The sequence below is a fragment of the Chlamydotis macqueenii genome, chromosome 4 (genome assembly GCF_036417535.1).
Source record: "Chlamydotis macqueenii isolate bChlMac1 chromosome 4, bChlMac1.mat, whole genome shotgun sequence".
Lineage (NCBI taxonomy): Eukaryota > Metazoa > Chordata > Aves > Otidiformes > Otididae > Chlamydotis > Chlamydotis macqueenii.
The window spans coordinates 76690913-76763001 of NC_141559.1; positions in this window are offsets into that span (position 1 = coordinate 76690913).

Here is a 72089-nt window from a genome sequence, read left to right on the forward strand (position 1 = left end):
CAGGTCTTTAGTCCATTACCTTTGTATTAGTTTAAGTAGCTAGACTAGAAATTTAAGTCATTGTTATTTATATTAGAGATGCAACTAAGGATTCAGCTGAGCTCCAGGCTGCATTATGAAAGTTGCTGTGTCAGGGTTTAAGAATGAGACAGGTGTTGTCTTGATCTGAAATACAAAAGGATTAAGACAAGTTGGTTAATCTTGCAATTAGAGCTTCTCACAAGAACAGACCTCTGCGCCTGGTCTACTGCAAGTTCCTTGTGTGGTTAATTTTTTGAAGGCATTTATGCCAAAAAAAAAAAAAAAGTGTAGCCATTTAAGGTCTTGGCATTTAGGGACACCTAGATCCCCTGGAAGACTTAAGTGTTGTAATTTTAAGATATTTTCTACCATATATACTGTACCACTATGAAAAGATACTCAGGATTTCAGCTAGGTCATATGGTGCCTCCATCCCATGTTAGTTCAGGTAGCCCTACACAGCACTGCCTTGTAGGATTAAACTTCAGCAATTCCCACCCGCTGACATCTGTAGTCTTCAGCTAGTCTTTCTAGTTCACTATAAGAGATTTAGCCCAGGTCCATAATGACCAAAGGATGTTGTTTGATTGATGATCAATGGCTTATTTGAAAATCATCCATGTTAGCAAAACCAGAAAGCAGAAATGTTTGTGTTTAAGGAACAAGAGAAGGATGCAGAAATTGTGGATGTTGCTCCCAGCTGTCCTACAGACTTGCTGCATGATTGGGAGGGAGTCTGCTAATCTCTTGGTACGTCAGTTCACCACTTAGTAATAATCCTTCCTTCTTCCTACTCTTTGTGCTGTCTATTTAGCTTGTCAGATCTCCAAGGCAGGAAACACCCTTGTGATGTGCCTCGGCTGGCATCACAAGGCCATTGTCAGGTGAGGAACTTTTAGGGGTGTGTTGGAATAGTTCACATACACAATAACCAGAACCAGAACCTTTATCGAGGGGAGAGAAGAGAGGCACCAAAGGTGGAACGGGCAGGAAGACTAAACTCATCGTGCTGAGGAGCACTGCCCTAAGGCAAGATGGGGAAACTGTAGAGGAGCTTGCCTTGCCAATGCTCACACTCTACCTGTTCACAGAAGATTGTATAACACGCTCTAGGGCTGGCAAGCCAGGACCTATCTGCTTAAGAACAAATTCTGATAGAGACTGATGCTATTTCTATGCCTCAGGCTGCTGTAAGCTGTTCTCCTTCGGCAGTAGTTCTCATAGGACCCAAATCCAAGCTAGGGTTCTTGCTGTCCTGAAATGTAGGATCCATTGCAAAATCTGCTGGCAACTGAAGAGTTGCCTCTGGGCCTGGCATGTGCTTAAACTCCTCATGAGCTATCTGGGCTCCCCAGCTTGATTTCCATCCTTGTTAGACTCATATTTTATTTCAAGGATTGTTTGCATTTTTATGCCTCTGAGACTAAGTCCCGTGGGAATCCTTCCCAAACTCTGCATTGACCTCCTGTACTTCCAGCACATAACCCCTTCTCAGAAGAGGTCATTTGATCCTCCACCATAATACATGAATCAACACCTTATGCTTTTATGGACTTTTCCTGAATTTGCTAGTTTCCCAGCACTTCTGAAGAGTTCATTTTGACCATGAAAGGCTCCCAACCTTACTTTTCTTGTAGGACTATACAAGGGTCACAGCACAAAATGATTTGCCTATGCACAAGGGTCTGACTGTGAGCAAGTTTTGCTCAGTAACCAGTCAATTGGCTTCTCTTGTGTCGTAGTTCAGCCCCAATCGGGACCAGATTACGCAGTCTCTCTCTTGCTCCCCCCACCCTCCGAGGGAATAGGGGGAGATGATATAAGAAAAACGGCTTGAGGTTTGAAATAAGGACAGGCAGAAAATCCTTGAAGTTACCATTACGGGCAAAACAGACTCGACTTGGGGAAAACTATTCATTTATTACTAAAACTAGCAGGATAATGAGACAGAGAAAACAAGATAACCTCCCCCCACCCATCCCTCTTCCCAGGCTTAACATTATCTCTACCACCTTCTCCCCACCCCAAGTGGCACAAGAGGGAAGAGGGAATGGGGGTCGCGGTCAGTTCATCATGTGTTATTTCATGCACTACTTCGTTGTCGGGGGAAGAACTCCTCGCATTCCTCCTCTGCTCCTTCATGGGGTCCCTCCCACAAAGACACAGTCCTTCGTGAAACTGCTCTGGTGTGGGTCATCTCTTCCACAGGGTGCAGTCCCTCCAGAACGGCTGCCCCAACAGGCCCTCCACGGGCCACAGCCTCCTTCAGGCCTCCACCTGCCCTAGCATGGGGTCCTCCACGAGCTGCAGGTGGATCTCTGCCCCTCTGTGGACCTCCATGGGCTGCAGGGGGACAACCTGCTCTACCATGTTCACCCCCACAGACTGCAGGGGAATCTTGGCCAGGAGCCGCATTACTTCTCCCCCTCCTTCTCCACTGACCTTGGCGTCTGCAGCCATTCCTCACAACAGGCTGACAGGCGCCTCTCAGGATCCTTTTTACATCTCATTCTCATCTCATCTCCTCTCCACTTCTTGCAGCCGGGCTGGGCCAAGTTGGCGCAGTCAGCTGCCCGGTGGGAGGCCAGAGGGTGAGGGCCGCAAGGCCCACGAGGCTCGCGCCTCCCCCTCTCTCTCCCTGCTCAGCTGCTTCACATCTTCTCCTCTTTTTTTTTTCTATTTTCCCCTTCTTAAATACGTTATCACAGAGGCATTATCAGAGAATATTCTGCTACCAATTGGCTCAGCCTTGGTCCTCCCTAGGCCCGGCCGAGTCCACTGAACAAAGGGGAGCAACTTCTAGCAGTTTCCTACAGAAGCTGCCACCGCAGCCCGCCCCCCCCCCCCCCCCGCCCTTAACAAAACCAGAACATCTTGGTACTGTGAGATTCCTCCAGGCTGCCTGCCTAACACCAAGAGATATAGAATCATAGACTCATAGAATATTCCCCCTTGGAAGGGATGCCTAAAGGCCATCTAGTCCAACCACCTGCAAGGAGCAGGGACATCTCCAGCCAGATCAGGTTGCTCAGAGCCCCATCGAACCTGGCCTTGAATGTTTCCAGGGATGGGGCATCCACCACCTCTCTGGGCAACCTGTGCCAGTGTTCCACCACCGTCAGTGTAAAAATTTTTTTCCTGATATCAAGTCTGAATCTGCCTCTCTCTATTTTAAAACCATTACCCCTCGTCCTATCACAACAGGCCTTGCTAAAGAGTTTCTCCCCTTGTATATCAGATCACTGTGTTACAGTGATGTTAGAGGGAAGAGATCAGAGGAGCATTTTGAGAAAGCTTAGCCAACTCTCCAGTTAAATCATTAGACAGTCATTTACAGGTGTTAACTTAGCCCCAGCCAGTCAATTATCTCAACACCCATTATCTAAAAAACATCTTATCTATTGAAGTAGTCTATAGAGATGAACACTTCAGAGACGGGTGACAGGATGGAGTGAAGGTACTGCTATAGCTTTCTTCTGGCTTTGTGGGGAAGACAAACATCTCTCTCAGACATTTATTTTTACATGACTGAAATTAGTTCAGTCCCACCCTAAGTATGGTACGGCAGGCTGTGAAAACCGTGCTTATGTATTCTTAGAAGAGTGCCTACGAATCAAGAAAAATAAATATATATGCATAGGAATTCATAACTAGTACCCTCCAAAGCTCATTTTGACTTATCTGAAGTTTCAAAATAAATGATATATCACAATAGTAACCAGACCTAGTTTTTCAGTAGGAACCCATAATGTCACAGGCTGTTCAGTGGAAAAGCCAGTGCAAGTTGCTGACAGTTTTAATTCATTAGACTGTCTAGGTAGATATTACTTCCTTTGGCTATGGACCAGGGCAGAGTTAGCAATACCCATAGATGCACAACTAATTTACAGATATTAAAGGCTTTTGTGTTTATATGTGGTCCGCTAGCTGTCAATGTGATGATACGTCTGGACATGTACATGATATTACCTGGTTAATTATCCAACAATGTACGTGTCCCTGAAAATAACCCAAAGAAATTATGCTTCCACTGAAATTAAATAGACGTGCTAGCCAAAGTCAGAGTACTCGTCCCGTACCCCTGATCCATGTGACAAGGGGTACAGGAGGAGTAGACCTTTGTCTATGAAATACACACTTACAGTGCTGGGGGAAAGGGCAGGTAAATTAACAAAATGTTTATGGAAAATCCTCCAGGGTGGTGAAAGATGGAGATCTGGAGCCAAAAGTCTGTGCTGGCTCTTCCTCCACGAACTACTGGGCACGTACATCTGCCTGACACCAGGGAGAATGAGGAGGCTGAGAAAGGACTCTCAGGCTCCAGCCGCAGCCCCTCACACATTTCAGTGCTCCACAGCTTCAGGAGGAGAGTGGCTCTGGTGGGAAAGGACAACTGCTCTGTGCTGGTGCTGGGAAATGAATGGACGAGGTAACACCTCCCAGCTCCTTGGCTAAAACTGGGGTGTTTCACGTTCCTCTCTGATGTGGTTTGCACTTTACCAAGAAATGTTGCAGCAGCCGGACCCAAAGAACAGAGAGCTCTAGATGTTAGGGCAAGAAAACGTAACTGAGTCTTGCTGATGTGCAATAATGTTGCTCCATCCTGGGTGTTATCCTGAGAAACTTAAATTCCTCAGTCCCTTAGGGCTTGTGGTGAAGTGAATGGCAAAGCCTCAATCACTTCAAGAGCAGCAAAATTGGGCTTTTATTCAGGTAGGTGGTTTCTTCCCCTCCCAGAAATGCTATGAGGCCATATCCTCTACTGTAATCAAACAGTACTTGTACTTGTCAATCACAATTTCCCTGCCTTTGCCCCAGTACATAAACCAACACACACACACACATGCACAGAGTCAAAGTGAAAAAAAAAAAAAAAAAAAAAAAGTACTTTCTCTGAAATACTTTTGGCTAAACTCCTTTTATTTAACAGGAAAGTTGTGATACAGTGCAACAATACATCATGCATGCCAGAACAAGAAGAATGTCACTTTTGTGTAGGTAGGGAAATAATTGTGATGTACAAAAGAGATACTGTTTTTCCATCACTTCGGCCAAACTTTGCACTTAACTCTCGTGTTGGAAGAGGGTGTGACGGTAGATAGGATGTAGCCTTTGAAACTCCATCTCCGCAGAGAAAAGACAGATGGAATCCAGCTGGCGGATATCACACACGTTTTCTGTTCTCCTCCATATCACAGATCTGATAAACACGGAAGAATAACAAGCCTTTATAGAATGCAGATGAACGGAGGAGCCTATCTGTATGTAAAAGAGAAGGGCCTCAGTTGGCTGAATACTTATTTCTGCTAAATGAAAGTTAACTCCCACGATCTCCTAAAATGAGAATCTACCTGTTTGAGGCACACATTTAATTATATACCTTACAAATGTATTGACCTCCTGTGACTGTTGTTGACCTGATCTCATTTAACATCATGTCATGTCAGACCCAGATTGATAGCAAGAAGAAGCAACGCAGGGGGAGGATGTTCAGCGGGAGTTCACTGAGTTGTGTGAATCTTTGTCTCAGAGAGCATGATTGGCAGTCTGTGATCATCCAAAATCTGCACTCTGGCTTTTAAAATAAAATCTTAGAAACCTGGGAATAATGTGCTAAGACAAGTGTTATCTAGTGATGGGAACCAGGAAACGGTAGCTGCAAATACCTGAGTGTGAATGACTCATCCCACGACCTCCTTTGGCTTCGCTGTGTCCTCCTGTAACCTCCCCATCATTCCTGCTTCAGACAGAGCTGCAAGGCTTTGTTACCCAGAGGATTTTGTGGTGCGATTTTGTGCTCCCCAGCAAAACCGACGCAATTAATAAGAGAAGAGGCCTAAATTAGGCTCTGTTGTTACAGAGGCTATTACTCCTGGTTTAATCTGTGCAGGTATTGGGTCAGATTCTAACGTGGTTTTGATTAACGGAGGGTGAATCTTGATCTCCTTTTACTCAGTAAGGCAGCACTCATAAAAGAATGTGGCATTGTGTTTGTTTAGATTTTCTCCCCATCCAAAGGAACTGATGCTGATATTAATTCCACAAAGATGTAAATTTTAAGTGTATATTCATTTAATTCACCCCTGTACTGGGGTGGTACTCACACACTTTCCTTCTGTTTTCTCCTGTATATGTTACAGTGAAGTGCTCCCCTCCCTCCCTGCTATTCCCTTATGGATGAAGGAATCGCTGTCACACCAAGGAAATCCCAGAGGACAGATCCTCTACCAGCATCAGTAAAAGTCTAAATTTCATCTTAGACGTCAGCTCTTAGTGTGGCCCACTGCTTCCATTTAAATCTATTTATAATTGGTGAGCTCATGGCCATAAGTCTTTCCTTTATTTCTCCTCAAAGAGAGCAGTGAAATCCATTTTCAAAAGACTTCTGGGCTCTTGAAAGACACACTGAAACACATATGAGATCACCGTTTGTTACAGAAATGTTGGATCTTAAACTCTTGTCTCCAACAGTGCTGTATCTGCTGCTGCAGAGCATGTTGCAATCTTCTCTCACCCCTAAATCCTGTGGAGCCCCTCGGCTTTTGGCTGCTGGTTTTCAAACCAAGAAAATAAACCCACAGTAGTAGGATACCTAAAACCAGAGGCACTTTTAAGAAGATTTATCCAAAGCCAATTGTACTGAGTAGGCAAAATCTACTCAGAACTTTCACTGAATGGCTTTACTTGCTCCTCACTTATTTTTAACCTCAGCCGTTCAAACTGAAATTTTAGTTTTGCACAACCCTAGCTCCTGTGCCTGCAAAGAGGTGCTTATATTTATGTCCATCTTGAAGCCCGTGAGTAGTCTTACTGAGGTCAAAATTTTGCTTGAAGTTAAGCATAAGATGTATGTTGTTTGATCTAAGCCTAAGTCCCCAGTGCCTTTGCCTCCTGTGTACTCTACCGCACACGAGAAACATCTCCTCAGTTCCAAATCTCGTTTTCCTATTCAGGGCAGCAAGCATCTGCTGTATTTTCCACCTGATGTCTGAAAAATAGAGATCAAGATAATTGCTTCCCTCTTGAAGAATAAACAGGTTTTTGCAGATGATAGGTTTCGTCTGTTTGATAGCAGGACAATCATAGAGGCAGAAATTTGATTAGAAATGCATTTTTTAGGGGAATTGTTTCCTGTATCCTTTAAATTTCGTTTTGTGTTTCCTGAAGTCAGTACAGTGACTTTCCTAACATTATTTCCCTATTTTCAGCCAATAAAAATCACGTTGGTTATAGCATTATTAGATAATGCAATATACTAAGGGCTTTTGGAACATGCTGGAGCTGTGGATGTTTTCATTGTTCTCCTCTTAAGTTTTCAAGTGTCCTTGGTTTATCTACCCTTTTATCTCTTACTTTTACCCAAGTTTTATTTAGATTTAAAAGGTTCCAGGGAAAAAAAGAGCAAAAAAAAGCCCCCATCAATAATATCTCTTAATGCATGGAATGGTTTTCCAGCAACACGTGCTCTACAGGGGATTTACTATTTTGTTGCTTTAAATAGATGTCGTGTATCATTTGGGAAGCCTGAATTCTAAATCTCCTTTCTATGTAAGTATATAGTATATAGTATGGAAAAAAGGAAAAGCTGGTCAAAGGCTGTAAGAAGTTAATTTGGTATTGAGGAAGAACAAAGACTGAGTGGAGACAAGTGTTGTGGTAGTCATATACAACAGAGAAGCTCTTCTTGTGCCATGGAGTATAGGCTTATCTGTTCCTAAGCTAGCTGATTTGGGAATTTTATTAGATCATGTTTCATAAAGTACCAGGTTCAATACTAACACTTTCAATTTGAAATCACGAAGGTAATGCCATACTACTGCAGCCCATAGTCATGCTGTTTCCCTGAGGAAATAAGGGGTTCACGTTTTGCTATCCAGCCTACTTTTGCTAGGATTCACTTTTTGCACTTGCAGCTGTTACCACGGATTAGGTGTCTTCTGAGAAACCCTCCCTGCAGTCTGAATTTTGTCCCAGACTCAAAACTGCCATGAACATACAGCCCTTGATAGAACCTACAAACAGCAAAGAGATTTGAAAGTGCAGCAGGATGAAAATAAAATGCATTGAAGTCCTGAGTAGCTGAAAAAAAAAGCTTATCTTTCTCTTGTGCAGTGCACAAGGTTGTAGACTCACCATTCCTGTCATACCTTGAACTATAATAATTGTTGACAGCGAAAATAACAGCCTCTACCACAAACAGCTGAGAAGCAAAATCAAGGAAATGAGTGAAAACAAGGAAACTTCACCTCCTACATTTTCTTTGGGTGCTGTTCATCAGACTTAAAAACATTACACAACTTAAAAGCATGAAATCACTATTTATTGCTAAAACAAGCTGTTTGGGACAGATTTGGACTAACTTTCAGTCCCACAGATTAGGACTAATTTGCTAGTAGGCTAAACATTAATAACATATATCATCTGCTGTTGCACTGCGTTCCCTCCAGTAAGTCTCTGCTGCATGGGCAGCTGTCAATCAGTTGCCCTCTTGCTCCCTGGGACAGGCTCATCTTGATGAGCTTCTCCTTCTTCCTCCTTTCTACTCTTTCTCTTAAGGTTTTAATTTTTTGATATTTCTGACTTTTTGTCTGAAGGATTTGTCTGATGACATCACATCTTTGTTTTTAACTGTGGTTAATCAGTATAGACTAATTTTTCACCATTTTGTTCTGCTTTCACACCTTGCATGTGTTGGTGGTCTATGTACTGACACACAGACTAATGGACTCAGGGTCACAGGTAAAGCAGTGGATTTTCTTGAAAGCTATAGATCTGAGCTATTTTCTGGACAGTCAGAGGCCTTAGACACTACAGACACAAACCACAGACTATCACGTCAAGATAGATAACATCCATGTGGGAAGATGGGTCCTTTTAATGCCCTAGGCACTTACACATGTTCTTTATAAACAAAGACTTGACTTATGATTCAGTTCCTACATTTTTTAACCTTCATGGATCTTCCTGGGCGTTTTTCCAACTCTGTGTTACATATAATTCCAATGCCACTCATCTGGTGTCCACCAAGCCCACAAGAAAACATTGGTCATGTAATATTAATGGTATGCTGTCAAGTGTAGGCTTTAGTAAACGGGAGAAGGATGAGATACACGTCCCTCAGACTTTCTTCTCAACAGAAATAGTCCACAACATATTCTGCACCCCAGACTGAGAAGCCTTATTGCAACATTGGTTTGTCAAACAAGGACTGGAGTCTCACATAATCAGTATCTGGTAGCAGATACTCTGCTGCTACTCCCATTTAAAGTAAAATAGCTCTCTGTAGCAATACCTAGCAGAAGCAAGTTTGAAATGGCATCACTTGATAGATGAATGAGAGCAGAATTTGGCATCAGCACTGTCAATTCTTTTGCTTTGGGTACATGTTCCTCACTGCACCTGGAAAAAGACTAAAGAATATTGCTGGTTGACTTCCTTCATTCTCTCCCTCTCAGTTTTCTTTAAAGTTTTCTAATTACTGCATTATGAAAAAGGGGTAAAAACACCAAAGACAAGCACAAGGTGAAAGAAAACTTCCCCAGGATTCTGTAACAAGTAACTTGTCAACTTGACTGCTTTTCCAGACACATGAAAAAATTGTCTGTGAAGAGGAGAGGAAGAAAACACAGATAGTGAAGGACTCTTTAATCTAGCAGAGAAGAAGCATCACAGGAAACAAATTAAAGCCAGACTTATTCATATGAAAAATAAGTTAGCGGCAAAGATGATTAATCATTGGAACAGTGTACAGAGGGAAGTTGTAGAATTATTCCCTATGTCCTGTTGTCTTCAAATCAAGATTGTGTTCTATCCTGTAAAATGCACTTTGATCAAAGAAAATTTTGGACTTGACACAGGAGTTCAGACTAGATAAGCTGATCATTCCTCTAACCTTAAAACTCTACAAGTATGTACCTTCAGAGAGAAAGGCCAGACTGTGGTTGCCGTCTGGCACAGGGACACCAGAAATTTTGGTTCAAGGCTTGGCTCTGTTACAGTTTTCCAGAATAACCACAAGCAAGTTGTGTAGTTTATCTGTGCCTCTGTTCACCATCTGTAAAGTCTGGAGAATAATCCTTCCCCTGTTTAGCTTGTTAGCTATTTGGGGTATGGAAAGCAGCTTATTAGGTGTAGGTACAGACCTTTGCTAAGGTCTGCAAAGGAAAGATTGTAAACATCATTGCAAAGCACATGTATCCATAGGGAATCCTTGACAACGCAGAAGGAAAATACATTGGTAGGGAGGTAAGGAAATGCTTTGCTGTCATCAGTAGCCTTCTGAGCACAGTTGAAAGATAACACATGAGAGCACGGGGATGGTCACTCAGCCAGAAAATTATGATTTCATCACAGGATGCTTCTGGATACAAATAGCATCCAAGGCCTCCTCATGAGGGAGCCTCTCACTTCCTCCAGTGGCATTTGCAACATTACATTCATTTATGCTCTCATCAACAATAATCAAATGACCAGTATCTGTCTCTGTCCATGCACAATAAAGACTTGTGCTCTCTTTGCTTAGCTGAGAAACTCTGTGAGCCTCTGCCGAGAACTGAAAGATCATTTTGAATGGCTGGAACAAATTCAAACCATGTTCCAGAGAGCTGGAAGGCTCACAAGCTTGTCCACTGCCCAGCTGCTCCTCCCTTCCTTACATCTTCATTGTGTCTATCAGTTGATATCGCTGCTGGAGCTATATTAGCTGACTGCTCCACCTGGCAGCTGGACTCGCTTCTAGCTTTGCCCTTTGCCTGTCACCAGGGCTGAAACATGAATAGCCTTTCATGGCATGTAGGAAGTAGGTTTTAGGAAAAGAGCTGAGCCTGAGCTGGGCTTCTGCTCAATCAGGGAGAAAAGGACTGCATCCCAGCTGGAACCTCAGAGTAACATCTCAATGAGTCCTTACGTGAGCTGCTGTTACTTACGTCCACTTCAGAGAGAATGGGAGCTCATGCAGCAGTCTGCTGCAGAGCTTGCAAGTACACGCAAGATATTCTTTGCTCTGGAAGCTTCTGGTTCAGTCCCTGATGGTGGCCAACATGGACTTGCATATATAACAACATACATATAAAAAATGATATATATATATGTAACATACTGCATATATAAGGGAAAGTGCTGATTTCTCTGTCTATGAAGATAATTACTTCAGCAGCAAGTTACAGTCCTACTAAGGCATTTTTTTTTTAAAGAGAGAAAACAGAGCTAACAAAAGAAAGTAATAGCCACCAACACACAAGTTTTCTAGGGCTAGTCTAAGGGTTGCAAGGAGAATAATAAGGACCATTGTTTGCAGATCCCCATTAACAAACCTCATCAAGCTACAAGCGTGACCAGTGTCAGAATAAGGCACTGAAAGATATATGAAGAGTTGGAGAAGGAAAGGAAAAGACAGCTGTTGGGCTGAGTGGAGAACCATATCAGAAATACAGTAAGACACAGTTCCACAGAGCTAAAAGATGCACTTATGTTATCCTGCCAATCCCCCCTTGGCACAATGTCTCTGTATGTGATCCTCTTAGTCTATCACTGGTGCTCTGTGATATGTGTCTATCTGGTTTCTCAAGGCCACAATAAACCCTTCTACTGCACTAATCTCATTTAACAGTTCCACTGACTTGAAAAGAACCCGAGTAAAATCGCTGTGCAATTTCTGCTGGCATTATTATGGCTGTATCACTTGTCAGCTTTTATAAACAAGATAAATATAGTTAAACTTAAAGCATCAGATATGAAGAAATTTGGCATGTTATAGCAGCCCATCAGAAATATTTTTTGACAGATACCTTATAAAAAAGGAAACAAGAGGATGCTAGAGAGGATAATAACTGCAAGTTTTCCTTTTGCAAAATTCTTTTGCCCAAGGGGACTGCAAGAACTTAATGTTCAGTACCCTGCCTTTTCAGCACGATTACCTAGTGCTGCTGTCACATACAGCAGCCCTGAAAGCAGTGGGTTTTGATATCAGCTCTCAGTATCTTACAGAGCTTCTCATCTTGGAGTACATCAGAGGTAAGGCCACTGGAATTCACCTACCTGGAAGCTGGAGCATAAAAGGCAGAGCAGCAGGAGGCATGCAAAGCTGTAAGGGAGGGGGAAATATTCCTGATAGGGCCCAGGGAAAACCCCTATGCTCAATTGATTTCTAATGCATTTGCAAAGCAAGAGGACATCCCATCTGAAGAGCCTGTGTGAAAGATCATCCCCCACTCTTGCCCACACAAGTGGTTGGTTTGTGCCTGCAGCTACTCTATGCTCGAAAGAAGACAAGAATCTCCCCTCTAGCACCTGCATGAAAAGGCCAAGCCCACATCCAGAACATACCCACACTCCCTCATTACCTCCAGGAGCAAGTCACCGGAGAGGCAGAATGGGGGAAGGTAAGCTCGCAGCCTTACATCGTGCTGACCAGGGACGATGAACAGACACACCAGCAGCACCCAGATGTCCCACAACAAGCGGCATGGGGAGTTACATGCTCAAGGACAGTCCATGGGGTGAGTCTGGGTCCCACACTGCTGCTGAGCCCTGAGCCCTCTCAGACTGCGTGGAGGTCAAGCCAACAACAGAAAACATAAGTCAGTCGTTCTGAGACCTGAACGCATGGCTCCAAAGAATGTAGATGCTTCCTAACCTGGGGTCAGGACATCTTCTGAAAGACATTCAGAGTTCATGGGAGAAACTGCATTAGCTGCTAGCCAGAAAGGAAAAAACAGCCCTAAAAATAACTGAATTATAAAGACCAGTGACAGAGGTCAAGCCATTGATGCTCAGAAGATAAAGTGGCTGGTTTCTACCATTGTCTGAGTGCTACACAGTCAATAAAGAACTCCAATAATGATGTAGAGCTCTTGTCTCTTGCACAACTGTAAAATACAATGGGATAGATTGTCAGTATTAGGAGAGTTTAGGACATTTATGATGTCACCTTTTTTTTTTTTCAGCACACAGAGAAACACTGGACTTCAAAGCCTTGACAGAGATGCTTGTGGGGAGAAGTGTTGAGATTTGAGGGTGACAAACTGGGCAGACAGATCAGGATGGTATGATCAAAAAAAGAGCTCTTTGCCTTATGACATCTTGGTTTTGAGGAAATAAAATTCCCATCTTTCCACATTTCTGGACAGAGAGTTCTTTAGAATTGCGTCTCCTACTGCAGTGAAGAGTGAAAAACATGCAGTATTTCTGGTGGAAGCTGATGGGAAATTATTTTCCTGCCTCTGATTGGAGTAAAGCAGCTCATTATATGGTCTTCAAAAATTTCAGTTTCCCTTAAAGAAATAAAGATTCCCACTAGAGTTGTAAGTATCTAAACAATTTGACACATATTAATTCTGGACTCATGCTGAAGGTCACATCCAATTGATTCACGTGTAAATAGGCATCTTCTCCTTCAGTGTAGGAAGATACAGGCAGTTATGGCTGGTGCCAGCTTCCTCTGGGCTGCAGCATGAAGCCCATGCACCTTAAGCATTGCAGATCTCGCCCCATCAGCACCAGACAAGCTTTGGCCAAAGAAGCATCTGCAGTCTCAAATGAGTCAGGACACATACAGTTCTGTCACCCCAAATTATCTGATGCCCAGGAGCAATCAGGGAAAGTAAGGGAGAAATAAACTTCTTGCTGAAATGAACTCACCACTCTTATCACCATAGCTATAGCAGGCTCCCTACTGACTCCCTACCAGATCTTCTGACTGTGGCTTTAATAGGTGACATATGTATGCAGAGGAAGTATTTTCCCCACTAATTAGTTACACCAGTTTCTGGAAACATCAATAAATAATCCTGAAAAAATGCATGCTAGTATATTAGCATATGAAGACAGTTATGACCTGATGTATAACAGCCAGTCATTATTGATCAGAATATTAATTTTTAAAGTTTATGTACTTTCTGAACATTTACAGTCTTCTTTCAGCTAATTAGAAGTCACTGCTGATAATAGACAATAAATTACTTTATAGAAAATTTAGTCCCGGGAATACTGGTGACTAAGTAGCCTCAATCTGTCCATGTTTATATAGAGAGATTTTCGGATCCTTAAGCACTATAAAAATGAAACTAACTAATTGAGTGTGTGTCTTAGAAGGATACAAAAACTCTCTCATTCATCTTCAACTGTTGTAATAAGTCATATGCCAAATGCCTTGTCATTAAAGGAGAAAGGGAAGAAGAACTGGTATAATTCTCCTAGGAGAACAACCTTCACTGCTTTCTCGTACAACACCTTAGGGCTTAGCAAGGATCTTATTAACATGACTGCTACTGTTGTTCAGAGTTGTCCTGAGGCCGTTGAACTGGAGCCATGGCAAGCAAACTGGATTTAAACCAGTTCTGCTTTCCTTAGCCTCTGACCTCCCATGTGGATCACAGCTGGACTGAACCTGAGCTGGCTCTGGTGGGACAGCTTCAGCTGCTCCTGAAGTTATTGCAATGTGCGTGACAAACCACTTGTGAGTGTGTGAAAGAGAATGTGAGTTGTGGAATGTATCAAAATATACTTAAAAGTAGAAATAGAGATGGTGGATAAGGAAATGCTTTCACTGCTATTCCATTTTAACAAGCAACTACAATAATAAGCTGTATCTCCCTTTTTTTCTCATCTCATGGTGTAGAAGCCCTGGTAGTTGCTTTGTCCATGGTTGTATGAATAGCTTCTGAACTGCGTAGGATCCTGCTCATTCTGGTTTTCACCACCTGCAGCAAGTGGACGTGAACCCACAACATCCTCAACTGCATTCGTATCCAACCAAAACACAAGCGCTAATCGTATGGTTACAAAGTCCTTCGGCTGCCTCGGATGGAAAGATTTACGTCCTCAAAGACTTGGCTAGCCCATTATTGCTCATTCATTGTGTTTGCCTACAAGTTATGACTGCTCTTTCCATTTAATTTTTAATGCAGCTGTAGCCTTGCCTCACTAAGCTCCAGGAAAACTGTAAAGGCACTGGCGGTTACTATGAGCTTATAATCTCTTGCAAAAGCACTGTGTGCATGGAGAGTCTCTTCTCACTACATGACAGTTCACAACACCCTACTCTGACTTTTATGCAAGAACCATGTTTTTCTTCAAAGCAAGTGTAGAGTTTAAATTTGCCTCAGTCAGAGGCTTGAGTCAGAGAAAAGAGTAAAATTTCCCAGATGAGGTATATTAATTCAGTGAACATGTCTGAATCACACATTATGGGTCCAGCGTGGTTTACTGCTGTTTGTAAAGCTCATTGCTGCTCTTATCTAGTGTTTCTCTTCTGGTGCTCTTTTGCTGAGTGCTCATCATCTCTCTATCAGTAGTCTAGGTCCTGAGGGGAACTTTAATAATTCTATTCCTTAGATTTTAACCCAAATCAGATTATACTACTGTGATACTGAACTTAGTGACTCAAGACGTTTTCCATTTCAACTGTTTCTATTTAGGTAGCATATCCCAAATTATCTCTTCTTTCTAGCTTTCCAAACACTTAGACCCCCTCTGCAGGCATATCCAAATGGTGAAGCCTGATGCCAAGTATCAGCAAACCACCTGCATAGTGACCACCATCCAACCAGATGAAATTTTCATATACAGGCAGGAGGTGGTCTATCTACTGTTGTTGGTATGGTGTGCTGGCATGATGTGTAGATGCCTCCACAGACCACCAGAGTTTGTCCCTCAGAGTCCAGGTTATTTCCCCAAAATGCAGGAGATTCCTGTATGCCTCTGAACCACCAGTGATTTCCAGAAGGGATTGACGATGCTCAACAATGCCTAAGAAAACGCAAAAATGTAGAGATGCTATTGCAAATCTGCATGATTCGGGTTCAATTTCCTTCTTCCCAAACAGCTACTTTAGGCCCAGCAGCTGCAACATTTCTGGTAAAATGCAAACCACATCAGAGGAGAGCACCAGACACTCGGTTTTAGCCAAGGAGCTGGGAGGTGGTGCCACATCATCCGTTCCTTCCCCAGTAAGCAGCCCCAGCAGCCATCGTTTCCCACTGGGGCTACTGTCTGGCAGCCTCCTCATGCCAAATATCAAACCAGGCAATTCTGCTGACCACGCCATGAGTGAGCAGCATAAAAAGAGTCCTCTGCTGAGGCATTGGGATATCATCCCATTTAATATTGCAAAGGGACCACAACTTGCTGCTGTCGCAGTGGACATTGCCCCATGGCAGACCATCCCTTGCTGGCTGCAAGGCACTGTGGGGTTCCCCAAAGCCCTCCCAGATACCGAGTGCCGTGTCCTACCCAAGCACACGTCTGAAGCAGAGGAAACCCCAAGGAAGACCATGCCCTGGGCTGGAGTCCCCCCATTGCGCCTCCGTTCCCGTGTGAAGGAACTGTGGAGCGGGTGACTCAGGCACTCGAGGGATCCCCGGCACGGGTGAGTCAGCGCAGGGAGTGGAGCAGCTGCACCGGCTCCAGCCCGTGTTGCCCCTGGCAGAGTGGCCACGGCAGTGGAGGAGAAAGCGCGGGTGCTGCAGCTAATGAATCATTCACGGTGGCTCGGGGACTGGCAGCACCACGAGCGAGGCAGTGCAAAAGTGGCCTAAATTCGTCATTCTTCCTCTATCACCCGCCTGCTCTGTGCCAAGTGTGTGGTGACAGGCACCATTCTGCTTTATGCACTTGTGGTCACAGCCTTGGAGGCCAGGAAAGACTGTTATAACCACCTAGCCTGACACTCCCTCACAGAACCTGTAAAACTTTAGCCAATGTTTTCTGCGTCAATCCTTAACCTGTGTTTTGTACAGCAGCACACCTTGCATAACCCACAGGATCCATAGCCATCGCCTGGAGTTTTACAGATATCTGAAGTTCACTTGGCCCTAACAGGCTTCAGCATTTCCCTTCTTACTTTCTGTTCTCAGTCCCTCACCATGGGCAGCAAACCAACTGAAGAATAATTACAGCAATTATCTTTCTACCAGGATTTTTTTCCTACAGGAAAAAAAAAAAATCAGATTAGGTTCGTGGTTGGTAATCTGGAGGTCATGGAGAAAAGCACTATAAAAGAAGAAAACTAAAGTGGGATTCAGAACGTCCCTATCACTATCAAAGACAGATTTCTTCTGAAACTCATTTCAAACAATAAAGACCTTGCTCACAGACAGTGTCTGATTGACCTGTTCCCATAACACTGTATGACCTAATATTTCAGTCTTCAAGTTTTTAATGAAGAACTGCTTTATCTCTTCTGCAAAATATTTTCGTGACTCTTAATATTGTCGGGTAAGAGTGTTGGTATTTTTATATTATTATTTTTTATTCTGACAAGGTAAGTTAGTTTTAGAAGTCAGGAGTCTGACTCCTCACTGCCTTGCATCTTGTGCAGGTGTATGCAAGCTTGCAAAGAAACCCATGCGCAGCCTTGTTGGCTTAGCTCACCGGGTACTGATCGTGTGAGCTTCAGCATCCATCTGCTACATGATCTCCTTCTCCATTTCATCTAAAAAAAGTCTGAGAGAGTTGGGGCTGTTCAGCCTAGAGAAGAGAAGCCTCCGGGGAGACCTTATAGTGATCTTCCAGTATCTAAAGGAGGCCTACAGGAAAGAAGGGGAGAAACTCTTCAGCAGAGCCTGTTGTGATAGGACAAAGGGTAATGGTTTTAAAACAGAGGGAGGCAGATTCAGACTGGACATAAGTAAAATGTGGTAGACACCCCATCCCTGGAAATATTCAAGGCCAGGTTGGACGGGGCTTTGAGCAACCTGATCTGGTTGGAGATGTCCCTGCTCCTTGCAGGGAGGTTGGACTGGATGACCTTTAAGGGTACCTTCCAAAACAAATTATTCTATGATTCTAAAAATCAATGTACCAAATAAAAATGAAAGCAACATTCCTTTGTTTATAAAAAAAAAATTAATAAGGGTATTATGGATCAAAGAGTATGCAGTATGACATAAACTAGAAAACTAAATGAATTTAAATAGTTTGGCTGTGTCCACATAGTGGTGGTGAAGCATGTCTTTTATTCTTTATTACCTCTTACAAATGATTTGCTTGGTGGAAAATTTTCCATTGAAATTATTTGTAGAGATAGACTTTTTTTTTTTGGTCAAAATTATTTCCTCATGGCATCTGTGTACTTTCTGGAGGAAAAAAAACCCCTCTTTTGTGTCAAAATTTGACCCATTGAAGACACATGTTATAGTTAAGGTTAGTATTTTCAAACCCAGGTGACCAAAACTAGGTCTCTAGACAGAAAAATGGAATGCAGTCTAAATCACGGGTCTAACAACTTATCTCTAATGTATGTATTTGTTTATTAGAAGGAGCCTGTGCATTAAATCTGTGGATGAGAAGACATAAGCAAGGTGATCTTTCAAAGTGCTGAGCACTCCCAGTATAGGGTTAGACAAACTGAAGCTGTAGGTACTCCAGACCTGTGAAACTGATTCACTTCTGGATAACTGCTTAACTTCAGGTTCAAAAATGTTTAAGATTGCAAGGTTTGATATATTTAGCTGAGAGGAAAAAAAAGAATCACAGGAGCACAAATGGCTCAAGTCTTTGCTGTAGCTTGGCAAGTTCCAGTTGCTGTGTGCAGTGGGCCCTTGTGTCATGGTCCCATGCCTGTCTGGTGTGGTGATCTGGCTGGGACACAGAGCTTGCAAGCCCTCTGGTTAGGCAGGGCTTTAGTGACTTCCAGACTTTGCCTTATTTGGGCTGCCTCCAGATGAAATTCACTTGCTGCACTGATGGTGGATCAGGAGCAGCTGCAGGAGACATAACCCAGGGTGCCAGAGCAAGACCCCGAGGGCAGCAGACCAGAGGGGCTGTCTACTGGGAAGCTGTAAGCTCTCCGCTGGCTGTCCAAGAGCAGTCATGTGGGTGAAGGGTGGGAAGGAGGCAGAGCGTGTCATGCTTGCAGCTGGTCAAGAGACATATTGATGTCATTACACAGACTTAATACTGTTGCTGTTCAATGACCCTAAAACTTTTTAGTGTTCCTGCAAACTGTTCCTCAATATATGCTGGCCTCTGTCTGTGGCACCATTATGCTTCCTCAGTAAGAAATTATTATGGAACAAATTAAATTCTAAGAGCTAATTTTGCCTCTGGGTTGGCTATATCCTGGGCATTAATCCTCTAAAATTGCTGTGAACATACTAATTGACAGTGCATTGCTCATGAAAAATGAAGGCCACTATATACTTATATATTTATTTCCATCTTTTAGATTATAACATTGCAATAGCAGCTTCAGCAGAGGATGCTTCCTAAGTGACAGGCAGAGGTTAATGGCTTTGACTTTGCCTCTGGCTGTACAAGCTCCTCCCAGCTAGTCATTAATTCCCAAGAAATATCCTCTGTCTTGACTGTTATTGGTTTAAGTCTGCTTTTAATTCCATGTCAGCCACTGTGAATGGTGCCTCTTGTATTAGAAAGACAATCTCCTGAGTAATAGCTTTACGCATTCTCACTTTATTTGGTACTTATATCTTGTCCCAAAAGTCAGAGAGTGGATTTACTGTGACAATAATTTGATATCGAATATGGCTGTAAGGGTCATAGAAGAAAGGTGGGAACCCAAAACCGCGACACCATGAGAACGTATGCCCAGGACCTGAAACAGGGGGTGGAGATTGCAAATGCAGTAAGGAGAACAAAATCTTAATGTTCCCCAGCCCCTCCTGGAGCTCCTTGCGCATAGTTGGCTTGTCTACACAGCACAAGGCAGTGCTGTTGAGTCACCTAACGCCTGTTGGGTCCGGTGGCTGAGGGACTAGACAGCGAGAAGGTCTCAGCCCTGTTTGTAGTTATTCTTCTAGCTCATTTGGGATAAATTATTCAGGTGTATTCCTCGCCTTCCTCCAATTTACAGCCTAATGCAAAATCTGATCAGTCAGGCTAAGGCCAAATAACTTCCAGAATGACAGTGTGACGCTCAGATGTGCTCATCCGATGGTACAAAAGAATAGGAGGTTACTGTTCAGGCTGTGCTTTAGAGCACAGATCTGAAGGAGCTGAAGTACATGGTGCTTTCATCTATCTGTTGGATACAGCAGGGAGAACCATGTGGAGAACCAGAGCAAGGAGCATTTATTTTTACTGATACATCTTTATTTCCTGAGCCATAGGTTTTGTTGGTAGTGATGATTATACAACAAATGGAATTTGTATCCTCATTTAGATTCCCATTTTAAGTACCTTTCTAGGGAGCTTTTTTTTTTGGCCACCTGTTCCCAAAGACAGGAGCTAGCTTTTTGTAAAAACAAGTGGGATTTACAAATGCTTACCTTGCTGTGTAATGCTGATGCACAACTGCATCAGGAGCTGAACTGTGTCTGTGCAATGATGGTCAGAGCAAGGTGACTTGTAAATGACATACCGTACCGTACACTTTGTCACTAAATGTGTAATCAAAACATAATGGAGCACTTTGCACCTCTTTCTGTGTCCTCTGATCGCAGCCCTCAGAGCCATTTTGTCAGCTCTGACAACCAGATGGGACAGGATGCCTACGTGCCATAGTGAAACGATCCAGCAAGGAGATGTCTGATGGAATGAAAGACTGCTCTGTTGGGTGAATTAAGAACAGTTATAACTGGTACCATAGTAGAAGACCTTGCTGGATGCAAAGTCCATGCTGTTTGAAGTTCGGACTTTTAAGTTCAAGTTAAGTGCTGAGTCTGGACTTTCTGAATATTAAGTTAAAACAAAAATATCTCATCAAGAACTAGGAATAGCAGAAGTGTCAATATCTTAGAGAACTAAAACCTAATCCTAAATTGGATTTTTAGGTTGCAGAATCACTCCAGACAAAGGTTAATGTTTTTATTCATGGGCCCTGATACGTATCTTGGGTACTGTAAGGGGGGGAAAAAAAGAAGCTTGGTTTAATTATACTGGATTTATCAACAGATACATATTTATCACTTTGCTTGAGAAATAGGTTGGCTAGAGCAAAATTCTCTCAACAATAAACAGCTAACTTCCTCCTGTTTTCTGCAAGAAAACACATGCACAGCTACAGCGTAAGTCAACTAATGCATATTGTTATAACTTGTACTACAGCAGCAACCAAAGCTCTCAGTCACGATCAAAGACTTGATCAAGATAATGTAAAAAACTGCTAGAAAACACGATCCTTTGGCTGCTCCCCCTCAGCCTTTTTTCTTCTGCTTGCTACCAGAGTGCTTCTAACTTCAACATTAGAAACTAACTCTAATACTTTTGAGCAGATGTCAAATGGCACCCCAAAAAGAGAGGATATTTGGGTGAGGAGGGCAAGGGTAGAGGAAGAGGGATTCCTAGCAAACCATGCTGCTAACCTGTATCAGACTTTCTGTAGCTGGGAGAGCAGTAGCAGTCAATTAACCTCTGCAATGTGGGGTTTTTTTTTCATGAATTGCTAGAAATGGGAGTGATGAGATCACTGCCAAAGATGGACCTCGGCACTGTTATGAGGTGCTGTGCAAGACAGGCAGCTGCAGCAGTGGAGAAAATAGCAGCAGTGTTTTCTGGCCTTAAAGAAGAGGGTGGGACACAGGGCAAGAAAACATCTATTAAAAGCAACAGCCAGATAATTCGTTACAAATGCTAAAATGTAGACTATCAGCTTTGTCATGAGTTTTTCTCCTCAGAAAGGTAGAAGTGTAGGAATCAGGAGAAAGTTAGACAATTTTCTTATTTGGGATTTATATGTATAGCTCATATTTTTTATACCTATCCATATAGGTATAGCTGTGATGTGAGCAGGTGGGAAGGTCCAGCTTAGGAGAAGGGGGCTTTAAATATTGGATATTGAGCCAGTAAAATTTTTCTGGAGGCTGGGGTAACTACCAAGACCTTGTAGAGAATAAGCGTTTTGGACCTGAAGTCTGAGAATGCAGAACTGAGAGGTCTCCCTCAAGTCCAGACTCAGACATACACATCCTGGTTTAATCCATCCACTCCAGCCAAAATTTAAATGATGTCTGCTGACTCCATGTCAAAGATATTGCCCTTATTTCCACTGAGCTACGAGGTTATTTACACATTGCTCCATGAGACATTCCACTGGAACCAATGAAACTTTTCACGCCCAGTGAAGCTGGCCCACTCGTGATTCTCTAAAACAAGTGCAAAATTTCTAAAGAATGTCAGCGACAGCGAGACATGAAGATTGTTGGCATCTTCTGGCTACACTTCTGTTAGTGCTAACCATGACAAGTCATTGGCTGTTTCTTATGATTGTTACCATGAATCAGCACCAAACCTCCATCCATCCAATCTCCCCTCCTTGATTGTGGTCCCAGCAGAGTTCACATGCATTATGTAGGAAAGCATCAGTCCTCTCTGAAAATAACTAGATAACTTTTTCTGGTTCCTATATAATGCAAGAAAATCACCACCTCCCCTTCTCACTCTAAAAATTTCTAAATCTATTTGAATTCAGTGACTAAACTGCATTCATGTGCAAGTCTGTAAAAGCAAAGTAATTTACCCAGTATGAATCTAGTGACTAGTAAAATATGAGCGGACTGTCTGATAGCAACACTATCATGTAGAGGTATGGAGCAAGGAGTATTTATTAATTGAATAAATTTACCTTTGTGGGATTTTCTTACAGAAACTTAACAATTTACTTAGCTTTTGCTCAGTAGAAATGTCCTTTTTGGTATAATTACATCAAATGACATGTCTATATCTCTTGACATATTTACATCATTTAATACCCTTAGCATTAATTTGTTTTGAAACATTGTTTCCAGCTGTCTTTAGAGGGATTACCTCGAATGACATGAGCAGTGTTAATTCATGAAAATTTGTCATTTCAGCTTGTCAAAAATTCTGTTGAAAGACTATGTTGAATGTTGAATAGATTCATGACATTAATCTATGGCAAGTTCATGGCTAACTTTTCTCTTTTTTTTCCCATTGGACCCTTTAGAAGCTCTCTTTAGTGGGATCTGGTTGTTCCCATAAGAGTCTTGAACCCTCCATTGGTCCACTTTTAGGTGGGCACTGTTTTCTTCTATGCTTTTTATCTGTTACCTGTGCCCCTCCACCACCCCTCATCAGTAGTACAAGTTCTCTGCATGTTATAGGAGCTATGGACCAGTACAACAAATACCTCTAAGTTTGCCTCTGCGGCTTTTGAACTTTACCCGGTAATGCTTGCTGTAGAAGGAGTTATTGTGTACTGTGTATAAGCCACATATTTTTGGTGCTTGTAGATATCTCCCAGAAGAAACTGTGGCTGCTTTATCTTGTGAAACACTCAGAGACAGCAAAAGTTGCCAAGATTCAGAGTAACAACATTTAGACTTTGTACAGAAGGCCAGAAAAGCCTTTGTACTACAGAAGATCATCAAAGACCAAATATGCAAATCCTAAGAACAGCCTTTTCTTTAGCATTTTATTACTTTCTTTTCCAAATGCAGATGGAACCAAGAACTAGAGAGCATGCAATTGTGACAAACTCCTTTTACCTTCAGCTGGAGTTTTGCTTTGACTTTCTGGGAGAGAGAAGCCCCAGAAGAGACTTCCAGACCAGGACTGAGGTCCCTGAGGAAGCCTTCCCGTCATCCATACATACAAAGAACTTGCTCCTGGGCCACCAAAGTCATTGTGGAAAAGCAGAGTCACAGACCTGGCTATGGCGCTGGAAGGTGACAGAAATCCTGGATACTGGCAGAAAGACTTTCCCCACAACTGTACTGACCCAAGGGCCCAATCTCAGATTCTGCAGTAGATTTTACCAGCTTGTTCCACCCACAGATACCTATGGATATATCTACATTGCTCCTGCTGAATCTCCATACACTGCCTGACAACCATGGCTTTTTGTCACATGTGTAGATAACAGGAGTTATCTCCATGGCACCTGGTAATGTAGGCACAGATTTATTGAGGGAATTATGCCAGTTTATGTCACTTAAGATTCTTGTGCTTACAGATGTGAAATTATGAGTATATACTTGAATTAATTTCATTAATAATTATTGTTTTGCCTGCTTTAGTCTATGAAAACAGAATTTTAAACCAGTTTTATGTTGTGCCTTACCCCAGCTATCTGCATACTGAAGTCCTGACTCCTGCTGGGAAAATATTAAAAATGTTTAAGCCCCATTTTTTTGGGGTATATAAATAGTAATATCAACAACACAAAATCTACTTATGGACCAATTCAGCAGCCAGAGCTCTTGTTCTTTCTGGTTGTCACTTTGATAATGCAATACAATCACATGGGCTTGCAGCCCTGTCTGCTTGGTGTGCCATCATTTATAACACATTATCAGAGTGACAGCTGGCAGCAAGAAGAGGCCAAGTGCCAGATATGCACAGTGCATCTTACTGAAAAATATTTCCCTTTTAAAACACAGATAGGTTGATTAAGAAGTGAGGGAATTCCTCCCCCTTCCCACAGATGGCTGCGATTATTCATTGGAAACGAACCCAGACGTAGCTTCACAGCACACTGGCAAAATTCCATGCTCCACCTTCCCTCCTTTATTCAGGTTATATCCCATGGGGTTCCTCAGAAGAATTTTCTCTGACAAGGATTGAAAACAGTGATCTATAAGCAATGAGCAACATCACCATTTGCTTTAATTAGGTAGGACAAAAAGCTAGCACAAGGATGCCTTTTATGCAGTGCGAGAATATACCCTGAAGAGTATCCTGTTTGCCCTTCACTTGTTTTGTGTTTGATCAGCCTGCTTTTACTGCGGCCCCCTTGAATTCAAGTCCAAACAACATGCTCTCAGAGCTTTCCAGTCACCATAAATCCCTGCCTCCTTCTTCACTGAGACCCCTTCTCAGGCACCATCTCAAGGCATCCTAACCACCCTTCCCTGATCCAGCCTGGCCTGTTAATCAGTGTTATTGAAGAGTTACCCCTTTCAATTGTAGGAAGTAATCTGGTGTATTAAGTTCGCCTTTTAGTTTCACTAAAAACCCCTCAAAAGACAACATAGGATTTGTGTCCCCCCATACAGGGTGCTAATTGGGAAACTACAATGAGTTAAAGGAAGAATGGTATTGGAGAAGAAGGCTTTATGAAGAAGTGATAGAGTTAACTGGTTGCTATTTCATTATTACACCAGCTGACTGTACAGGACTCCACAATGTTCTCAGGGATGTGGGGAGCGGTGTGTGTTCACTGGCAGAGTCCCAAGATCTAGATTAAAATCTCCCAGAGTTAATTTAGGAAAACAATAATATTTAAAGTTGGAAGGGGTTTTTTTTAGGCTATTTCCCACCATGAAACACATGATCTCTGGGTCTGTTTCTTGTCCACATAGACCTCTCCTTGTCCACACAGACCTTGTAAATACCTAGTCCCATATTTTCAAATGACAGAACATTACAGGAAGTACATACATTAATATTTTTGTATTCAAATAAATATTACGAGTTTTCAAGAAATGTTGAACAATTGTGGCCCCAATGAAAAAATTTTCACAACGCCCAGTGCCTAACAAGCTGATTATCACTAGTTACTCAGTTTGTGTAGTAACCCCACTATTGACATTGGTCTTGACTGAGGTTTAGTAGCTTGTTGCATTTTCCTTATAACTGTTCCCCTGAGGGAGTTTTCCTCACACTTCTAGCATCTACTGCAGGACAATTTGCAAAGCACTGTGGGACCTGAACACTTGTAAAGACTGTTGCTCAGATCTCAAAACCATACGGCTGCCTTTTTCCTCCAAACCATCACAGCAGGGTGGCGTTAGCCATGCTCCCTGCTGAATATCTGTGGTTTATAGCCAGATGGATGACCCATGCAGGGGCTGGGGAAAACACCCTTACAGGTCCAGCTCTGCCCTGGAGAATACCGCCCTGGTGCATAATGACTGCAGAGGAATAAGATAGCTAGACTGTTTTCCCCAAACGTTATGTTCATGGTCAGGGCTATAACAGAACCCCAAGCTGTGGGGTTTCCCATTGTATGCCATGGTTCCCATTTGCACCTCTGCTTCTCCATGTGTTGTTCAATAAATTCTTAAAATCTTTCTGTTTCTTCTTACTTGTCATTTGAAATTTTTACATCCCTTGGCATGTTGCTGCGTGCTAAGAAAATTTTCCTTGATCAAAGGTTACTTGTAGCTTTGTTTCCAGTGCCTGGTCTTCATAGATCTTAGCTTTTCTACCCCTGTACAGAGGGAGAAGAAGTAAGGGGGGATAAACCAGTTTGGGAAGGCAGAGAGGAGGACTATCAGGAACTTGAATTTCAGTGTGTGTACCTCCTTGTTTGAACCAGGAATGTAGTATGTGAAAGATAAGAAGCCACCCTTCCTAACCCATTACAATGCAGCTTTGTTCAAATGTCACCGCCGCTGCGATCCGGTGTTTTTCTCACCTCAGCTCTGTCATATGCACTGTGGCTACCTGAGAGCATGATAGGCACGTTTCAGGGGAAAAAAACTGAGCATCTTTATCCACTACGACAGAGGGAGTTGTTCAAATCCCCTTTTTTTTTTTTTTTTGAATACTGTCTCTTTTCAGGTGCTTTCCTTTGTACTGCAATCTTAATTTTGGAGTGCTCCCTCTATACTGAAAGACATTTAGTGGGTCACTGCTGGATACACGCTAAAGCACCTCTGGGAATCCCATCTGGCGATGTGTCTCTTTCGGCACCTCAAACCTGCTTCTGAGCTCCATTTTCAAAGACTGTTTGCAGTAGGGTAGATGTCTGCTCTACACAAAGGTTTGTTATAGTGATATCAATTCTAGGAAACATTAACTTTGTTTTCTAGTCAGCAAAGTCCATCCTACAGAGCAAGCAAATTTGAACAAGTCTATAAATGTCAACTGCAGCTGGTTTTCCTTCCTAAGTGGAGCTGACCTGGCAGCATTGCAACTACATGCAAAATGGGGTGTACACTGGTTTATCTATTTGCACAATGTTAGCGTGTAGATAAGGCCTTAGCAGACGCTTAAGTGTCGCAATCGTCTCTGAAAGTGAGACTTCAGAGGTACTTCAAGAAATTAACTTAAAGAACTTAATCAGTAAAAATCTCTGGAAAAAGAAAGCAAAAGGTTTCTTGCCATGGAAGCTTCACTTTGAAATGTAGCTTTTTACAAGAATATAGTTGTGTTAAGACAGCTGGAGCTGCCTCTCTGAGCTGTAAAAAAAGGCATTTTTGTGATGCTATCATTCTTTAACCTTCCCTTTTAGCAGCCACTAAAGCATTTAGCAAATCCACATTTGCATTTTGGCTTTGCAGTAAAAGTATTAAAGTGGTGTGAAACTCTCTCTCCTCTCTCTAATTAAACCAGCACAATTAAAATGGCCTCACTGCTCAAGGAGGACATTGATGAATACTCTGAGCACTGCGGCCAGCAGATGTTGATCAGAAACCATGATGATGTATATTACCTGCAGAACGCAAAAACTTCCATAAAGTTTTGAACCTTTGAATATGAAAACATTGTTTCAGCAGAGTAAATTGCTTGAAGTTACTAGGATAGTATAATGTTTAAATGCATTCTTCCATTGTATTCTTACTTTAAAACTGAGTGTTGTCTTGAAAATCCACCGATTTAACTGTATTTTGGGCCCTGATTGATAATATTGTAGTGGATTAAAATAAGCTTTTTTTTTTTTAAACTTTATAAATTCTTATCTCCAGCAACTAGTCAAATTTTGTGGGTTTTGCTAGATTGCTTCCAAGGCAAATTCACCAGAACCTTCTGCTGAATATGACTATGCAAATCAGGAATAGCTCCAATGAAGTCCATTAAAAATACATCAATGAAATATTGATGTGAGAAGATATTCAAGCTTATTGATTTCAACTGGAGTTTAGATGAATGAAGAAAGAATAAATAAATTAACTGCTCTTTTTTTTTGCCTTGGATTTTCTGTCAGAAACCTTAATTCTAAAGAAATGTGGCTGAAATAATTTCCAAAGAATAATTAAGTTGGTTATTGAACTGATCAAAATGAAAATGAAAAGAGCTAGAGACATGATCTGGGGAAACCCAGATAGACTTTGAGTTGGGAATTTGTGATAAAAATTAAAGTCTTTGCTGAACATTTGAGCCAGTCTACAAGACCACACTTTTAACTGGCGAAAATGGTACATTACCACAGACTGCAAGCAGAGATGAGCTCTGATGGTTTATGCCATCTAACTGATGCAGGGACCTGATGGTCAGAGAGAAGTATTAGAAGAAAATAGAGTAGAATAGGGTAGAGTAGAGTAGAATAGAAAGATAAAAGAGAATGAAAGAGAGAAGGTGATCAGACAGAAGAGGACGAACTGTTAGACACTACTCAAAATAACATTAAAAGGTATAATTAGGAGAACTCAAAACAAAACAAATGCAGCATGAGACTTGAAAGCAGACCTAGAACATCCTTGTGGATGAGGCAGAGAAACTCTGTGACAACTTCTGTTCCCAAATTCTTCTCCTTCATCACGTTCTGCTTCTCCTTGTCACAGCTAGAAGGGATTGTGGTTGCGGAATGGGCTGAGAACAAGGGCAGTTAGAGAATTAGACCTAGAATCATGAAGGTATTTCTGTGTCTAATTCTTACCAAAATCAATGGAAGTTAAATTCCAAAAGTAACTAAATTTTGGGCCTTGGTCCCTGTTCAGTTTTATTTAGGTCAGTGTGGATCTGTTAGCTTCCAACTTGTGCCCATTTTGAACAATTGCTATTGTTGTATATTTTTTCCTTACTGTGTCAACGTTTATTCTAGTTTATGGCCCTTTGAAACAGTGCTCTGATAGACACGGGCTTCTTTTTCATGTCTTCTCTACTCCTAACATGCTTTTCTTTCCAGTCTTTGAACCAGAACTGCAAGGATGGGTTCACCAGTTATTATCTTCCATGGAGAAAAATATAACCTAGTCTGTTTGCCATGTAAGCACTGAAGAGAAATGTTATACTTTAGTCCCTTTAATAATACCACTATTTACTTGGCTATCTATGTTCTGTGGATTTTTCAGCTGTCCATTTGTTTGGTGTTGAATTATACCTTCCTATTTTTTATTATGTTCTGTTTCATCTTTGGAAAAACCCCAACATTAACAACCTTTAAACATGTAGTAGGTGCTTGCTTAAAAGCATTTAGAAGTAACTACCTGTCAATTGATCACTGAAGAGCAAAAAAAAGATACCCTGGGAGAAGAATTTATTAACAGGGTGAGTAAATAATTTCTCTCTCTCACTGTCATGACATTTTCTTTACCATTTGGCATTCAGCGTACTTGGAAATTCCTCCAAGCCTTTGTGTTCCTGAGCTCTGAGATTTCAGAAAACAGTCCCTTGGCCTCCACTCCCTGCCAAGGTTGCTACTTTCATACTCCTTTTCCTGTGGATTACAAAACAGGATATTATTGTAAAAACAAAAATTGCTGTTCACTGCTGCTAATCTTGAAGAGAGCCATAGGGGAATGAAAGCTCTGCAATTCTTCCTTTTTTAAGTGGCTCAGACTGGGGACGGCTTCTGTTCTGCTGTCAGGTGGAGATCAAACAGTTTTCATTGCTAATCACCAAAGGTCGCAGGAGATAACTCTGCAATTTTCTGTCCCTCCTTTGAAATTTTAGTGACTGAGAGATGAAGTTAAGTCTTAAACTTTTCCAGTATGTTTCATGGTAAAGAAGGGATCATTTATAAACCAAAGGCAGTTTATACTAGGAACCCAAGTAAAGATATTCTTCTGTTCCGTATATTGCTGCAGGCAGTTTCAGCACTGGGCAGAAGGGTTGCTGTATGTTATTTTCTTGCCTTTTTCCTGTGGGTGATGTAGAAGGTGTTAAAAGACACATATTTGCTCCTTCTGCAACTGTGAACCAGGAACATTCTATCTGTTTGCTTTAAAATAAGAAAAATATGATGCCACAAACCAGAAGTCATGTGTTGATCGTGTAACTCAGGAATGGGAGTCCAAGGTGATGTCTCTGGAAGAGACACAGGTCTGAGAACAAGTCATCTATTTTTTTTCTCAAGTTATTTAGCCTCTTCCCCACAGTACCTGATCCCACTCCATCATGAAAAAATACTTTTCTCCACAGCTCGCTCACAGGACTGGGAAGTGCGAGCTATACTTTTGACAGATGGAAAGTGGAATAAATGCAGTTTTTCTGAAGCTCTTGCAGGAAGAGTCTGGTTGAGCTGGGAGTAGAGGTTGAGACTTTTGCTTTGTAGCTGTACCATGTGGCTCCAAATGTAACATTTCTTTTGACCCTCCTGTCTTTGGGCATGAGGATGATGTGCTAAACTATTAATAGTGTGCAAAGTCCCCCAGTCATGCTCATTAGGCTTCCACCATGTGCCAAAGCAGGTCCTTTAGCTTTGGTGAAGTCACACGTGCAGGTTGCCATGACGTGGAATCAGAGGGTCTGCTTTTGAGGACAACATCAGATCAGTTCCTGAACAGCGTCACAGACTGTGCTTGAGGCCTATGGACTACTGGACTTCCAAACCTGAACTAGCTCCATTTTCCATTTCCATCCAGTGGTCACAGCCAGCTCACACTGTTTTCACTTGCAAGATGCAGTCCAGGGGGCTCCATTTATTTCCACTGGGCAGTCCCCTGGAGCCATGTGAGATGCCCTGGGGTGTCCCAAAAGGACACAGGTGTCCCACCAGTCCTATTCTAGGCACATGGCCATCTCAAGTGGCTCAAGGTGTCTCAGATTGGTTTTAGGCTGAAGGGAGCTAAATATACACCTGCATTCCTCCATGAGGGCACTCCCTTCATTGAAAGACTAGAAAGCAAACTGGGCTTGGAAAAAGCAAACAAACCAAGATGCAAGTGTAGTGAGCTCTGGGGTGTGCGTTTTTGGGAGAGGCGCTCAGGGTGTGGGTAATGAGCAAGTGGGTGCTTGAGGGCTTTGAGGAATAGGATCAGCTTTCTGATAACACACGGTGGTTCCCAGGCTCAGGCAACAGATGCATACAGATGGATGTTTAAATAGCAGATATGCATAAAAGTTGGATCATTCAGTGGCTTTGCTAATGGTCAGGACTGCTTTGCTCTCAAACTACATGATATATGGTGGCTTGCATGGTGGCTCTGCAGATCAGTTTGACAGTCTTTCAAGACTGCTTTATTATGTATATCCAAATTCACGCTCCTTTGGACATTGAGCAAAAACAGCAGTAGAAAATGAGGAATATTTCCTGATGTTCTTTTGCCACCTCCAATAGAGACAATAAAGCCTTAACGAACATAAAACTCAAAGATAGGTTTCTAACTACTGCAGAATGTGTTGGTGTGATCAATATTTCAACTTCTAATATTATTTCTTCTCTGTGGGCAAACAGAGGAGTTTAGGACAGGCTGTTCATTATCATTGGCACACATTGAAATTGCCACACTCTGATAAAACCAGAAAAACTATGGAAATAAAGGCTCTGAAACCAGATGTAAATCAAGTGTTACTTGGTACCAAAACTTACCTGGGAAAAGTAGGGAGCTCATAGGAGATAAATACATAGAAGTCTAAGACCAGGTCAAATTAAGACTCCTATTAGATGTGTCATGTCACTGAAACCATATGTGAGAACTGAAGTTACTGGGCAAAAAAGCAATTTGTGTTGGTAGAATACGTAATATTTTATTTTACATTATAGACAAATAGACATTTTGTATGATACTTATATTTTCTTATGCTTTAAGATCACAGTAAGATTTTAGCCAAAAATGCTTGAAACTGCTGTTAGAATTTTTCATTGGCTTAACATACCATAGACATAGTTAAAATGTCATTCTAAGCCCATTTTCTGACTTTTCTCTATAAAAGGATTAACTTGTCTTTAGAATGTTAAAAATGCTTAAATTACTTGATATTAGATAAGAAGGTTTAGCTCAGGCTCAAGAAAAGTTGGAGAATTTATTAAGAAAATATGTATACTTTGTCTTTTGCTTGGTCGGCATAAGTCAACTTCTATAAGGAAAGGATTATGCTGATGCAGGGTAATTGGAGTGCGGGTCATTTGCAGTCCACTTGCCAGGTACCTGACATTACAAGCAGATGAAAACTGATTCAAATCCCACTGTGGAGAGCCCTAATACAAACACAAGACCCAGTTCCCAGTTTGGAGTCCACATGAATGTGACCTGTGACATTCATGCATGTGAATGATGTGAAATTACCGTTTGCTCTCTCTGTGCCCAAGACTGATTCTGCCTGTTAATGGATACATGGCCCAAATTGATGCTTAGGGCAATCTGCATTTCAGTTTTTGGAGCTCCAGTATGAGTGGTAAACCCCAAGGATGTAGGTGTGATTCCCAGAGCACCCTGTACACACAATATCTGGTTATTTCACACCAGCTCATGTTGTTTCATGGTTCTCCTTCACCCTTGAATGCCATTGCCTTCCTAAATATAATTTGCTTGGGTTTGTTTTTTTTTTTTTCTTTTATCCTTTGAGACACAATGAGAGAAGTCTTTTGTCATCCATTACTTGTCTCCTGGCAGAAAGCTGTCCCTTGAAGCAGATTGGTGAACAAGGACAACCTGATTTTGGCTTTCTTGTCCCTCATTTAGCAGCTGGGAAATATAACACACCAGGAGAACTACTGGAGACAGAAGATCAGTTGTGGTTATGAAATGCCTTTCATCGTAGGAGATGGTCTGACTAATGGTCCAGGAGACATGCACATCCAGTCTGTCCCTTTCAATGCAGAGGAGATAGGAAATGGCCATTTGGCTTGCATTGGCTACTCACATAGCTGAAAGCATCCTCCTGGCCCCATGTCCAGTCAAGCATTCAGAATCATCATCCACATAAAAGATGAAGGAGTGTTGGAGACACAATTCATCCTGCATGTGCAAGTGACCCAACCCAAGCGGCTCACCTTGAGAAGCATCGCATTGCAGGAGCAGAATTGTAATGTAGGATGGAGGAGTAACAAAAGAAACATTATGCATGGAAAGCAGGGATCATAGGACCAAGGGAGAGCAAAACGAGGAAAGAAAAGAACTCACCATGTTCTGGAGCTACTCAAAAGCTAATCCAGCAGTATTCACTTCTAAGCTGCATATCTGTCTCAATGTCTACAGACAATGAAGATTCATGGAAAAGAAAGAGAGGAGAGTCACAGCTGGGCAGCCTGCATTATGGATGGTTTGAGACACAGGTTGCTTTTGATATCTACTGCCTAGTAGAAACCGTTGTTCTATGCAAGAAACTCACAAACTTCATCAGAAAACTTCCCAATGGAAACTGCATTTGAGAATTTTAGACTAACAATTTCCTTACAACACAAAGAAAATCCACAGGAAAGGTATAACCAGAGTGCAGTTTTCCTGGCTCCCTTCTGAAGCCCCGTGTCCCAAGCCATGCTGTTATTCAAAGCCCATTAGTCTCCCAACTATGTTCATGTTTAGCAGTTATCCAAGAAACAAAGTAAGCACGCAATTACTGCATCTAATTTCAAACCTCCTTTAGCTATTGCCCTAACAGGGTGGAGATGTCTATGTCTGTCTGCTACAGAAAAGGCTGTGTCCTATCTATCTGTAGCAGACTTTTAATAAGGACAGAGTGAAACCCACCCCACATTTACCCAGAATTGTCCAAGGGAGCTGAGCTACAGGCTTCTCACCGTACATAGGATGGGCAGATACAGTTGGTCTCTACCTCACTTTTGACGATTTTGTTTCCTAGTGGGGATAGCAGGGAACAAGTTTGCAAATGTAGCATCTGACTATAGGGCTATTGGGAAGTGTGTCCTTCTGAGGTCACATAGCACGCTCACCACCTCCAAATATAAGTCCCCAAGTTGGCACAAATTATATATCAGGTTCATTTCTACATCCTGACTCTGTGACAGAGTGGAAACGTCACCTCTCCATTTACTTTTCCCTTGCTCTTCCCACCTCACTTCAAGCAGGTGGGCTCTGTGCTAGTGCAAAGTTCAAGCGGACTAAGCACGGGGCCTTGCACACTTTCCAGCTCCTTCATGAAACCAGGCACAAACTGGCTCTTACCGAGGAAATCGTTGCTGGCAAAGGCAAGTGCAGCCTCTGGGCTGATGTGTGCAGGCTTGGCACATGCAGTTTGCACATCACACACAAGCTAGGAGTTAGGTGTGACCAAGTAATTACTCTTTAAACCCAAGGCCCTGGCTGTGCCCAGAAGCAATCAGTCCTGTGTGTTATTTACCACTTCCTCCTTGACCGCGCTTTCATTTCAAGCTTGCTTTGCAACAGCCTGATTGATTTACCCAGTTCATGCCATTCTCTCAACATAGGTCCTGGATTAAAAATAAACCCTGTAAATTGCCGCTACGTATTTACTGACCATTGTGCTATACGGCACCTCCTGCTTGCTTCCTCCTCCTCTCCCTGTTGTTTGGCTGGAAAAGACAGATAACTTCCTGCACTGTAATATAAATGGCAGGGTTGCCTATTAAGCTGGATCTTGGTTAACAGCACCGACCTGGCAAGAATGAATCAGTAGGTGAAGGCAACACTGCAAAACCCTGAGGATTCTCCCACCCTGAAAGAGCCATTAAAAACATTACAGAGGAAGGAAGGGTATGCCAAGTTCAAGATTAACTGCAGTTATGACTGTGAAAATCATACTGGGAACACTCCTACAGGCAGGCTTCAGTCTGAAAAGACGGCATTATCTCCACTTGGCACCAGTGTGCATGTCCAAGCGATAATTCTCTGCAGGGCTCACATCAACAGAGAGAGCACAGTGCCTTGCTGCAAAAGGGCAAATAACCCTTAACAAGCAGAAAGGATTTCTCAGAAGTCAGCAGCACGAATAAAAAAAGTCCATGGTACGTAAGGAAAGGACATGACAAAAGATCCTCTTAAGGCCAATGAAGACAACAAGCTCTAAGGAAGGGAATGAGCTTTAAGAAATGGGAAAGTAAGGGTTAAAGTGGCAGTTCCACCAGGGTTTGTTCTGAGAAAAATAGGATCTTGTGTGTGACTCATCTTGCCCATCCTATGGCATTTCTCACACACCCATATAGATAACCAGGTTCTTAAAAACACTGGGAGCTCATTTTCAAGTGCTAAACGTACAAAGATCTCAAAAGACTTCAGTCTCTGACATTCTTTAGAGGTCAGATACCTGCTGCAAGGCTGGGATAGGGCTGAAACTCTCTCTCTTTTTGGTGAGATCTAAATTATCGGTTGGCGCCAAGAGGAGGGAGAGCAGGGGTGGCAGAACCCCCAGCTCTAAAGCAAGATAGCAATCAGTTGGAAACACGTTTTAGAAGATAACATTAACCTTTTTCTTGGAAACATCTTGTTGGCTTGTTTTTACTCAGGAGAATACATAGTCAAGGAAATAAGGTCTTCTGGTTTCAGTTGCTTAAATAATCAGTACCTATAAATGATATAGCAGAATGAGGATGACGATAGAAAAACACACGCGTACAAGAGGTCTCAGCCATTGGGGAGGTGAGCTGAGGGCAGCAGCCACCCTCCGTCAGCCCGGTTGGCTCCTCTGGGAAAAGCCCTGCAGCTTTCTTCTCTTGCACCTTTCTTCTCTTCCAGCTTTCTTCTTTTCAGATTTTTCCCCGATAGACAGGTGTGACCCCGCTCTGAGGGCGGGCAAAAGGAAGGAACTCAGTAAGCAAAATTTCCCCCTTTTTAACTCAGAAAGAGCCTGCTGACTCTATTTGGTGCCTAAATCCAAGTTCTTTTTCTGGTGGCTTCACCTTACAGCAACACCCAGCACAGCCATTAATGGGAGAGATTCAGCTAGTGTCAGGCAATTTTTAGATGGTATAACATTAATCTTCTCTTTTATCAACACATAGCCACATTACTGGTCTCGAACACAGCCCAGCCTGGGAAAAGGGGTTGTGCACATGTCCCAGGCATTTTTGGCGGCTGTAGAAGCTCCTTAGAGACCAGAAGTACCATTTAGCCTAGAAATAGTTTTGCTGGACTCTCAATATTGCTGCACTAAATGTCCCTCAGCAAATTTACACTATCATTTTTGAAAGACAACAAAGCATATCCTAAACTTGGATGAAAGATGTTTTATGCATTCTTAGAACAAGACAGTTTGATAAAGCTCAAGGGAATTTTTCCACAGCTAATGCAAAACATAAGTAAATCTACGCCTGCTAGCAAAGGACAAAAAAGCTACACAAAGAGACACATCTATTTATAGTCAGCAAAATTCTATAAATTATTTGTATCTGTGTTGATACCTGATTTTTGTTTTTATGTTTAAAGGGGTCACATATCAAAGCTAAGTCAATGACAAATGGCAACAGAATAACTGCTCTGTTAATGTGAAAGCAAAATGGTTAACTATGTTACTGGATATTTTTAAGCACCCAGATTTCATTAAAGAAACATTCAAAGGCAAAATAAAGCATCAGTCATCAAATGTTTGTGGATAAATGTACCAGTTTATTGCACTGAGCAATGAAATGGTTTTGGGGGGGGTAAAATTTGCAAGTGAGTAATGGCTTCTTTAACACTAATGTGGCTTAATTCTGAATTAAATCCTTGTCCTGCAGACAGAGGCTGTCATAGAGATCAGTATTACTTCATCCCCCTTTTTCCCTTCATTTAATGTCATTACAGAAAGCCCAGTACTCCAGAAACATTTGCTGTTACCAGCATGTATGTATTAACAATAACGACTTTATACTCCTTTGAAAGAATGACCAGTACGCCTAGAAAGTACATTAAAATATAAATTAGGAAAATTTTAAAATATCCCATTGCAACTAACAAAACAGCAGTACAGTTAATACAGGTCAGAACTGAAGGTTTGACTTTGGAAATGGCTAAAATCTTCTCAGAGAGAAAATGTGCTAAATTTTAATAATCATTTTGAGATATATAAAATTTGTATTTTGCTCTGGAGACTCAAAAATAATTTAAACAACCCCAGCAAATCTACATTAAAATGTAGGCTACATTAATCGTACAACAATTGTACAATTGTTGGCCATGACAACCACAGTAATTTAAATACAAACAGGTTAGCGAAAGTTGTGACAGCTCAGTTTCCTTCACAGTATGACTCAGTCCCATGATTTTATAAACATCGTGGTAATTCCAGCGAAAAGATGGTGCTTGTAGAGCCAGGCACTGAACAGACCTACACAGAGAGCCATCTCCCACTTTGGAAGTTAGGTGAAGTGGTTGGCTGAGACTTCACCAAAAATCTGTGATACAGTCCAGTGGCTGAGCTGCAAACCCTTGGTTCACTGACTGAGCTTCTGGTTTCTGGTGCCACTGGCACTGATGGCAGCTTTGGGATAGCACAAACGACATTTCTAAAGCATACAGGGTGTTGGGCACTGAAAGGCTTGTCCTAGACCAAACTGCCTTTTGACATTACTTAAGGGACTGTTATAAACAACTGAGAGCGTATCCTGGCTATTTTGCCTGTGGATTTCCTGGCTTTATTGTACGAAAAGTGCTGGTGATAGGTAACTTTCTATTCATCATACAGTGAGTACTTGTAATTTTTTCCTCTTTCACCTGATTTAAAGTTTGCTTGTCAACAAGTGACCTTGCTTTCCGAAGAGTATTAGAGAGTATTCTCAGCATGTACAATGCTGAAAGGAAAAGAACATGGATTGTGAAATAGGATGAAAAAGGCTGCTGCATACATCCCTCAGTAGTAAGAACCAGCAGCTCTTTGTGGCTGAGAGATCTGCAGGGTCCAGTAAAGGAAGAATAAACACACAGAGAGTTTGGATTTGCAAAAGGAGTTGAAGGATCACTTAAAAATAGGCTGGAGTAACCTGCTCTAGCTGACCCTGTTCTGAGCAGGGGGCGAGGAGACGACAATCTCCAGAGGTCCCTTCTGATCACAGCTATGCTTCTCTGTATATATCAATGCAACCAACTATCATGAACTCATCACTTTTTCCCGAGCTTCACAGTGGAGACAAAGAGAAGAAATATTTTACAGAGGGAAGAAGAAATATTTTAAAAAGAAATCAGCTGGCCTGTTGTCACCTTTTTTAGCTGAAAAATCTAAAAATATTTTTTTCAGTTCTATCCCAGCCTTTTCTTCTCTCTTCTTATGTTGCTATTGAAAAACAAATGGGGAAAAGAAAAAGGAACAGAGAAAAAGTAAAACATAAGAATATCAGACTTTTCAGGTTTTGCTGGAAAATTCTGGTGATTTAAATCTCTCCCAATTTTAGTGAAATCACATTTTTCAAATAAAAGTTAGACTTTTTTCTCCCATGAAAATTTGGCTCAGACTATCCTGTCTCTGGAAAGCAGGTGATGCTATATTATCAGCATCAAGAGCACACTCTATGTTCCCTGACCCAAAGATTTCTCTGAATACTCTGTCTTCTGATCAAGGGCTTCACAAACAGGGCCCATGTGGGCTTTATCACTGAGGGAATTACTAATAATCTCCATCCATTCAAAGAGCACCTCTTCCTCGCTCTCTTTGCCCAGGTAAAATGGTCACAAATCCACACTACTGATGATGACCTAGCATACCCTCAACACAACATTTGGGCCTTTCAGCAGAAAACTCAGGCAAATTGTTCTCTGCCTGCTGTTGCGAATGCCAAAAGCGTGGCTGGAATCCACCTTACTTTCTCCAGGAGGAATTAGAAATTACTTTATGAAGGAGGTTGTAATCCCCTGCCAAGTGAGAGAGTCGGGATTAACCAGAGTAACCTGATTGATCTCTGTGTGAGGTTTTTTTGAATGAAGCTCTGGTTGTTTTCCACTGCAAGAAGCTGCAAAGCAAGGTAACTTGTGGGGCGCTCTCAGGGGAAAGTTTGTCTAAGGGCCACTCTGCTTAGAACTGTGTCCTCCCAAATCAGAGGCACACTGGCGTGCTGAAGGAAAACACTGGGAGAATGCATCACTCAAAAAAAGAGCAAAGAGACACAATTTCCAGGCTTTCATCTCAGCCAAAACACAAGTTCAAGAGCAATGTATGTCTGCTTGTGTGAGTGCACAAGTCGGTCAAAGCCTTGGCATTGTAGGAAGAACTGCCTATCGAGTCTATCTGGAAAGGATAATTTATTGCCCCCCCAAAATCCCAAGATAACAGCCATAGTAGGTGTGGGGGCCTGGTGAGCATCCGCTATGTTCTGGACACTTGAATTGGACACCCCTCCTTCCCCAGAATTAGATATCTGCCCTCAGTTCTGGTAGTAAACTGTAGTATAGCATGTCTGTGTTTTGATTATCATGAAAATTACTCCCGGCGGGTATCCGCACTGTGGTTCTCTGTATGTTTCACTGAAGAGGTGAATGAAATCATCTCTGGCAGTCCAGTTTGTACAGCGGCTCTTTAGGCAGTACATAAACAGGATCCTTTTTATTAACATCAGTTGCATAAAACCAAAACTCATTCAAAGGATTTGCATGTGCGCAGGCCTAATCATGTTAGCCCAGTGCATATGTGCAAATTTGCTCTCTGTCAGTCAGTTGGAATCTGGAAATCTGTCTGATTGCTGTGAGAGGCATCACCAAGTGCCAGAGGCAGTGGAGGGAGCAGGTAGGGGTGCAGCAGCTCAGTGTGCGAGCAGACGGATGCGCCCATCCATGCCAGCAATGGAAATGCTGGCTGAACAGCAACCGATCCATTGTTCCTGGGTAAGCAAATAAAACCAACTTCCTGTCCTTCTGGAAGCTGCACATGTAAACTGACGCTTCGTGTGCCCCAGCTCTTACTGCTTAATTGTTGTACATCCATGTTCAGACTTGCACAAAATGTTTATATCAAGAAACAATAAAGAGGGACGTATTTTCAGAAAGGCTAAGCTCTCACTGAAGTATAGACTAGGGTCCAAAATTCTCCAAGGATTAAGATGTCTCCTGCTTTGAAATTAGAGGCAGAGTTTCAAAACAAAGCTATATTTACTGAAGCACACTTTCACTCCACACAAGCCAAGGTTCTTACCTGGTATTGTTCTTAAAGTCCCCCCAGACACATTCTTCTCACCTGAACCTAGCAGAGCTTTTCTTCTGTGCCTGCTGATTTACATGGACGTTTGGGTTACAGTCCCAGTTCCACTTCCTTGGCTGCTAACCTTACACAACCTGCAGAAGTAATTTAATATTTGAATGCTGATGACCCACCTAAAATTCTTTCCACACCCCAGGGAAACCATACACATTCCCCTACAATTCATTAAAAAGCAATCACAGAGCTGCTCGCTTTATTGAAGCGCAGCAGTCCGTGGGGCTCAGGACATGGGCAGGGAAGGAGGGAGGAGCAGCACCAGGCGTGCGATCTCACGCCATGGCTGATCACATCTGAGCCAAGCCAGGGTCTCCAGCCAGGGAGCAATCACGGCTCCGCAGTGAAGATACACTTTCACGTGCATTTCTGAAGGAAAGGTTTAACTCGTTGGGCTTTCATTCCTTAAGTGCCAAATAAAAACTAACATAAAACAATATATTAAAAAAATAATGTTTCAATAAGCCCCTTTGCTGTAGGTTTTTAATTGACCCTCCTTTCTATGCTTTTGTATGGATTTCAGGTTGCGCTGAGGGCAGTGTCTGGAATATATATATATTTTTTTCTTTTTTTAAGAAGAGATTGTGTTGGATAAGAGGGGGATAAACGACCCGGTTTTATGTAACTGTGGTTTTTACACCATGTATCACAGTTAATTCATTGTTTAACATGAGGCTTTAATTCAGTTGTCTTCATCAATGAGTTACTTTGTGTCCATATGGCTAATAAGTGTTATTCTGCATTCAAACTAATGGGAAAATAGAAAGTATTTTAACAGTGCAGCTGATCTAACAAAAAACACATCTGAGGAGGATTAACATTTCAAAGGAACTATTTGCTCAAGTGAGCTGTCTTTATTATGATCTAAAGGGGGGGAGTTGAAGAAGAAACCTTGAGTAACATTTTCATTATGGTAGCTTAGATACTGGAAATTAAATAGACCAAACTGAATTATAAAAACTCCTTGTACTTGAGCCTGGAGATAATTAGAACTATTTTACCATGTGTCAGTGGTAACGAATCTAAACTGGTAGAGATGAAGGATAATACAGTACTGTAAATACTTTCTGGCAAATAAAAATATTGCTCACTTTAACCGTGGCCTGTAAAAAAAATATGATTTACCAGAAAGCATAAAGAACAGGCTGAACTGTATCAGTATGTTTTCATGGAAGACATATGGCTCATTCTCACTTCTCAAAAATGTGTGGCTCTGCAATTAGGCAATTGTTTTACTACTGAATACTAGCACAATTTTAATATAAATTAAAAACATGACAGGTTTTCAATGCAAGGCAGGCAAGTTTGGTGGTTTTTTTTTGTTTTTTTTTTTTAAATCTCTATTTCTCCAGATTTTTAAGCCTTATTCCATTTACAGCTGTTCTTTCACTCTCCCCATCCGATGGGGAGGGGAAACAAGCACCTGCTTGCACAGTCAAAGCCAGCATTGCTTCTCCCAAGCCAGCTGGCCAGGGTACCATGCCGGGTATGTACTCCTTCCTCTCCAGAGATCAAATGCATCAAGCACACTATGAGAATGGTCTCTGTCAGCCCAGGATCCAGGGCCTAGCTTTCTGTAATTCAACAGCTGTGGAATCTGGCTGCAAAATACCCTCTCTGCTGAAGAAATCATCAACTTTGCTCAAAGGAGTGGAAAGAGTAATTCCCAGTGTTGAGTTCCAGGGTATCCAGCGTTAAGGTAGTTTTACAGACTGAGCATTGTATGTTGGAGTCTTACCATGAAGAAGGATCTCGGGGCTTAGACTTCCTGTATAAACAGGTTATTTCAATTGCTGAAGCTATTTTTCCCTTCTGTAGTGTCTATGTAGCTGTAGGTTGCTTATGATGACAAAGTCCCTTCCAGCAAACTGTGCTTTAAGGGCAACACTCCATTGTCAGATCCTGTGCATTCACCTTAGGTTCTCTGTGGTCTATGGAGCTTCTCATGCAAGTATGTGGATGGTCTTTGAGGGATACCACACTGTAAAGTCTGCGACAGCCCATGGTCACATGGCTAATACAATCTTGTAAGTAGCACCAGTTGGTCTTGAGCTACTCAATAGGCCATTTGACAAACATCTGTCAGGAACTGAACACATTGCTGAATTCCCAATGACTGGCACTATTGATTGTAAAAGCCCATGTGCACCACAGGAGCAGAGGAAAGAAACGGAGCCACTGCTGATGTGGGTGGATACATTCATACTATGGACTCAGATGTCACAGGATAAGAATTGCCTCTCCCCTTAGCTGAAGTGGCATTCTAAGGCTTGTGGCTCTTGTACTGATGCTGAAGACCAGACAGATCCTGGAGTATGAAAGAAGGTACACTTCTTGCAATTATATTAATTGTGGATGTCTGCTAATAGACACTACAGAAACAGGCTTATCACTGTCCTTATCTTATCACTATCCTTGGCACTTCTGGAGGGAGATGTCTGAGAAATCTGTGATGGCCATCAACACCAGCATATGGGCTAGGGTCTTTCCAGCCCCAATGACAACTATGCCCAAGGTACACTTGCTAGTTCAGAGGTGATGGTTATCAGAGGGTAATGCCCATCTTCTATACCTACGTGTGGGTCCCCCCAAACTAGTGGCTCATTGGTGACTGTCTCACATCCTTTCAGATGATAATTATGAGCCATATCCAAAGCTGTTATAATATGGAGGCCTTGCTTTAAAGCGTAGCCCTCCAGCTGTTCTACATTTCTGACAGTTTATTGGAGAGGGTCTGAGACATATGTGTACTGGAACATGCAGCTGTAGCCTCAGAAAGATGGAAGATCCAGGGTCCAGCGCTGCGGAAACATGTGTTCGACTGCAGGGAGGGTGGATCTCTGCCAACAGATCAAGGCCACTGCAGTTACTGAGAGATATTGCCTTATTCTCACAGGAACTTTAGGAATTGAAATGTTTTGACTGATCAGGTCAACACTTAAAAAAGAAGATAAGTTTGTCAAAAGAGTACAGTTTCTGTAAGTTCTGAGAAATGTGAAATCTGGCTGCTGGAGTGAACTAAAGTTGCAGGCATTGAAATGCAACTCCTGCTGATCCCACATACAAAATGTAACTGCTAGGTTGGAGACTCAGTTCTAAGTCCTCTGGTTTTTGGTATATGCAATTGTGTCTTGAACCATCATTCTCAAGCAATATAACTGCACATATATATTTAAACATATTTTTAAATTACAGAATGTGTTGAATAATTGATAATGATTCCTGGAGCAGCTCTAACTCAGGTCACTTTCTCTCTGCCAGAACAGTGTCTCCCTGTAGTCTCCTGGCTTGGTCTCCCTCTTCTATGCAACCCCAAAACAAGAAGCTCTTGCGACCAGGCTCTTCTGTGGGCAAAGTCTGGTGCACTGAGACCCTTGTTTGCAAGCACGTTCTCGTAGTCGGTGACAATAACTGTGGAGATAATGAGAACAGCAACAGCAAACAGGAATTGCCACATTAATTAATTTCCTTTCCTCCCTAGGTTTTAACTGTTTTCAAAATGTTACCTATTTATCAGTATTATTTATTATGTGAGCTCCCTCTTGTGTCTTATTTTGCACCTGTGTAATCCTATTGTTTGGCTGCAGTCCTTTTCTTTCAGGTGAAAAATCTCATTGTAATGATTTTAATAAGCAATTAACTCTTTTATTTTCTTTTTTTCCTTTTCAAGACAACTTTGTTGTGATTCATTCAATTGATGAAAAATCAGAAGAAAACACCAAATGACTAAAAAACTCAACAATTACCAAGAAAAATAATTTTTTTGGCATCTACTGCTATTCTCTGGTTTTCATACATGCCCTGTTGCAACTGAGGGCAATGACAGATACGAAATTCAGTTCGGAGAAGGCTCGATACGGAAATGAGTTTCACCTATGATCCAGAAAACCCACACAGGGTATTTACGTAGCTGAATTATACAGAGCAAAGTTACACCATTAACCTTGCAACTGTCGGCATGTGAGCACAAGTGCCTATGCGCATGGAAACACTGGCAGGGCTGAGACCTTTCAGATCATATTGCTCACCCATACTCCCAAGGGTGAATTTTTAAACGCTGGGAAAAAGGAGAAACCTTGGCAGTGGCTAAAGTTTACATATACCTATTGCTCTTCGGAATGACTAACTTTACCCCCAAAATGAGTCACACAGTCAGTGTCTTTGATCTGATTGCATTCGTTATTATGATTATTAACGATAATAACAGTACTGCAGTCATGCCTCAAGGCTTCAGCTGAGATCAAGGCTCTGTTTTGATAGGCATGGAACACACTGAGGAGAGAAGACAAACCTTGCCCTTAGGAGCTTACACCTGAGCTGAAGAAGACAGACAAAATGCAGGGAGAAGGAAGTAGTGTTATCTTTATTCCACCTCAGGATGGAGAGGTTAAGTGACTTGCCTGAGGTCAGGCAGGTATTTGGAGGTAGAGGCAGCAGAGGGGCTGTGCTCAAAGCCCCCATGAGATGGGGAGGCCAGGTGGGAACATATTTGTCCTCACCTTCATAAATGCCTTGGCTGAAGCCCAGCAAAGGGAACTGAAAAATGGCAGTGGGGCAGTGCAGGATCCCAACAGGCCTGGAAGGATCACAAGAGGGAAGTGGCCAGCACTGGATGAAAGTGAGGGAGAGCACCTGGCCACGTGCCCGCTTGCACGGCAGCTCCACCATATCTAGTGCTGCAATTCAACAAACCAAACATCCCCTCTGTCCAGAGATTTGAGCTATACCCTCCTTATAGCCTGAGGAAATTAGCCTATCCTGAGCCCTGCACTTCTTCGGATGTTTGCCCCAAAATCAATTTTCTGGGTATCTGTATATTAGCTCAAAGCCCGCACCCCAGGACGGAGCCAGGCAGTAACTGCTACCACCTCGGGCTTCACCTCCCAAACATCTTCACTTCTGCAACACCATAGCCGTCTTGTGACTTCAGCTAGAGGAGCTGGAGACTGGCAGCAGAGGTGAAACTGTTCTCAATTATCATTAGTGTTCTTGGCCAGGTCTTCTAAAAAAAAAAAAAAAAAAAAAATCTTGAAACTAGACCCCTCTTGCTACATTTTGGCACCTAAATACATGACCTGCTTTTGCAAGAGTGCTGACAGCTGTTGGTATGGCAACTGTGATTACTGGAAATTTTCAGGGGCTGGGCTTTTGGAAAGCTGGCCAGTTATTTGAGTGCCAACATTCAGGTTTAGAAGCCTAAATTTAGACATCTTTTTTTTTTTTCCCCTTCCAATCACAGCTATTTATTTATGAAACATTGATCATGAGTTTAGACACATGTAGGACACAAGATGTAAATATGGGATATTCCAGCATCCAACAGTTCTAAGGGGCCAAAGGTAAAATGTGCTGCAAAGAATCATTCGATTTAGAAGTGAGACAAAAAAAGGTGCAAATACAAAAGCTGTCTGGCGTACACTCAAAAAGGTCTATATAGCTAAAAGTACTTCAGCTCTGAATGTCCTCTAGCACCCCTTTAAGACAGCAATTTTCTGTCAGTGAGTTTAAGGGTACCTCAACCAGGGACTGTCCAGTCCATTGAGTTTAAGACCACTTCTCTGTAAGGCTCTATAATCCTTTTTTGGATTCTACAGTTTAATACATACTGTATGCACAGTAGGTAGTCTAAATATTAAGCATAGACGCTAAGTGTCAGAATTTACAGGAGTATCTGGAATATGGGTATCCATTAAGTGACACGTTAAGGGATTGCTTCTCATATGCTTATATATTTCCTTTTAAAGTGAAATGTTGACAAACTTCTATAAATTCTGCTAATTTAAACATGTATTTATTTTTCTGATGTTGAAATTAAATTAAATAAATTCTAAAGCAGTCATTTCACACCTGTTCCCTTTGATTAGCTTTCCTTCTATTTCTGTTCAGAAATATGGGGTCTAATTTAGCACTCACACAAATATAACTACAGTCTGGGTTTACACTCCAGTCAGAATTTTTCCTATTTGTGTTTATTCTTCCAAGTAGTTTATTTTGCATTTATTTCATTTTGTTTATATATGGCCCATCTCCGTTGCCATCTTTCTAAGGGATAATATTTAGGAAGAAAGCCATACTGAACATGTTGACATGCACATGGGTACAACGTATATAAACTAATACAATGTATGTGTGTGTATGTGTAAACATGTGAGTTTACACATATGAAACAAACATGTATAATTTAATGTGTACATGTGGAAATATATGGGGAAAAAAACCCTGAGAAAAGTGTTTTTACGCACACCAATAAATCCACATCCAAAGTTTTTAAGAAATCTTTGGAAAGAGGAATATGTCAATAAATTCTAATGACTTGAGGCCTTTATCCCTCTCCAAGGACATCTCTCTGCTGCTAGAATGCTACAGTGTCTCTCTCCAGAGGAACCCTGAGATAAACAGTATTGGTATTTTATGATGACTTTTTGACAATAGCTCACTGGCTGCAAATTTGAGTCTGACACTGAAGGTGCACTTGTCAGTCCCTTTTCCCTGTTCTGATTTGTCATTCTTGGTCTGTCACAGAGAAGAGTTCGGGGTTTGTGAGCAGTAAGGATTAGTGTTAGTTTCCTAGACGTTTCAGTACAACAAACAAAACCTGAACATCTTCAATAGACTCTTAAGTATCCCAACTGGTACCAAACGAGTTTGCCTACTTGCTTGGCTGTCCTGTTGGACAGCAAATCAAAGGCCTGGTTGTCTCCAACTCCAAAATTCCAGCACTCCCTAAAATTAAAGAGAAAGTTAAATGGCAATTCCAGCCCAGAACTGGCTGACAGGAGTCTACTAGGCTCCAGGAATTAATCCAGAGGAAATGGATACTTCCGAGAGTGCCTTTATTTTCTTCCAAGATACTCGGGATTTAATATACACACTGGTCAGCTCCATTCCAAAAAAGCTGGAGAATACTGCCCAAAAATGAAGTAACTGAGAGCAGGGATTAGCCCACATCTGCTTGTTGTTGTGCACAAAGTGTCCTTTCATCCTGGTTGAGAATTTTTTTTTCAAACGATTTCTCTCATGCCAGTCATGTGGCTCTTGTGGCAAAGGACACAGCTCTGTTAGTTAAATTGCTATTATAAAGGGGTAATTAAGTTACTGTGTGGTGCGGCGAAGGAGTGTGCAGATCTGCATTCCTTTACCCTTATCATGAGTCGAGGTTTATGCCCTGCAAAGTATACTACAGTCAATGCACTGTCTGAAATATTTCTGTTTATACCACCAACGACCTCAGTAAAAAGTGCTCCTCAAGTTCAGCATCTTAGGTAACACTGTAAGACCAGAGCCTTGGGAGAACTTTTGCCTTTCTGTAACTGAGTTCTTATCTGGAAAATGCTTCAAAATCACGATGCGAGTTTCTAAATACATTGTTTCTTTGTTCTTGCACTTACAATGACTAAACCCATTACAATCAGCATATGAAACCATGCATTGAAAAATCTATTTTCCTTTTTAGAAAGATTGTTTTAATTCTCTCTTCAGTGAAATAGTATTTTTCAGGCCTGTCCACATACCATTTGACCAAATACCCTACACATCCTTTGCTCAAATTAAATTAAATTAATTAAAAATATATAAAAAATAATTTAGAAGGAAGTAAAGCTAAGCAGATGGTATCTATGAATGTAGTAAACATCAAGTCAGTGTTAATTTCCCTGCAAATATTCAGTAAGAAACAAATCCTAAAATATGCATATATATGGAAATGAACAGTGGAGAAATAGAGAATGTTGTCTTTACTCTATAACTTTTCTGTGTTTACTTTCTCTTCCCTTCCCTTCTACTGTTTTGTCTCATCTGCTTTGATTCTGAAAGATGAAAATCATCAGAACTGGTTTCTTATTTAAGCAGTCTATTTGCAGCCAAGATCTCTGGTGCCATTGAAGAATGACCACATGAAGGAGCCAGCCTGTATTCATACCGCTCAGGAACTGCTCTGGCTCTTGGACCTCCGAGAATCGCAGTATCATATATGCTTCACATGCTCTCCAAGGCGAGAGAAAGTCACGCCAGTTCTTCACTTGATACGGCTCTTGTCCTGCTCCTAGCTTGCTGTGGGAAAGGAGCTAGGCATGTGCGGCTGTTTCCTCTCATCTTCATGGCTCATAAACTCAATAGCCCATGCAAGGGTACATGTCCATGTCTGTATGCAAGGGCATCGAGAGGCTGTTCACTGGGGACAGGCCATGAGCTCTCTTTTTGAGAGATGCTACCTTGCATAAAAGTTCATCAATGCAGGCAAAGGTTGAGCAATCAGCATGCCTATTTTCTCACACTGATAGTGTATCTTTAAAACAAAATCTGCCCATTTTTAAAGACCCTTTTAATCTTGACTATCTCCTACTGAAGAGAATACTTTCTTCAGGTCTACAAATGCCTACTGCAGTTGTATGGTTTAAGTTATCCTCAGAACCACAATGTTTAACACTAAGGACGTTGAAGACTGTAGGTACTTACAGAAAGTAAAAATATTTCTTGGTTAAGAGCTGTTTTATTTCAGTATTGGATAGGTATCATAGACTTAAAGTTGAGATTAGAACAACTCAAACCAGAAATAAGTGTCATGACTTTTTTTTTAATAAAGAGCATAGTTGAAGGTGTGAAGGTATGCCCGTTTCCAATGAGGACTTTCATAAAAGGCATGAGATATTATGTCAGCTGAAAGTTACTGGGCTTCCATCATATAGTCAGGGTTTTGTCTTTCCCATGCACAAGGCCAGACGGGGTAGCTGAAGTAAGCCAGCCTGGCCCACAGTCCAGACTATAAAAAGTGTCTGATAAACAATGGAGATGTGTGCTGTTAACTACTCTTACTATGAAAAAACCCACAATAAAATTTATGGCTATATCCAATATCCACTTATTGTAAAGACAATTAATCTGTTACTTACTCGAGGAAATGACCTACAGTTGTCTATTCTTCCCACTGCTTGGGCAGCTATGAGGTAAGGCAGTAAATAATTTATTGCTTTGCTCTATTCATCTTTTGCATTAACAAGAAACATAATTCTGTGATTAAATGTTTACCACTCAAAAGCTAGCATTTAATTTTGCCCTTCTTCCACTTAGAAATTTCCTCCTTTTTCCATCCTCCTGTCTCCTCTCTGGCTGCTGACAATGCATAATTGTAATATTATGCCATGCTACAAGTGTCATGAAATAGCACAAATAGCACAATGAAGGAATACAAGCATGGTACAACTTCTCATTTCAAACATCCCTACTAATTCTCTGTGGCTTGAACCCAGCAATGAAAGCAGACTCACATGCAAAGGAAGGTTTGCCTATTACTTATAGGACAGAGATCCAAAAAGCTAAATCCCTCCAGGCATGTGAAAACACTCTTATCAAAGGAGCTGTTCATAGGCACTCACACAGTGCAAGGATAACTTGGGTTTTTCCATGATTAATGATAAGTTTGGAGGAATGCAAGTCACACTATACTCAGGGATTAGCTGTTTATCAAGGAAAATATATTGGGAACTGGGCCAGCTGGGGCTGCTGAGCTACATACATTCATTTGTTAGGTGCTCCTTTCCTCTCCCATTTCATAAGCAAAGGGTGCCTGCATGTGAACCCTAGCAAAGTCCCTTAAAGAATAACTGTGCATAGAAAGTCTATTTTGCCTTGAATGTAGTCTCTTCTGTCTTCTAAGCACTTGAAGTCAAGCTTTTATGAAGACATAATATGTCCCCTTATTTTTTTCCACCAGCATAAACTGAGCTTCATAGACTGAACTGGTACATTGTAACTGATACGCTTTCACTTAAGACCATTTACACTGCTATTATTGCTTATTTCCTCTGCTATCCAGCTTCCTAGAGGTTATGCAAATCAGAGATGTGGGATTTTTTGTGTCAACAGTGGCTGTTTTATTAGAAAGCCTGTCTTTGAAAAGATGGTTTATGTACAAATTGTGTGTGAAGTCCCAGCCAGCTCAGAGAGCAGTGCCGGAGTCCTGTCACATATTGAAACTCTGGGGTCACACTCGTGGCCACACTAAGGCCACCGACTTCAGTGAGACTGTGCTGACTTGGACAGCAATTGAATCTGGACCATCTATAAGAAAAGAATTATGTGATGATAAACAGCTTTTCATTAACCAAAGTTTTCAGGTAAGTAATTGGTATCATTTAATTCCCAATACCCAGGCAAAGATACAGATCTTACCACAGAAGACTGTTCCTTTCAGGGCAGTAGCACCACACTGGCTAACATCTGGTCCTGGAGCTGTAAGTAACCTTCTCTTTCTTACAGTCTATAGAGAGGACTATATTCTGAGACTTACAGGCTCTCTCTCTAGGTTCGAGTTTTCCTTCTAGGATTTCCACATCAAAGAGTCAGTGAATATCTTTTATCAAATGAAGACACAAGTAGACAGGTTTAATGCCAGGAAAAACACATAAATCATCAGACTTGGCCATAGGAAATCATAGGTAAAACTGCCCAAGAGGAGTTCTTGGTAGAAGAGCTCAGCCCCATGACCTTTTTGATTGCTACCCAGTGAGTTAGTGGTCCCTCTGCTGAACCGACTGACAACAGTGACATTTGTGATGGTGGTTTTTGTGGTTGGGGCACCTGTTTGCTAGAAATTGGGTCAAGGCCCTGATGACTCAGTTCTCAAAAGCTGCCAAGCAGCTGTCAGGTGGTGGGAGTTTTAACTGTCTCTCAGCCTTGCTGTTTGTGCTATTTGCTGACTTGGAGATATATGATTGTGAGTCTCCACCAGCTTCTCCAGTCTTTCCCTGTCCTCTGAGTCCTCCTTTATTTTGACCACTAGAAAGGCAAATGTGTTTGCTATTTATATAGCCAATGTCCATTTTTGATATGGTTTGTGTGTGTGAGAGCATGTGAACAATTGTTGACTTGAATTTCATAGTGAAAGAAACTCACTCCTGTGCAGAAACCTAAGTACACTCTCTGCAGTGCCTCAAATCAGTGGGAGCTCTTCGTGATCTTTTACAAGCAGAAGTTAATGCTGTTATCACAACAAAGAACAAAGAAGCCAGGGACCCCTGATCATAGACTAGCACCTTTAACAAAGGAGCACATTCTGCTCAGTGCTTGGAGACTTCAAGAAAACTCCAAAACAGACTCTCAGAATGGGAACTGGTCATTGGCCATCTGAAAACCAAGCGTTTGTTCTACCTCCCCTGTAACCAAAGGAGAGATATGGATGTCTGCAGAAGACAGTTCATCCAGAGGTGTTTAAGACTACTGCAGAAGCTCTGCCTGTTTATCTCTTTCTTTGGACTAAAGAGAGCCTGGGAGACCTGTGTAAGATGGAGGGTTCATTTTTAGTTGGTTAGAGTTAAGTGAAGTGAATCCAGCCTCAGTGCCACCAGCTTATAATCATATATGGAAAATAAATAACATCAAGAAGAAGGGATGACAAAAGAGCTTCTCGCACAAGAAGGGCAATTGACACTGGAAGAGTAATCTTTCTCATTATTTCCCAGACTGTTATTTCCCTTTTCCCAAGACACTGCGACCTGTTGTCTTCCAGCAGGCAAGAAAATGCAACTCCATCATTGCAATACTGAACATTCAATATTCATAATACAGAGGAGGAAATTAAGGTGTGGAAGGTAAATCATTTGTCTGCAGCTACAAAATACCTCAGTATTAGAACCAAGCTAATTATTTAGGAGTTGCTGGTTCCCATGGCTCTGTCAGGCCAAGCTAATACCTTATTAATGCTTATCCCCTGCTGTATTTAATACGATAAATCTTCATTTAAGAAGCTGCAACTCCTATAACATTTAATTACTTCAACGTGCAGCTTTAAGATGTGAGTGGGCTTGAAGGAAAAAAGAGGAGGTGACTTCATTCAGATTTAATTAATTTTCTCTGTGGTTTGCTTAGTTAAAGGCTTCTCCTCTAAGGTAAGGCAGCTGTGACATAACAGAAAACATGAGATGGAGGGCAAGAGTTTGAAACCAGGTTACACCTACTCTGAGGACAAACTTCGACACGTGTTGACTGCACACAAATCCTGCTGAAATCAGAAGTATCTGAAGATAACTGGAAATAGGCCTTCACAAGATATAAAAAAAAAATAAGCATTCTTATTTTGGTCAATCTTTTACTGGCAGGGGTTTCTGGGAGTCCCTACAGTGTGAGCCACACAAGCTGCCATTTGCAACATGTTATCCAAAATGGCCACCGTAAAAACACCTTCACCAAGCAATCTGGATGCAACTGGTGGCTTGAAATGGTGGTCGGGGTGGGAAAAAGGTCACAGAAAAGGAGCAGCAAGAAGGTTTTGGTGAGGAAACTGCTGTGACTGCAGTATGCTGCGTGCCTGCACAGTGGTGCTTGGGTTAGTGAGCAGCCATGTTCGTGCCACGCTACTGTGGAGACAACGGCGGGCCGCAGTCCAACCCCGCTGCCACTAGCTACCATAAAGGCTGACATCTTTTGGCCTGACAAGGGCCAGAGGAGGAATGAGGTGCAAGCACAGGGCTGATGGCAACACTGGGGTGTGAAGGGCCACTGTCTGCATTTGGCAGCTCTTTGGAGGCCCACGACCAGGACAGCCCAGCCCTTGATGGGGCTGCCTCTTCCGCTGGCCCAGCTCAGGGTCCCCCAAAACCCAGCACTGCCCTTGCCCAGCCCCGACGTGCCACTGCCATGGCTGGCTTCACCAGCCCTCCCTCACCTCATATCCCCTTTTTAAAAAAAAAAAACATCAACATGCCCGCTGTGAGTTTGCAGATAGCTGTCAGACTGCTCCGTTGGCTAGAGTGGTTTCCCATCCTTTCTTTCTTTCTTCTTTGAGTGGCTATATTTAAAAACAGGGAGAAAAATGTATAGATGCACAGGCAAGTGTCCAGATGTGGAGTTGCACAAAGATTCAGGGACCTGGTGCAAAGCAACCGCACACACACAGAGGGGCATTTTACACAAGCAGGGATGGGATGAAGAGTTGCATTTCTCATCCGTACAGCCCAGTCAGGAGGCGTAAAGTGCCCATTAGTTTTGGTATAAAGGTAGACAGAAGGAGGATAAATACACAGGTGTACTTCACTGAGCAAAAACAATGGAAAAACAAAGCCCTTTCAGTCTGGTGAAATGTCTTAGTCTCTCCCCTGAGCTATGTCTAGTACTTGGAAAAATGTAAACTCTGGTTTCTTTTCAGAGATACTGAAAAGCTGATGTAGTTTTATGTGTTACAACAATCACCATTTCAGGGCCAAAAGCTTCTGAGTACATCAGGGTGTGTGTGTTTTCCCGTTTCAAGTAGTTAATTCTGGAGAGGAAGAGACAGTTGTTTACATGACTGAGAGGGTCAAGATTTGCTTTTCCTCTGTCCTGCGGCCTGAATACCTTTTGTAAGTGAATCTGAATGAGTGACAATGCTTGGCATGTCATGCGTTTTGAAAGTTTCAGCTCCTTGAGCCACCTGATTATAAGGTACTCAGCTATTATTTTAAAAATATAATGTTTCTAGATGTCTTCGTCAAAGAGAAGGATTTGAAAGTGTGGTCACAAATGGCCCAGAAACAGAAAGTAATCAAAAAATCCCAAATTCTTTTATTTACTTATTTAGCAGAACATGACTTTAAGGTTTTGGAGGCTGATTTAAGACTTCTGTATGCTTGGTAATGTCGTGGTTTTGTTAGTAAGGGGGGGCCTAAGGTGGTACCACTAAGTTATATGAGCACTGGATTGGGCAGTCCTGTTTCAAGATGATTTTATGTATCTATGGGTTCTGTTTCAAGTCAGAATCATAGGTTTCCAGACTCACATTTATTTTTGCAGGGAAAGCCAAGAGAGTTTAGTGCTTGCAGGTTTTATAAACTCTACAGGCTCACATGGAGCCAAATCTCCAGCCTTCCAATGTACAAAGAAAACTTTGTCTAACAAAATACATGAGCTGATAAAAAAGCCTTTATGTCCCAAAAAGCTGTAAAACCACACTTAAAATCTGCCCCCACATCGAAAGCTGAACATTAAAGTGAAGAAGATACATTTATAGTTAAAATATCCAATTGGATTATTTTCACAAATCTAAAGACTCCTGGGAACTTGCTTTTGATTAACGATTTATTAGGAATAGTTCTGGGTTGCAGCCATATTATACTATGGAAATTAATAGGGCTTACTCATATCTATATCACCAGCCCTAAATAAATGCTGCAGACTTCATCTTCTCTTTCATGGTTGTAGACCCCAATGTGCACTTTTTCTCTTTCCACAAAGAAAAAGCCTTTTCATTCACAACTCTGCACAATGATGTTGTTCTTCAGATGGGCTATAACTCATTCATATGAGCCACGGCTTGGTTGCTGGCTTTATAAATGTTGACTGTCCCATGATGTAAATTTGTTCTCCTTCTCCCTACCCTGCTCACAAACAAACACATTGGCTTCTCATTCCTAGTCCATGTCACTACCTCTGTGACCAACCTTGAACTCCTATTTTCTACGGAACTTTGGGACATACTCACAAAAATCTTCAAATATACCAGCTCCTGCTTTTGGATAATATTGATTGTGGTTGATGCTAACAGTGCGTCTTCCCAGTTGAGAAAGGACATTTGAATCCAAAAAGAGCTGAGAACTCCCTGTGTGATCTCAATGCAGATGGATGGCCTCGGTCGAGTTCGTTGCGTCTCATTTATACCAGTATAACACTCAGGATCTGCCAGGAAGAACTGAGAGCAATTCAAAAGCAGAAAGAAGGGCCAAACACATCACAGAACTCAGTTAATAAATGCAAAAGCCTGGAAAAGCCTAGCAAATACAGCCAGCGGGGCACATATAGCAAATAGTAACTGAAATCAAGTGCAAACATTTTCCCTCAGGCCTTCAATGATGTAGTCAATCACTTCAGCCCATTAACAGTAATTACTGCTACAGGAATGGGAGTAAACTTTGGATTATATGAACATCATGGTAGACAGCAAGGCATAAAAGTTGGTCCCTGTCTTGATGGCATCCAAACAAGCAAGTGACCTTTAAAAGGAATATTCACCAGAAAGAGGTAAAAAGGAATTGGAAGTGAACTTATTTTTCATGTCTCCACACCTTTTAACAGGTGCAGAAGCTGACAGGCTGAAATGACATTCTCAATAAAGATCATCTCCCACTTGTGGCTGGTTCCAGGACTGCATGAAAGAATACTCATAAAATAAATACACCCAGTGTAGTCTTGTAGACATAAGAAGTTCAGACTAATTCAGAGTAAGTTTAGAGAATTATCCCATCTACTGGGCTCTCAGACACCAAAACTCAGCCCCCTCTACCTGCCAGCTGAGCTCATCTCTACCTGCCTCTTGGCTTTAATAACATTGCTTGCATGGAGGCATTCATTTGATATTTAAATTGACAGCTCAATTATCTTTTCAAATTTAGTGATCTGACAAGCCAGGGGTTTTATCCCATTACAATATTTCTAAATGACAAAATTATTTTATCTCTCCTTGACAGTATTATTGACCTGTAATCTGCAGACGAATGGGAGAAACAGAGGTCATCTCAAAAGTAAAAAGCCAGTTAGAAAACTGTTTGGCCAATTATGTCAGTCATCTTGACTTAATCTTGCAGCAGAACAAGGAGAGATTTGTTGCTCCAAACCTTGGCCCAACAAACCCTACATGGAAAGCTTTCCGCTCATTTGAATGGGGGTGTCTCATATGTGTGACTTCTTGCAGTGAGGTCAGTGGACCTCAGGGGTTGATGGAGGATGAAAAATAGTGAGGGGTCAAGGTTTGTAAAGCAAATCAATTTTCTTAAAGAGAAGATTCTTCTTGGAATCAAGAGGCCTGTGGCTATGTTATAGGTCAATTTTCACAAGGTTACAGCTGCTACTGAACATATGGGCTAGACAGTTTTTTTGGCTGTTAAATCTCTTAATCAAGTTGGTCAATGTTTTTCTTTGAAAGCATGTTTGCCTAAAAAAATACTCAGCATTTTTTTAATAAAACATAAATGGTTATCACACATGCTTAATTTATAAAGCTGTCTCTTTGACACAGGAACATATAAGCCATCTGTGTGCTGCTTAATCATTTTAGCAACATTTGTTTTTCAGCGTGTCTGCTTAGTTGGGCTTTTAAGCTTCATGAGGAATAAAACATGCTGTAAATCAGAAAATAAAAATATGTTTAATATCAATAATGCAAGGTTTTCTGCCAAAAATTTGAAGTGGGTTTAAATCAAGATCTTCCAGATATTAGGTCTTTGAATGTGGTATCAAAACCTTAGCAGAATAGACTGTTACCTATTATTTGGCACTAAATATAAGTTTTCTCTGAGCTGGACAAGGCCCATGCTACAGATGAGATAAGCAATTGCTTTGATTTCCCTTAGCTTGGCCAAGGCTTTTGGGTGATTCACCAGTCTGCACGCAAAGCTGAGCAATCCCTCTATCTGGTAGCTGGATGAGGTCAGTCATGGACTGATCTTCTATACACGACTGAACATCACTCATATAACAGCCACCACAAGGTCAAGGTGAGAGGGATGTCTCCTTTGACATCCATGTAAGACCTACCTGAGTCCTTAAGGCTGCTGCTGCTGCAGGGTCCAAGGAAAGGGGCTGCAGGTCCTTGACAGATGGGGTGAGCCAGGCACAGGCGCGTTAGCAGCTGGGAAGAGCCTGAAGGCAGGAAGACACATCAGGCAGCAAAACTAAAACTCTGGCTTCTGCCAATATTATTCCTTTGTCTATTTATTTCCATTGGTGTATGCTGGCTACAACAGGAGACTAGGGCCCAGAGTACTGAAGAAATGAGGAAATGAAAAAGAGTGGACATCTTTTTTTCAACTGTGAACAGGGCAACAGACAGTGTATGTAGCAGTCACATTAGTCCTCAGGACTTGCCTGACCCAGAAATACGCAGGCTTATAGGAACAGCAAGAAGAAATTCTCTGTTTGGAATAAATGCTGGAAGATGAAGATCCATAATGTTATCCAAACCAAACTATTAAATTCTAAATGTAAGCTAGGGTCAAGTGTTTTCTGTGGCAACTGGTGGTGCTTTGTGGAAAAGGATCACTTACAATAATTTTGTTATTTTGCATACTACCAAGCATTTGTATAAAAAGACATTGAAAAAACAGAGTGTTCCCCAAAGGGACAGTCATACAAAATAAAGGGAATGGAAAAAAGAGCAGGAGTAAAAGCACTAGAATTTTGAGACATCTAGACTCATATCTTTGAATTTCGCAATTAGCTTTGACTTAGAAAATACTTAATTCTTAGGAAAAAAACCCAACATTGTTCTCAACAGCGATTTGGAAGCATGTCTATATTTTTGAAGCTGATGTTTTTCTTTATGTTCAATATAGTGACAAGGACTTCATATTACCAGATATCCTGTCAAAACTAGGAAAGAAATCCATGCAACTTCTTTGGAAGTGCCTGAGAGCTAAATGTTTGTTGGACAAGCGCAGAAAACTGTAATGCACAATAGAAACCTGATGTCATAATAAGAAACATATTTTATTCCTCCAGAAAGAAGAATATCAGGTATGTATTTCTTAATTTTTTACCTTATCGTTTCTTCATAGGATTTTTTTTTAATAGCACAATGGGACACACAGAAACATAAACACTTCATTTAGATATACTGCTAGCATGTGTTCAAACACGTCTGCTTGCTATAGCTGATTAAACTTTATTACGTACCTTATTAAAAATTCTTTGGACACCAACACTTGTTCAAACAAAGTGCACCAAGGTTATGGATATTCACTGAGACTGAGAGACATTGCAATAAACTGAGCTGAAATCCTTTGGTCATCTCTGTCCTGAGTAAATAATCCAGCTTCACGGACATCCTGAGCTTGGGGCATATGCAAAGGGCATCTGAGACACCCATGTCGTGACATTTTGCCATGTGTGTGTTTGAGTGCTTCCTGTTTGGTAGAGTTAAATAATTGATTGTTTGAATGTGAGGTAAGAGTTTGCAGTTAAATTAAAGATAGTTTGACCGTCAAGTTCCACCTCTGCTCAGTGTTATCCAGGATGACACAAACCCACAAATTTCCCATTTGACTGACCCTAGGTTGCTCAAAACTGGTTAGCCTCAACAAAGAAGTTGTTTACTTTCCCAGTACTTCAGAAAGAGTAATCTGAGTTTCAAGTTCATAGCATCACCTATGCAAGTTTAGCAGTTCAATGCATTTCCCCACTCTAACTGTGAGACAGGCAATGGTTAGCTTTGGACAAGTCTTCTTGTCAATCAGTGTAGTCAGTCTGAAAAAATTAGTCTTGCAAAAGTTGTAAAGCAAATGTACAGGATTTCCCTCACCAGAAGGGACTTCAAAGGAATTATTCAGAAGAAATGAAGTCTGTACCAAAAAAAAAAAAGCTTTTTAGATGGAAGGTTGGTTGCCTTCTCTCAAGGTTACCCTTTTATTGCCAAGAAGCCATGGATATAGAATTATGCTTTATATGTAGCTAAATTAGGAAAAGAATAACCAGGGGAACAGGTGACCAGCTCCAGTCTGATTCGTGCCCTCTAAAAACTTGAGTTCAGATCAAAGCTAGCAAGCAGAAATGTTTTGCTTCTCTATTACGTATTACTCAACCACCAAGTAATTTGGCATAATTAACAGATTATGATTAACTAAGAGCTGAGCTTCAACTAGACATAAAGACAGAGAGTGTAAGAAAATTGCATAGTTTTGGAGGTTCAGAACAACATCTGGATCTTCTCTCTTTTGAATTTCATTTGCTGCTGGATATTATGATAATGAGGTTATCAGACATTAGATAGGGAGCTACAGTCTACCAATCCGTGGTGACACATGGCAATTCTTCCTTGGTCTCACAGAGCTTTATTAGTGTTTTTAAAAATTATTTTTACCACATGACAAATTCTGATTTTTTCCTTACAAAAATGTAAGTCACTGCTCCAGTGAAAAGATTAGCAACAGCTGAAAATGGAATAACCAAGTCCAAATACATATTAAACAAGAAAAGCCAATGAATAAATTGCCTTGAGGTATTTCCTGCTACGTGACATTAGGTAATAGGAATCAGGACTTCTAAAATTAGAAGGAAAAAAAAAAAGAAAAAAAATTAACTTGGGCAGAAAGAAACAACACATTATCTTTTTATCACACAGTGGAAAAACTGGGAAAACTGAGCAGCATGAACAAGTTTATGAACAGCTGTTAGAGGTGTTCCCATCCCATGACACTGTTCTGTGAAAAAAGGAATTGCTACGCTCAGTACAATGCCAACAAGTATGATGCTTTTAGCTCTGGATTTAGTTCTGCAGATTTATTTTTTTTTTAGGAAGGGATGCAATTCCCTGCTGCAGGCTGCTCACCATGAAAGTCCCTGCAGACCTGCCTTGGAACCAGGGCTGTGGTAATGTGTGGGTGGCTGTAGGTCCCTTAGGGAAGGCAGGTGAGAATTGAAAGAATGCAAGAGCTTTCTCCATCCTTCTTGGTATCTTGGCCAGCAGCTGTGCAGATGTCACCAAGTGACGGATACGTGCAGTGAGGAGAACATGGGGACCAGGTGGCATGGTGGAAGGCAACACCACATCATGCTGGCAGAGAGCTGCCTCCACCCCCCTTAGTTAACCAAGTATGAACAGTTTTTACCCTTTATACTAGCAGTGAGAGTAGGGAAAGGAGGCACCTCTCTTTTGGTGGTAACAGCTCAAGGCATACGTTATTTCCTTCAGTGAGTAGGAAACAGTTAACGTTCTCATCGAATTATAACATCAAACAGCTAAACACAAATGCCATTCTAATTTGAAGAGACACTCTCTTCTGAAAATTGACCAAGAACAACAGAAACACTCATGAAATGCAGCAGCTCTTCCATAAGACCTGTAATCACTTTGTGGATCCTGGATCAAAATCTATTTATCGAGGAATGGGTCTGTAGGATGCCTTTTATAACAGCATATAGATAATTGCATATCCCATGTTTGCTCCACCAGGACTCGGCAAGCTCCCTCCTGCTAGCTTGGAGGCACTGAGAAGGAACTTACTGCAGCTGAGGTGAGGTGATGTGGGAATGGCAGTAACACGAGCTTGCTTGTTGTGCACTCGGCCATGGGTGAGGAAATAGGTGGGAGTGGAGGAGACACACCATCTCCTCCCACAACAACTTCCGTCACTCATTTATAGGCATTGATAGGATAAGGACTTGTCTATGTTTCATCTTGGAGCCTCAACCCTCAGTGAGGTGAGTCGTGCACTGTACTTTACATTGACCAGAATTTCAGCCAGACCTAAACGTGTATCAGCCCAAGGCCAACACTGCTTTTGTACAATTATTTTCCCACGCAGGCGCTGCAGCATTTTTGAAAGTGTACATTGATTCTGATGGCAAATCATGCAATATGTTGTGTCAGATTGTGCTGGGCACCTCGCTAATCTCGGTTTGTGTGTATGCGTAGAGGAGAGGAGCCACTGTAAGTGTTGTGCTTAGAAAGAATAGTTAGCAGTAGGCCAAAAAAATACAACGTTTGATCCTTGAAATGTAGAACAGCCAACTTTAAAGTGCTACAGAGAGTTATGAGGCATGGACAATTCTACACTGATTTGCTTCAGTTTGGCTCTCTTTTACAGGCTGTTTCAGAGGGAGCTGGAGAGCCAAAGGTCACTGTTTTTAAGACACTCTACGTTTCCATGACTGCAAGAATATGACAATCACACCATGTATCCTTTGGCTTTAGAAAATATCCCCAGACACTGAACAGGCAATCAACTTGCTTTCTCGTACTTCGGAGAAGGCTTGTTTTTCCTTCTTGAAGAGAGTCATGACCTGTCATTAGTTCCTTCCCCTGAAACACATCACATTGCTGACAGTAAGATGATGTTTTCATTCTAAGAATCCTTCAGGGAAAAAAAGGGAGCAGCCGTTTTCTCAAGGAAATAGCCTAACAAGACCACGGCGATTACAACAATTGGCTGGAACGTATCAGAAAAATAACTTGCTCCAAAGCAAAAAATTCCAAGAAAGGAAATTTCAATTGCCTGTTTTAGAAACAGTTTATACAGAGAGATGTTTTGAAGTGTTTTCCTTCAGTCACCAAATGAAATCTTTGAGTATGGTTAATTAAGAAAACTATTTTTAGATTTCCCAATGAAATATGTGGTATATTCATGTCAAAGATCCATATGTCACTTGTAAGGATGATAAAAATCGACAATCCAGAGAGTTTTATTGCAAAAATAACATCACATCACAAAAAAACCCATACATAACATAACATTTCATTACACCCCAACCCCCCATAGACCAAAGCTTAGCTCCTGAAGCATGAAAATCCAATTTATATCAGTTAAGTCCCATCAATACTAGAATATAGGAAGAAGAAAATGCTTTCTTTGAGTAGAGTTGGGAAAACCTAAAAGAGGAACTTTGTCTTATTTGGAGAAGTTGCAAATTAGCTATGCAATGCTGATTCTGAATACCTAAACCAAACCTTTATAGCCCACTTCTGAAATATTTAGGGGACATATTCAGAAAGTTACTTGGACTAAGAACTAAGAATGAGCCAGAAAGTTTCCAAAGGGGGCAAGCTGAATTAGCTCAATTAATGTCCTCTGTGCTACAATGATTTGTGTTAGGTGAAGTTCTCAGGTGTGTTATAACACAGGATGTGCATCAGCAAAGTACTTAGGAAAAAATATTTTAATTGTTCAAGTAAATTATCTGTGGAAGTCTTGAATTTTTCACTTCGTGTACAAACAGAGGTTTTTTTAATTAAAAAATGCGAAAAAATCAGATCACCTTTTATATTCATCTCTCATTTGTCTCAAGCATGGAAAATAAAAATTCAGAGGGGCCTAGAAAACATCTCTGATTTTTCCATTAAAAGCCTGAAAATGTTCATATTTAGAGTTTTGAAGGCTAGACAATGATAACAAAGGTGAGTGACTGGGCAATTTCTTCATTTTCTTACTGAATTTAAACATTGGGAAAATGACAGTTAAGGAAAAAGACAATCTGGAATTAAGCATTTCATCTTGTTTGGAAAGTATTTTTAATCCCCCAAAAAATAAATACAGGTAGACTGCAATATGAAAGGTTGTTTTAAAAGGACATTTAAGTTTCATTTGCAACATGTCAAAAGCAAATGTTTGAGCAGGTTTTGAGTGCTTTCACGTTTTCCTGGTACGCTGTAAGTCAGGAAAGTTCAACATAAATTTCTAGATTATTTCAGTTGCCTCAGCTGTTTTGCTTGAAGATTTTCACCTGGTCTCTGTGCTGTCAGATTACACCTTTCACAGGTTTTGCTCAGCAAATGGTATATGTGTATAAACTGCAAGGAATGTGTAAATAGTCCATAAGATGAAATGCTAGCCTTTGCGAGTAAAAGAGCAAAAGCTACCAGATTTTCTTTTGTACAAACCCAGTGTTTCTGGGTCAACTGAAAAACTAAATTAAGCAAACAACACTCCCATCTTCATTCTGTAAGACCCATCTGCAGTGCCCTAATGGCTTTCAAGAAGAGGTGGGTGCTTACAGGGCTGGAGATATTCGAAACATCACATCTAGAGATCTAGCTTTGAGAATGTGGTTCTCAACAGTAAATATGGTCACTCAGCAGCATAATTCTTTAAAACCCATTTTCCAAGTTGAAATAATACAACATTTTGCCCACACAATCCAGGAAAATAGCAACCCAGAAAGCCAATGCTCAAACTGTATGACACCAAAGTGAGACCTGAGGCATTGATAGTACACTAGTCTTCCTTGCTTCTTTTTTTTTAACTTTTTCTTAACTTCTGTGTTTTAAGCCCAAATATTAGGCTCAGTAACAGGTTACATAAATATAAGGAACTCAAAACCATTTAAGAAGTCCTAAAGATCGCATCTGATCTCCAGGTGCTCCTCTACAAGTACGCTTCTACCAGAGGTCCAGGGTCAACTTAAATGCTGGTCTTGGATGCACTTGGAGATTTCAGATGGCAGAAGACATATATGTTTAGGCAACTGAGTTGGGCCTACAGTGTCTATGGTATGGATAAAATCAGAGTAGATTTTCACATGGTTTCCCTGCCCTGAAATACTGTTGGATTATGACACTGGAGGCCAGTTTTTTATGACGAGTTTTGACCAGGGATATGTGAGGTTCTCACACAATGTGGGACAGTTACTTGCTTGAGTATTTCTCATGATGTCATGTTTTGAGAAGGGCTCAAAAATTAGGAAAAGGTTTATGTTTGTTTTCCAGTCTCAAGTCTAAGAGAAAGAATGAAGGAGGTAAAGGTCCAACTCTAAATCCTTCACTGGGATGGCAAAGGTGGTTCTCCAGAAACCCTCTGGAGGGAACACAGCAAGAACCGGGGCTTTGTCCCTGCAAGAGCCATGCAGGATTCAGCCACGGCAAGCTTGTGAGGTTTCAGTGGCAGCCCCTACAATAAACAGAGTTGTTCTGATAAACATAGGTGGGGCACAAATCGCTGAAACAGTCCGGTCTTCAGAAGAAGCAATCTGCTCCTTCAGTGAAGATTATCTTTATGACCTTGAATGTCTCTTCCAACCTTAAGATTCTATGATTCTATAATCACCTCTATAATGCAGTCAGTGTTACATCCACAGTAACAACGCTTGAGCTTCTGATTTCATATGGAGCAGTTTTATTATCTTCTTCTCAACACAAAGCCAGTTGGTTGGTTGTTTTTTTTTTTAATATAATTACAAGAAAGGACTTGTCTGTGAAGCCAGCTCCTGATGGACACAGCTGTTGCAACTGCTCTCTTTTGTTCTTACTTTGATGGAAAGGACGTTTCAGTTCCTCCTCTGTGCAAGAGCAGAATGGAGGTCAGCAGAGCCCTCATTCACTGTTGCTGTTCTTCTGACTGCTCTTGCTCCATCTCAGGTCAGCTTTTGCACATAAACCGAGCTGTCATGGCCTGTCACCTGACCGCTATCTTTTTCTTCCACCTATTTATATCTCCCAGGCTGTAGCTCACAGACAAGCTAAACCAATACATCAGAATGATGCAGGTGAGATACTACCACAACGTTAGGTACTAAAAACTATCTCTGCACTGATTAGGAAGAAAAAGTGTCTGCCTTATAATGGCAACTGTTGATTCAATGACTGTGGAAGTGCAGGGTGTGAGGGCAAAAACTTCTTTATTCAAAGGGAAATTATGCTTTAAAACTGGCTTTATTGCAGCACTGTCGATAGACCAATTCTCTCTCCTTCCTTCTCTTTCTGTATAATCTCAGTTACTTACAACATTAAAGGTCTTTAGAAGCTTCTTTCTGCTACAGAGCTCCATTTCTGCCCCTCATCACCCCAGTGAATGACAATTTTAAAGAAAATCAGAAGCTTTGCTATGGATTTAGAAGTTTCTTAAAGCAAATCACTGGATGCCAAAGAAACTGCCAGGCTACTGCAACTCACAAGCAGCTATAATCAGCAGACAAAGGCGCCGAAGGCAGCACCGAGGGGGAAGCTTTTGTGAAAAATATTGACCAGCAAATTACGCTGTAGGCAGTGCTTTGGCACTTGGCTGTCTAAAGGTGACTCAGATGATCTGTTTAGCTCAGCAAGCTGGTTTCTAATTACGGCAAATGTCTGACTGTTGTCAGTGGGCCCAGTATTTTCTAAGCGGGTGCTCTTCACATGTGTCATTCATTACCTCACCCTCCCCCAAGAGCCATCTCTATAGGGAGAATGGTTGGCAGCATCTTTGGCTTGGATAATTTCCTCAGATTGTGATTTAAAACAGAAACCCCAAAACAAAAACAATCCCCTTCTACTTTGTTAAAAAAAAAAAAAGGAAAAAAAAAAAGAAGCCTAGACAAAAAGCAGCAAAGCCCCCAACCACCACATGCTAATTTCAATAAATGCCCTGGAATGAAACGATGGCAAGCCGCTGTCTGGGGTTTACAAGTTGAACATAGTATACCCTTCCCGGGTTTTAACTGGACTCTTGCTTTGGTGCCAGAGTAACAGCTGTAGCAGCTGCAGTTGCATTTTACCACCCAGTGCAGGCACCTGCTGTGGCCAAGGAAGTGAAAACCCACAAAGATGCAATTTTCTTTTAATTACATTAGCGTGGTTCTGGCAGCCAGCCATGCAGCACAGTGCTGATGGGGATGTGGACTCTATTCACGAGTAGAGCCTGTCTGTGGGTTACTTTCAACGCCTGGCAGGTTACTCCAAAGAGGAGCTGTGAAGGATCTGTGTTGGTGCTGATTCTTCTTCAAGAGAAATAATCAGGATTAGCATGTTTTTCACTGCACAAGGTCATGTGTTGAACTCTTAGATCAGCCTTATGTACTTTTCAGACTAGCCGGGTCACAACAGCTATACCACTGAACTATACAGGGTCAAGTCAGGGACCTGAGGGGTGCCTTAAAATCACCCATGATGTTAATTGTGGTTTGACCCAACGATGCTGCCCCAGACATGCCTCAGTGCAGTTTGGAGGACAGAGTGGGTGAGGCAGCTCCCAAACAGCCTGTTCCCAAGGACATCGTATTTTGGAGTTTAGGCATGCAGACATGAGCTGTGTGATGCCAATTCTCCTCAGGGCCAGGGCAGGTTCTGGCCTGTTTCGTTGATTCCTTCAGAGACAGGCAGCTCCACCTGACTGTCCCTGGGTGCAATGGAGAAGCAGCAGGGCTCTGGCTATTTTCCTCAGGACGAAGAATCTGTTCTTTGCTCCAGATATGCTCTGTGGCTAAAATTACCTTTTGCTGTAGCAGGTGCCTTCAAATAATCCCAGGTCTGTCTCTGCGCTGGGATGGTCGCATTGAGGAGTAACATGCTGGTTCTTACAGCTTACATTAGCGTCCTTTTGCCAGCTTGCAGAATGTATGGATGAAATTATCGTACTCCTCAAGCAATGCTTGTTCACTCTCCATTTAGCCTCAGATGCTGTCACTACCTGAATTAAGGTCTGTTTTCATGTTTGGCAAGCTACTGACTGCTTTTAACCCTCTAGGTGCCATCTCAGGAGATGAACCATAATGCAAAGTAGGGCTTTGTGTCTCCATCTCGTATTTTGCCTAACTACATCAGGAAAGCTGCCTCAGAAACTGGCAAAAAGCTCACACTTGTAAGACTCTGGCCGTACTCAACTTGGTACAGGGGGCGTGAGGAAGACCCTTTGCACCTTCTTCTGTCCTAGCAAAGCCCCTGCAAGAGCCAAACAATGTGTCCCTTGTTGCATCACCCAGACCTGGCCCCTGGGCCACCAACACATGTGACAAGCAACGCTCCTGGTATGCAGGTGTTGTCACAAAGAACCTTCATGGGCACCTGACTGATTCAATTTCCAGAGTGATGTGGCATAAGACAGATGAGTCTTGGTGCAGTCTCTCTGTTCAGAGACCTGACAAGTCCCTGCATCCTGTAGGAGGCAAGACAAGGATGGACTCACCCATGCCAAAGCAAGAGCCATCAATCTCTCTGCTACTGTGCTATCAGAAAGAAGCTGACCCCAAAACCAGAGCAAACGACATACTCTGAGTTGTTCCCTCCATAGCAAGACTGTATTGCAGACTGGAGGCCATGCAGCTCACTGACATGCACGTTTGCAGGACAACCCAAATGCTCAGTCATCAGAGGGGACTGAGATCTGGGCTGCAGTGTCACCAGCAACTGTGCTTCATCACGGGGAACAAAGGTGGCAAAGGAAGACACAGAAGTGGCTTCTCTGTCCTATCTAATCAACTGGGTGAATTATTTGCTGAAAAAAAAACAGGCCTCGTGGTTTCTTTAGTAAGGCTGTAATCATGATCCAGTTTCTGAAGAGCTTTATTCCCAAAAAGTGACAGGACTGCACGGTTCTGTGAACAGCACTCAGGATTGTCTGGAACATGAAAAATAAGGCTTCAAGGAGAAGTTTGTTTTAAATAAAATCTTCCATTTAAAAATGTGCTTGATATTGTTCACCAGTAACATTTATTTAAAGGACGTCACAGTGGTATTTAGGAGTTAGACATCAAAAGGACAGACACCAAGTCTCAAAAACAAGAGTAAAAAGTTCCCAGGCGGAGCCTTGCAGTGCACTCATGGGACCATGGTGATGAGAAGGATTTCTTTTATTTCATGTTTTCTTGTTTGAAATAAACCTGGATGTGTGGCCAGTCACTGCTCCCACCTGTGGAAGGAACAACAATCCTGGGAAAAAAACAGTATCTTCAAAGTCTCTGAGGGTTGTGGATAATGGAATAACTTGCACTGTCAGCCACAACAGATAGGCATCTTCTTGAGACAACTCCTGGGGTAGGAAATCCTCTAAAGAATAAAAACCGTGTAAGTGCCAGAAACTCCATATACCCAAGAATTTTTTTTTTTTTGTCAGCTAGAACAAGCTCCTTTTTCTATTGCAAATGAGGGACCAGACAGGCAACCCATAACACAAGCACTGGAGATACTTTAGCTTTGCATCTTGTCTCAGCTATGGCAAGGATGCCTTGGCAAAGTTATAGGATTGTACCAAGCATCAAGGATGCAAGGAAATAGAGTAAAAGAAGCTTTTATGACTTCTGAGTGTTTCCCTTCACACCCATGATGCTACTTTGCTGCAGTTTTTTCAACAGTATTTATTTTATAGCCCTAATTTTAAGGCATTACCTACTCTACTGATAGTTCACAGCAACACCAGCCGCTCTCTGAGGTTCTCCTTTACAGTGTTGTGTGTTTAGTTAGCCACAGGTGAAGATTGATTTTGCTCAGTATTTCTGAGTATATTCTCTAAGAACCAAATCTTATTTATGACTCATTCCTGAGATTATCAGGACGTGCATCTACAGATGTATGGAAAAACAGAAAGGAGGGTCTGTTACCTATTCCCATCTTTGCAAAACTGTAACTTTAAGATGCAATAGCCTTATGATCTTTTACATGAAGTATTGAACCAAGGAAGATGAGCTGATGGAAATAAATAATCACTAGACATATACAAAGCCTGAAGTAACATGTTGAGAAGCTTTCAGTTTCTCCTTCTATTGTGGTATTGCTTTGATTTCATCTTCCATGCTAATCCTAACCCTGCTCTCTTCTATTCATCCTCTTACAATGCCTATGGCTTCATTGCCCCAAATCTGAAACATTACTATATCCTTATAGACATCAGTCCACCACTCTCGCTTCCCATCCTTGCCCCTATGCCCTCTCCCAAGCCTCTCTGTGAAGCAAACAAGTTATTCAAACTGTGTGAATATGATAAACCACCTCCACTGGGCAGAACACCCTCCTTTCCCCATCAGCCAGAGTCTTTGCTCCTCACAAAGGGGAAGGAGAGTTGGAAACGTCTTATTTGATAAAGAGACTCATTGCTAACACTTTATCATTGGTAACTAGAGAATCTGAAAATAGGAATATTCTTTTGGAGAAGGTTAGTTGCAGGCTAGGTTACATGTCTGGGGGGTAGTGTATTTCTCAGGGGAAAAATCTTCCAAAAACCCTCATAAGAAAAAAATAACGAAATATACAGTTACATATACAATTAATTTGCATCTGAATGTCCAGTATTATCCTGGCATTTTCTTATCTACATACAGCTGCACATGAAAGACCATTACAGTTATGTCAAAACAAAGCAACCCATTACAGTTCCCTCCGAACCCAGACCACGTGCCACTCGGTTCTCATTGCCACCCCTTGCTTGTCTAAAAGTAACAAGCCGCTTTCCCAGACAGCTCCTATTGATCAGCTCCTGTTGGCAATGCAAATTCCTTCATGTGCAGTCAGGCATAGCCATGAGCCTGAAGCACAAAGAGGTGGAGCTGCTCTTTGCCTTGCACAACTGGAGAATTTCCTGCTGTTTTCCCAGTCATCCACAGGCCAGGTCTATCTCCTCCACATCAATCCGGGCCATCCCATTCATTTCAGGACTAGTTGCCACAGGACTCTCTGCAGGCGGCTTCCCAGGCAGGGCTTGGCTAACTTCTGGCTTTGTTTTTCTTCATGTCAGGAGACATTTTGAGATAAAAGCAGCTCTCAGTGTGTATAGAAGATAATAGGAAGACTCTCAAATCATGGGCAATATCCTGGACCATGGACATTTATTATTGTTGTTGTTGTTGGTTTTGTTGCTGTAGTATCTCCTGAACATCACCCTGTGTCAAAGCTCACCACACTCGACACTATATAAACACACAAAGGGACAGAAAAGACACTGGGGACTGACCACATAAAAAGGCAAAATAAATAAACAGTGGAGGAAGGAAAGACCCTCCAAAAATGAACAAAGAGTGGACGATTTCACACTGTTTTCAAAAGATCTTGTTTTTTTTTCCTAAATTCTACTCTCAGTGATATAAATGGAAAAACTCCTCTAGACTTCAAAGGCAATAATGTTAGGTCACTGCAGAACATTTCAGAAATACTATTACAAATATTTGATCAAGCATAGCAAGAAACCTATTGCAAGGGGCAGCATTTGGACTCAAAGCTACTTAGTTTCAAACCAGGATCTTAATTATAGGGCTAAGAACACCTTTAAAATCCTTATCAGTTTGATACTGAAAGTCATTTCTCATCCTAGAAATCTGATATGCACCTGGGTTAGGTTTTTTCCCTTTTTTTTTTTTTATTTTCTTAGTTAGCTAGATAGGAAAAAAAAAACCAAGGCATGAGACACTATTGTTGTAGCATATGTTATTTTCTGAACACACTTCCAAAGCCAAGAAACGTTGTCCAGACGGCTTCAGGCTGAGCGAAAATATTTTTTTCTTCTTTATACAGATTGAAGCATTTGGAGGATGGCGTATTTTTGCAGTACTATTAAACACCAGTGTTTTCCTGGGTGAGGTTAAAGGTACTGCTCTAGAGCCTTCACAGTACAGAGGCAGTGCTGGAGTGGTTCAAACTTTTGTCACTGCTGGGTAACCTAAAGTTCAAATTTATATTTAACAGACATGTGGGCATTAAGCTCACTCCACATTTTGTTGGCAGCTGCCATTTTCACATCCAGTTGCTGCATGAGAAGCTGAAAATCCCCCTCCTTCAGCGGTAAAGCACTTTGTCTCAGCTCCCACCACTGCCCGGTGCATTGGCTGCAGGTCCTTCTTTCTGGGATTTGCACACAGCATCCCCCACACTTGGGATTTGCACCCAGATTCCTCCAGAGGGATAATACACCAGTTTTGGCGTCTCACTTGCTAACCAGAACAGCCAAAATCTGTTGGCTGTTCGGCTCCTCTGTGACTGTAGCAACAGCAGTGGAACCCCCCCGAGGTTTTGGTACAAAACGAGCCAGCTAGCACTTGTGAAAATCCAAATTATAGAACAAAGTTGCTGCTCCTAAGGCAGAAAAAGGCAATGCAGAAAACACAAGACTTTCACAGTGCCAGAAAGCAGAGGCAAAGCTGATCCTTTCGAGTTCTCTGTGACTGTGAACTCTACAAGAAACTGTCACCTAGGCAGAGATAGAACAGCCTTAGATGGGGTTTTGTGTTTGTTTTAGAAGGGAAATGAGTGCAGCCATCTCTTCTGAGCGGTGTTAAACTGCTCCTGCAGAGAGTCAGGCCTCCAACAAACTGGACAGATGCTATATGGGTAGTAAAACGACACTATCTTTTGTCATGTTGAAAGACTCCAGCTGAAGGGCCTTTTGTACCTCGTGAAAGAAAGGCGCGCTTATGCAGAGGCTATGCTGCAAATGGGAAAAGTAGGCAAGGAATGAAGTGAAATGAAATGAAATGAAATAATAAAATAAAATAAAATAAAATAAAATAAAATAACTGCATTGCATTTTGCAGCTGGGGAATGAAGACCCAGATCTACAGAAGACACTGGTATATAATGTATTATTAAAGATGCAAGACAGAGACAGGCAAGTTAAGCAAAATTTGTACCACCACTAAGTTGCAGTCCAGAGTCATAACCAAAGATTGTTGCCCAATTCTGGCCTTGTTATGGCTGTGCTTCTCTCTTTTGAGCCCCCCACCAGGTAAGTGTACGTGGAATTGTAGCTGCATTCAATCTTTGGGACCCACAATTTACTTTCTAGTATTCAAAAATTATGGTCCATGCCAAGATTGTTTTGGGCCTGGCTAGGGGAAGAGCCACACCAGCTGCATGGAGAGTAGAAACTATGGAAAGCCCATAAATCTCTGAAAAGCATTAAGGGAATTTTAATATTCTTCATCATTAGACAAGGTTTGCATGGTCCCTCTCAAATAATCCACAGAGATTCAATGATTCTGGGAGAGAACCAAGCATCTGCTCCAACCTCCTGTGCACTTTCACACTGCCGCCCTTTGCCTTGAGCCTAAAAATGTCTTGGACTCTGACATATCTCCCCAGAGAGCTCCCAGGCCTGGGGATAGCCAGACACAAGCAATCTTTCACTTCCCCTGCAGACTTCGGCCAACGATCCTTGCTGAAAGCCTGTGGCAGTGTGAAAAGAGCAGAAAATAATAAGGATGGCAGTGTCCATGATACAGACACCTGCTAAGGAAGCTTAGCTTCATCTAGGCTGATCTTTCCATGCAACCATTGTGACAACAGCTTGGCAACCTTCTTCTTTCATCTTTGAGCTGCTGTTGCTTTTACAGTAGTATTTGCCTGATTGTTGGTCGTTATGGGATGCCACTTTGGCTTTATTTTTGTCATTGTAATTGCCATTGCCCAATGCTTGCAGTCCTGAGTACATATGTAAAAGGTGCTCTTAGTACTCTGCATACGTAGAGGATTGGAACTCTATTTTTGTTTCCTCCTTTTGCACACACATCTATATATAAGCTGAGACAAGACTAACCCACTGGGAATGCAGCCATCCTACCTAACCTGAGACATCTAACTAAGGGACAAAATTTAGATGTCTGCTTACTGTTGGTGTATGCTACATACAGAGACAAATTATGCATCTCTAGAAGAGTCTACAGGTCTCCAGTAGGCTGAATTGCCCTTTCAACTAGCCCATGTCTCTTCATTGGCAGACAGAGGTTAGGATACTGCTCTCCCTGAATTAGGAATCTCCTTTAACTTTCAAAGGTTAAAGACCCAGCAAGCTGGAAGGAAGGCCCTGACCAACTCTTTCCCTCTAGAAAGTTAGTTCAAGGTTCTTTATTCTTCCATAAATAGCTTTCATGCAATTATTTAACAGTGCCCTTCACATTAAGGACACTGGGGAGAAATGGAAGTGGGTAGAGGAAGAGTCACAGTGTTCACCAGTGCATGCTGGCTCCAGTGCTTTGGTTTGTCGTCTCAGGAAGGTGAAATGAGACTGAACTGTGCAAAGGGACAGTGATGGGTAAAGGCATCTTGCACATCTGGAGCAGGAATATGCAGTTCCCCCTCATGCCACCAAGTGTCAGTGATGCTCTTAGAAATGCTCTCGGCTGCAGGCATT